The sequence below is a fragment of the Pristiophorus japonicus genome, chromosome 12 (assembly GCF_044704955.1).
Source record: "Pristiophorus japonicus isolate sPriJap1 chromosome 12, sPriJap1.hap1, whole genome shotgun sequence".
NCBI lineage: Eukaryota > Metazoa > Chordata > Chondrichthyes > Pristiophoridae > Pristiophorus > Pristiophorus japonicus.
In genome coordinates this window covers 3,638,663-3,710,751 of record NC_091988.1, presented here as the reverse complement: position 1 = coordinate 3,710,751, position 72,089 = coordinate 3,638,663, and the positions used below count along the sequence as shown (strand labels likewise).

Below are 72,089 nucleotides of genomic sequence, written 5' to 3'. Positions count from 1 at the left end.
TAACAGGAGAGCTCCCTGTTCTTCTCCAAATAGTGCCCTGATATTTTTAAAAATCTGAAACAGAGGACTGTCAGAGAGCATGGACACATCCACCAGTACATACACCTAAGAAATGTAGATATACATTCACTTGTGCACCAAAAGGGATTGAAGATAAATAAAAGCACTACATTGCCAGAGGATGGATACAGAAAATGGCATTACTGCACATACAGCTCTCTAAAACTGCGAGGGAAACTGATTCATACTCAACACCAGATTGGCAGAGATTAGACTTCCCACACAATGGCCCAGATATTGCTGGAGCCGGGCATGTCACAGAGTGCCCTATTAGTTAGTCTTTTTTCTGCACCCTTTAGTTCAAAAGAAAATTCCACCCCAACTTGCTGGAGATTCAACCTGATATTGGTGTGGCGACGGCAAAGGGCATTTGGGACCTTGGTGAATGGTGGGACCAGCAGTGTATCTCCTTAACCAATGAGATTTAAGGATTGAGAAAGAAACTGAGGAATGACAGACAAAGAGTGTGAATTAGAATCGAATAGGTACAGAAAGAGAAATAAAGACAGGGAATGAAAGACTGGATTAAGAGAGAGAAAAAAAGAAACAAAAATGATCAGTAAGAAAAAAATTACAATCTCAAAGAACAATTTACTACCTGAAGGAGTGAGACTCCACAGTTTAAATTGTTCAATTGCTGGGCTAGAGAGGTTGATTAGCACTGCATTACCAATTATCACATTGTTAAAAAGGTACTTATACTGTTAATTACCAGACTTAACTTTTTTCAGTGAGTTTAAAGGGGTATTGATGTGAAAATCGAGCAACTTCTTGAAACAATTGGGAGGCTAATGTCATGATGCCATTTGTGTGAAGTAAACAGCAGAGCGGTGTAAATCAATCAGCAAGTTCTGGAGTTTCACAGCCCACGATGAATCTCTTAAACCCCTGACCTTGCTGGCCGATTTACATGTTAATAATAGGGTGTATCATTGGCACGGCGTTATTTCTCCAGCAAGATCTGGCAACAATTGAAAATAAAAATGACCCTTGCTTTGTTACTGGAGTCCCACTCATCCACAACAGTCATTTGTCTCCATCTGCCAACGTATCAAAAAAAGACAGAAGGGTGCAGAATTTTTTTTAAGTGACAGGTACATCAAAATCAAATATGCTGCAAATTTGGTCAAATTCACAAGTTTACTCAAAATGGCTACACTTGAGTTATTGCATGTTCAGAATTTATCCCCTAGAAATCATTAAATTAAAATCAGATACAAAATGATACGTAGTGTTTGGAGGTTCAGAAATATTTAATCCCTTGATGCTGCGATTTAGTTCCTATGATTTATCCGCGATATGATCTGTGTTAACCGAATTCTGTTTGCAGATTATGTGAAGGGTAGTAAAAAAAGAGAAGTTTACCAAATAAAAGCAATCTTGATAATCTTTTTGGTGGGATCTCATTTTATTTATGGGCCTTTTTGCAACACTGTTATCACTGCTTCTGCAGGCATGATGGTAACCAAGACAATCTCATTTCACAGGAATGTGATTTACGGCAGTTTCCACAGTGCATTGAACTGATAATGATGTCTTGCAGATATCTAGATATTTTTTGAATATGAGAATGAAAAATAACGTGGACAGCAAATGTAAATCCTTCTTCCTCAAATGTGAGATTAATTCTAACTGATATAACCAAATCAATTAAGGGGAAAAAAGCTGCTGTATGTCAAAGATAGTCACACTGTCCCGTTCCAGACACTGAATTATAAAGCTCTATGGTATACACATTGCAACCAGTACTGGGGCATAATTTATTAATATACTGTTGATGGCACTTACGATAATTTGCTACTAATTTTCTTAAAGTAAAATATTTTGTGAAAGATGACTATGTTGCCTACAATACTACGTGCATCATTAAATAAGCTCCAGCCAATGGTAGAGTTGACTTGAAAAGTAATTTTTCCTTGCAGGGTTTTGAAATTGAAAATTCAGCTTTGAAACCGGTCCTGGTTAACTTCCACGACCACTCCTCCGACCTGAACATACACATCCCGGCTCCGATATCTAATTCATCTGATAATGGTTTTGCTCACAACTGTTATGATTACAGAAGTATAAAAACAATTGACAGAAAAGTCCAGCCAGTTTCTGTGGATGCTGCTTACTTGACCTTGTTGAATAGACACTAAAATACAGACCGACTATAACGGGGGATAAGTCCCTTTATTTGGCCCGGAATTTCCACTTTGGGCGCAATGGGAGATCTGGGAGAAAATTGCGCGATTTTTGAGAAGTGTTCTTTCCCCCCTCAAGTTTTCACTCAAACTCATTTGCATATCACCGCACGTAAAATCTGCCATGAGCTAGCACAATCGGGCAGACTCTTAGACCGTAATTTAAAAAAAAATGGCTGCAAAAAATATTCCTTGATATACTTAACAGCGGTAACTTTGTGCAGTATGATTAATACAGCCGAAAATGAGGTTATTACAAACAATAGGCATCTTTAATCAAGGTGCCTAGTCCACCACCTGTGGGTAAGCCAAATAACCGAAAAAAATGATAATCAGTTTCTAGGTAAATTGGGGTACAGTAGTCATTTTCTTAGTAAATTAAAAAGAAATATTCAAAAGCTTTTAAAACGTGCCTATTAGTGCTTTCGTACCTAAAAACAGCTTAATTTTAAGAGCCTCCTCGAAGGCCTGGAAATGAGCGCACTGAGTGGAAACTCGCCAAGGTGATTCATTTGATCTGGGGACGTGAGCAGTTTTGTGGGCGGAGCCTGCTTCTCGTGCAATATTTTGTAAATTAGGACAAGGAGCGCAGTAACTTGATTTGCGCCGAATGTAATTTGCATTTAAAATGAGGCAATCTTTTGCACTGGTTTCATCGATTTAGGGCGAAAAAAACAGTGGAACCGAACAGAAATTCCAGGCCATTTGCACTTCTAATAAAGTAGCCAAATAAGAGCGTGTAATGTTTGATATGTCAAAAGCAAATTAAACCAGCAGCAAGATTCCATTGGCCTTCCTGATCACTTGCTGTACCTGCATACTATCCTTTTGTTTCATGCACAAGTACCCCCAGGTCCCGCTGTACTGTGGCACAGTAGTCATTGTTCATACATTTAATTCTGTTGCTGCAGTTTTGTCTTTGTTTTTTTTCATTTCTCTCTTATTTTCTATCCTTTTCTGTTTTTCCCATTTAAAGCATAGCAAAATAAAACAGCCCAAAATATGTTTCAGAGATGCTAGGTGCAAAAGATCGGTGTTTGAGGAGGCAGTTTGACATGGGCGAAAGGAGTTTTGGGAAAGAGACTAGTCTATCTGGCCTGTCCCAAAAATCTTTAATAGATTATTGGGGTTCAAATGATCAGGCCTGGGCTGATAAGTGGCAATTAACATTCGCACCACACAAAGTCCAGGCAATGACCATCTCCAACAAACGAGAATCTAACCACTCCCCCTTGACATTACCATCACTGAATCCCCCACCATCAACATCCTGGGGGTCACCATGGACCAGAAACTTAACTAGACCAGCCACATAAATACTGTGGCCACAAGAGCAGGTCAGAGGCTGGGTATTCTGCGGCGAGTGTCTCACCTCCTGACTCCCCAAAGCCTTTCCACCATCTACAAGGCACAAGTCAGGAGTGTGATGGAATACTCTCCTCTTGCCTGGATGAGTGCAGCTCCAGCAACACTCAAAAAGCTCGACACCATCCAGGACAAAGCAGCCCGCTTGATCAGCACCCCATCCACCACCTCAAACACTCACTCCCTCCACCACCGGCGCACCGTGGCTGCAGTGTGCACCATCTACAAGATGCACTGCAGCAACTCGCCAAGGCATCTTCAGCAGGACCTCCCAAACCTCTACCACCTAGAAGGACAAGGGCAGCAGGCGCATGGGAACACCACCACCTCCATGTTCCCCTCCCAGTCACACACCATCCTGACTTGGAAATATATCGGCCGTTCCTTCAATGTTGCTGGGTCAAAATCCTGGAACTCTCTCCCTAACAGCACTGTGGGAGCACCTTCACCACACGGACTGTAGCGGTTCAAGAAGGCGGCTCACCACCACCTTCTCAAGGGGCAATTAGGGATGGGCCTTGCCAGCGATGCCTACATCCCAGGAACAAATTTTTAAAAATCTCTTCCCTTAAGAATCTTGAATGTCATCTTGAGCCTTCTCTTCTCTAGAATAAATAAACTTCTTCTCATTGCTCAGATTGTTCTTTTCTGCACTGCCTGGATATCCTTGCTAATGTATGATGACTCGAATCGAAAACAATAATCGAAGTGTGGCTGTCGAGTGCCCTGTACATTATCATCACCTGAGATTCTTGCTATACATCCCAGGTGCGATTAACATTCCTTATTGCTGCTATACATTGTGCTGTTGGTTCAGCTGTCAATCAAATACCTCAGATCTGGCATACAAATTGGCCAGAAATAGCAGCGAACCTGGGGACTGGGAGAAATTTAGAACTCAGCAGAGGAGGACAAAGGGTTTGATTAGGGCAGGGAAAATGGAGTACGAGAAGAAGCTTGCAGGGAACATTAAGGCGGATTGCAAAAGTTTCTATAGGTATGTAAAGAGAAAAAGGTTGGTGAAGACAAACGTAGGTCCCCTGCAGTCAGAATCAGCGGAAGTCATAATGGGGAACAAAGAAATGGCAAACCAATTGAACAAGTACTTTGGTTCGGTATTCACTAAGGAGGATACAAACAACCTTTCGGATATAAAAGGGGTCAGAGGGTCTAGTAAGGAGGGGGAACTGAGGGAAATCTTTATTAGTCGGGAAATTGTGTTGGGGAAATTGATGGGATTGAAGGCCGATAAATCCCCAGGGCCTGATGGACTGCATCCTAGAGTACTTAAGGAGGTGGCCTTGGAAATAGCGGATGCATTGACAGTCATTTTCCAACATTCCATTGACTCTGGATCAGTTCCTATGGAGTGGAGGGTAGCCAATGTAACCCCACTTTTTAAAAAAGGAGGGAGAGAGAAAACAGGGAATTATAGACCGGTCAGCCTGACCTCAGTCGTGGGTAAAATGATGGAATCAATTATTAAGGATGTCATAGCAGTGCATCTGGAAAATGGTGACATGATAGGTCCAAGTCAGCATGGATTTGTGAAAGGGAAATCATGCTTGACAAATCTTCTGGAATTTTTTGAGGATGTTTCCAGTAAAGTGGACAAAGGAGAACCAGTTGATGTGGTATATTTGGACTTTCAGAAGGCTTTCGACAAGGTCCCACACAAGAGATTAATGTGCAAAGTTAAAGCACATGGGATTGGGGGTAGTGTGCTGACGTGGATTGAGAACTGGTTGTCAGACAGGAAGCAAAGAGTAGGAGTAAACGGGTACTTTTCAGAATGGCAGGCAGTGACTAGTGGAGTGCCGCAAGGTTCTGTGCTGGGGCCCCAGCTGTTTACATTGTACATTAATGATTTAGACGAGGGGATTAAATGCAGTATCTCCAAATTTGCGGATGATACTAAGTTGGGTGGCAGTGTGAGCTGCGAGGAGGATGCTATTAGGCTGCAGAGTGACTTGGATAGGTTAGGTGAGTGGGCAAATGCATGGCAGATGAAGTATAATGTGGATAAATGTGAGGTTATCCACTTTGGTGGTAAAAACAGAGAGACAGACTATTATCTGAATGGTGACAGATTAGGAAAAGGGAAGGTGCAACGAGACCTGGGTGTCATGGTACATCAGTCATTGAAGGTTAGCATGCAGGTACAGCAGGCGGTTAAGAAAGCAAATGGCATGTTGGCCTTCATAGCGAGGGGATTTGAATACAGGGGCAGGGAGGTGTTGCTACAGTTGTACAGGGCCTTGGTGAGGCCACACCTGGAGTATTGTGTACAGTTTTGGTCTCCTAACTTGAGGAAGGACATTCTTGCTATTGAGGGAGTGCAGCGAAGGTTCACCAGACTGATTCCCGGGATGGCGGGACTGACCTATCAAGAAAGATTGGATCAACTGGGCTTGTATTCACTGGAGTTCAGAAGAATGAGAGGGGACCTCATAGAAACGTTTAAAATTCTGACGGGTTTAGACAGGTTAGATGCAGAAAGAATGTTCTCAATGTTGGGGAAGTCCAGAACCAGGGGTCACAGTCTGAGGATAAGGGGTAAGCCATTTAGGACCGAGATGAGGAGAAACTTCTTCACCCAGAGAGTGGTGAACCTGTGGAATTCTCTACCACAGAAAGTAGTTGAGGCCAATTCACTAAATATATTCAAAAGGGAGTTAGATGAAGTCCTTACTACTCGGGGGATCAAGGGGTATGGCGAGAAAGCAGGAAGGGGGTACTGAAGTTTCATGTTCAGCCATGAACTCATTGAATGGCGGTGCAGGCTAGAAGGGCTGAATGGCCTGCTCCTGCACCTATTTTCTATGTTTCTATGTTTCTATCCCTCTGCTGTGTACTGTCCTTGTAGTCAAGAGCTATTTAATTTCTATGCATATTATTAATTTCCCTTCCCTTAGGTTGAATTCATCCACATTAAATGCCATTTGCCACTCATCAGCCCACCTTCCCAAACTATTCATATCCCCTTCTATATGCTTTTCTTGTTCTTTTCTGTTTGAAGCATCTCCTTAGTTTAGTATAACCTGCAAATGTTGGCTGGAAATGTCCTGACCATGGCTGGTCCAGTACAACCTGTGTTCCTGGTGGGTCCCGACCCTGCGGCTGCACCCCGCTCTTACCTTCATGGGGCCTAGTAAGCCCCGCCCAGTATGGTACCCGGCCCAATCAGATGGAGCAGGTCAGGTGATGTCATTCATGATGCGTTTTAAGCCGCGATCCTTAACGGGACCCTGGCCACATTAAATTTTAAGTTTAATCTAACATAGTGGGTGTTGGATCTTTACAGTACAATAATATAATATAAGTTATATATGAGTGACAAAGAAATATTTAAATAATATTATTATTAAGTAATATGACTTAATTCAGAAATACGATCAAGAACATAATTTAAAAAGTACATTAATTGGGAAGTTATTGATACTTTAGTCACAGATCGATAGACTTTTATATCAGTAACTGATAATTGGTACGTAGGCTGAGGGACCAATTGATCGACAAATCACAATTACCGAATCCCCGGCCAACATTAGCCTGATGCAGTATCTCATCAATGCAAGGTTATCCTCCGAAGCCTCGGGAATGGGCAGCCAGTAACATTTACCCACCATCTCCTGGTTAATTCATCAGCAGTTCCATTGATCCAGTTTGTAAATTGGTACCTGCAGCCTGACCCAGTACCGCAGTCAATAAACTACTTTCCATTCTGCAAGTTCAATCACTTGTATTGTTGGCTGAAATTTGTGCAAAGAGCTAAACAGCACAAGGCCCCCTATAGGGCATCTGCTACCTGTGTGAACAGGGCAAGGAACTTTGTGTCTCCTTAACCAACCAGATTGAAGACTTGTTAATGAGCAGGACAGAGTCTGAACCAGGAAGTTAGAATAGTCAATTCAATGTCAAATCAGGTACAGAAAGAAAAATAGAGATGGAAAGAAAGATTGGATTAAGAGACAGAAAGAAAAAAAACTATTTAAAAAAAAATCTTCAATAATTAATAGCTGAAGGAATGAGACCCCACCCTTGTAAAAGTTAATTTTCAGCATTAGAGGGGTTGTTTGGCAGTAATTAAGACATATCACACTGTTAAAAGGGTACCGAGACTGGAATGGAAAAGCCCTACCTGTTCTTGGCGAGTTTAGTCTGTACCTATGAGGTAAGTACAGGAACTACACACTGTTCAATACATTTGAATGGTGAGTCATATGGTGAGATGCCATTTTCAGGAAGCTTATGGAGGAACATGGACAGAAATTTCTGGATTTTCACGTTTAAACTGTGCATGTGCAGTTGGCGGAAGTTGCTGTCTGATTTCCACGTAAATAATGGTGAGTGCTGTTAACCTCAGTTATTCTCATTGCAAAGTCCAGCCCAATGTGTGTGGAGCTTTTCTGATCATCACTGGAACAGCTCGAGTGAATTTGTTCTGTTGCAGTTTTTGAAATAAACCTATCTGTTTAATTTTAGTGTTTGTAACATGACAGTCCCTCCTGACTACACCAAGTGGAGCAGTATTAGTGTCTTGTACACTTTATTAACTGCTGCTTTCTGTGCAAGGTAGAATACCGTAAATTTAAAAAAAGCTACTTTGACAGATTTTGTGGTGACTGATTTTGCACTATGTTCTTTGACAGACTTTACATTCGCCAGGTTAAATTAAGATCAGTATTAATTATCTTCCTATGGCAAGTCAGTAGGATTAATGGAAATGTATTAATTTGGTTTTGTTTTTACTTGAACTTTATCCAGTTATTGAGAAACATTTGAGACTCCCTTCGTTAATACACATTTCACCAATTGCAATTTAATTTTAAGAAATAATTACAGGATCCCTTTTTAGGCTCATTGGAATTTGTGATTTCAATTGTGATTATTAATCAACTGTGCCCTGTTGCTTTTGGCCTGAACAGGGATTAACTACATGGAACTTGCTGACCTATTTTAGTTTTGTTCACTTAGATTAAAGTCAATCACAATTCTACAGCTTACAGCAATGCTGAAAAAAATAAAAATGCGTTGAAAATATGACATGTTTAAAGGCAAGAATCTGAAATGCATCCCCAAGAGGCCAAAAGCATTATTGACTGAACGTAATGATGTGCATTATTATATCTGCTTTGGAGTGATGTTTGAGAAGATGAAAGTGCAGGAAGATGAAAGTCAAGTCTTCCGGCTGTCTACATGAGTTCCAGAATAATATGCCAACTTTAGAACAGAATAATTTTCTGGTCCCCACTTGTAAGATTAATGGCAGTAAGACTGTTCTTACACATCAAAATATTTTATCTATAAATTTGTTAATGTCACTTTCAAGGTATCAATGGAAGCCAAAATAGAAACTTGAGCTTTAAAACTGACAACTGTAATATACCCTTGTCGTGTAGACATATATAAGTAGGATTAGGATTTGGTTTAACCTCATATGATTAAGATCTTTGTTTTCATTTTACTTAAAATTGGCTTGTGGATTTGTACTGTAGCTAGAAATTGAAAGTTGTTCATTCCCAGGATGCTTTAAAGTTTAATGTGTCAGGAAACAAGTTAGCTGAGTGCAGAAAGTGCTGGATGCGTGATTCATGCCTGTTGACTTCTTTTTGTCAATATCATTGACACAAGATAGAGATAGGCAGTGGGACAATACGGCCAAGATGATTAGTTATATGCCTAAATTGTAAACAAGTTGGCATCTGGTGTTTTGTAGGAACTGCCGAATTTCTGGGGTCTTGTTCACGATAACTGTTATCAGGATGTAATGAATCATCGAGGGAAGCGTGCACGACTAATGGCCTATAAAGATCTTGAACTTTCCTTCACAATTTGTAGAGTCAAGATCGCAGCATTGAAGATTACGTCTGCACCCAAAAGAAAAAAGTGGTATTTGCATTTATTTCCCTGTACGTCGACTGGTTAGAGACTGCGTTTGTCTCGACTTGGTCCAACACAATAAAATGTTTACCTTGCAACCATATTTGGTGTCAGATTCAAATTCTCTTACAAGTGGCGACTGGCAGTTAGATCTGACTAGGAACACTCTTACTTGTGTGACCAAGTACCTCGGATGATCAGGACCTGTACAAAACTGAATTTTGTTTTGGTAGGAAACTGTTTTGGCAGATGTGTGGGGTTTTCCCTCCAGTAGTTTGAGTAACCATGGTGACTGTCAGGGAAACTCTTCAATGTAAACTAATTGACGTAGCAGGCATTTGTCACCTTAATGACCAAAACAAATGAGCCGTATATAACAGTGATGACCCATATAGGAGTTGGTGAATGAGAAAAATATGACATTAAAAGCAGCAAGGCATTTATTAAGATGCTTACTTTTGCATACAGATCAGCAAAAATAGAGTCGGTGATGTGTTAAAAGAGATGCAGAGTGATGCGACACATCAACAAAGAATGAATGATGTATGCATCATTCTGGCTCCGTCACAACTGGTAGCTACCACTGTTACAGCCCAAGGGTTAGGGAGTTTACAGGCAATACAGGAATGGGATATTTTTACAGAGATTGAAATAGGAGTTAGAAAACGCTAGAGGAGCTATGCATCAACTTATGAGTTAGCCAATGAGATCAGTGGATGACATGCAATGTCTCTGATGGAGGGAAATGAGCTGTTTAAAACAGCGAGAGACCATGTGGATGGTCTGGTAGAGAATAAAGAGTTCTTTGTAGAGAAACAGCAGAAGCTGTTGTGCTGCGCTGCTCACTTCTGCATGGAGAGAACCGCAAATGATGTGACCAAGGTGTGGTTACATATGGGGAAATTATCATTGTAAAATAAGAGTATCTGGAATAGGGTAAAATCTTGTTGGAACAAGGTCAATCTGGCTGCTACTGCCAATGAGGTTTTTAAAGAGAAACTAAGCGAACAGTTAGAAATACAAGCACAGAAGGAAATTCAGAAATTTAAAGATAAGATTGTTGAGCAACAAACAGCAGTAGCTTGTTCAAGAGCATTTAAAGTTTCGGTAAAAAGGGACCGTCTCAAAACTGAGTGTGAAAGGGGACAATTAGCCCTTTTGCAGTAAACAAAGGCTATAATGCGGTTCTGTAGAAGTTCCTTTGTTAGATATGGGAAGATTCTGTTGTTGCATGTTGGTGTCTTACAGAACTAAAAGCAGTTTAACCCTTTGTAGTCATGTTGCTATTGACAGTAATGTAAGCATTTTGATCAGTGTCTTTTCTATAAGCATATGCTGACTTACATTTAATTGTTTTCTCTGTATATGTATATATGTTGTTTTTGTGACAGAGTTTTGGTTTTGGGTTTGAAAACTGAATTTACAGATCGAGTTTCTGATCAAATTATAAATACTGATTTTCTGTGAATGACCACCAGACAGCTAGTTATTTAAACTATGTTGATATTCCTGGTGTAAACGACTTGGGATTGTTACACAAAATTTGGAACTTTTGAGGTAATCAACCCATAACAAAGAATTCATTTTTAAGGTGGATGATTGAGTGTAATTAAGGTGCCTAAAGTTATGAGAGCGTGAATGTAATTGTCAAAATTACTGTATCTTCATTTTAATTTAACATGGTGTCCCAAAGAAATGGGAAAGTGGTGATTTTATAAAACATGTTTTTTTTGGTTAAAGATGTGTGGTAGGATTTATTTTAACTAATTTACATTGTGCCACTGTTCAAATGCAAAGCGTTTTCTTGAAAAGACAAAAGCAGCTTCAGAGAATTACAAAGTTACAGATTGAACATTTTCAAAACTTTTTTTATTGACTGTGCAGCATGTCTGAAACTGCTATTGTTCTGGATAACTCATCCCCCAATCCCAATGGGATTTTTCTCAGTGAGTAATTAACACCTTACTTCTATTTTCTGCATTACATTGCTGCTTGCAGTCATACGGTATAGTTTTTCCTAAATATGAGCTTAAAATGATACCAGCTTGCTTACTACTAAAAAAGTACTTGTGGAACAAGTTATTTCAAGCTGGGGAGATTAAGGTGATTGTTTGTGACAAAGCACGATTTGTGGATTCGTTCATGAAAGAAATATGAACCAAGAACAAATTGAATGGTTAAAACAATGTTGAAGAAAGCAGTCAGTGAGATTGAGATCTTAAAATACCTTGGATTTTGATGGGAATTAGAGGAACTACATTTTGAAATACTAATGTCTTTAGAATTTTAAAGCCAAAACAGGTCATGAAAGAGCTCCTGAACACCTCAATGCTGCCTCAGTGTCTGATGTGTTAAAACAAACCATTACGACGGCATCTTTTCAGTGGCACCAACTGTTGAAAGGGCTTTCCTTTACAGTTCATAAAATTGGTTCATATCTGATAAAAAAAATAACTATACACGTTAGCATTTAGAGATTGAAAGGATGGTGTCGATGTCCTTGCTGCTCTGGGGAAAGATATACCAGAGTACATAAGAACGTAAGAAATAGAAGCAGGAGTAGGCCATATGGCCTCTTGAGCCTGCTCCGCCATTCAATAAGATCATGGCTGATCTGATCATTGGCTCAGCTCCACTTCCCTACCCGCTCCCCTTAACCCCTTATCGTTTAAGAAACTGCCTATTTTTGTCTTGAATTTATTCCATGTCCCAACTTCCACAGCTCTCTGAGGCAGCAAATTCCACAGATTTACAACCCTCAGAGAAGAAATTGCTCATCTGTTTTAAATGGGCAGCCCCTTATTCTAAGATTATGCCCCCTAGTTCTAGTCTCCCCTTTCAGTGGAAACATCCTCTCTGCATCCACCTTGTCAAGCCCCCTCATAATCTTATACATTTCAATAAGATCACCTCTTATTCTTCTGAATTCCAATGAGTAGAGGCCCAACCTACTCAACATTTCCTCATAAGTCAACCTCCTCATCCCCAGAATCAATCTGGTGAACCTTCTCGGAAATGCCTCCAAAGCAAGTATATCCTTCCTTAAATACGGAGACCAAAACTGCAGGCAGTACTCGAGGTGTGGCCTCACCAATACCCTGTATAGCTGTAGCAAGACTTCCCTGCTTTTATACTCCATCCCCTTTGCAATAAAGGTCAAGATTCCATTGGCCTTCCTGATCACTTGCTGTACCTGCATACTATCCTTTTGTGTTTCATGGACAAGTACCCCCAGGTTCCGCTGTATTGCAATCTTTCTCCATTTAAATAATAACTTGCTCTTTAAGATATTTTTCTGCCAAAATGCATGACTTCACACTTTCCAACATTATACTCCATCTGCTAAATTTTTGCCCACTCACTTAGCCTGTCTATGTCCTTTTGCAGATTTTTTGTGTCCTCCTCACATTGCTTTTCCTCCCATCTTTGTATCGTCAGCAAACTTGGCAACGTTACACTCCTTCTTCCAAGTCATTAATATAGATTGTAAATAGTTGGGGTCCCAGCACTGATCCCTGTGCCACCCCACTAGTTACTGATTGTCAACCAGAGAATGAACCATTTATCCCAACTCTGTTTTCTGTTAGTTAGCCAATCCTCTATCCATGCTAATATATTACTCCCAACCCCGTGAACTTTTATCTTGTGTAATCTTTTATGTGGCACCTTGTCAAATGCCTTCTTGAAGTCCAAATACACAACCATCCTCTGGTTCCCCTTTATCCGCCCTGCTCGTTACATCCTCAAAGAATTCCAGCAAATTTGCCAAACATGACTTCCACTTCATAAATCTATGCTGACTCTGCCTGACTGAATTATGCTTTTCAAAATGTCCTACTACTGCTTCTTTAATAATGGACTCCAACATTTTTTCATGACAAGAATACCTGACTACTTCTCCAATGACAACTGGCAGTTCAAGGCAGGACAATATTCATCTGGCAGAATGATGCGTCTAAAACTGGAAATGTTCATATTTCTGGCAATGTCATGAAGGTGAATAAATTAACGTTCATCAATTGTGCTAATTGTTTGAACTATGGACTCGTATTAAAGGACAAAGGCGAGATCCTAAAGATAACAAACCTAAATTGGACCAGGATAAATCAATGAAATGTTGCAGACAAGGAGAAAGATTAATGAACGGATATAATTTGTGATTTGGGAATTTTCCTTTTTGTATCTCTGCCTTCCAATTAATTTATATAATGGTATGCATGCAAAACGTAATCATGCACTGCCAAGAGAAATGGTGCACAAAATCAGGTAAAGTGACAAAAGAATGTGGACAAATGATATATCAATGCACAAGTAATTAAAGGGATTGTTTAAAGGAATAAATAGGCATATAGGGGATGTTATATTCGAACAAATACTATTAAAGAACTGATCTCAAAGGTAGTTGTATGCAGGTTTTTCTTAGATTAGATTCGAAACTGGGTTAAATGGTGTTCACAATTACATTTCAACTTTTATATTAGATGAATAAATGAAAATTAGGAAATGAAATGGGAATATGGTTTGGTGTAAGGCGAGAAGATTTGGAATGGTTCTGCTAGGAAGCAAAGTAACATCGTTTTGTGACTGTTCCTGTGATAGACATTTTTGTTACCTGCTGATCTATTGATTCCACTTTAAATACTCCATCATCAGTGTACTTGTTGGAGAATGATGTACACAAGGAATTTGCAAACTATCTGAATATACTAGATTGAGGGAAGGAGGGAGCCTGGACATTCCAGGACAAGCTGTGATGTGCTGGAATGCTCTCTGCAGGTTAATCAATGAAAGTTAAAGAGAATCAATGTTTGTAGCAAAGACACTATTGCCATACACCAATAAAAGCAAAAATGACAATTTGTGGATAAAATGTTCGTGCCTGTTAGGGCCCACAATGTTGCAGAAATACAACCCTCTTGTTTTATGGGTGGTTGTAAATTTTGGCCATAAAAAAGTGTATTTAAAGGATTCATTCAGAAATTAAAAATCAGTTTACTAAGAACTTGCTAAACAATTACAAATGATAGTGATATGAGTGTCAGCTCATTCCTGGTGGGAACATGTGTACAATGAGCAGGAATACCCCAGATCAGGTTGTTTGCTCATGTGTTCATTGTCCAGATCGTAACAACTGATGCATTGTTCGGTGGGTTTGAAGGTTAGTGAACAGCTCAAAACTCAAGGATGAACAATTAAAAATGGTAGGGTTGTTAAATCATGAGAGATCAGAAAGTGACTTCCCCATCCTCAGAAGGGAATGTAGGACAACCTAGTCATGAACACAAGGATTAGGATTTGTTTTAATCCCATAAAGATTTTGGTTTTCTTTTTACTTATAGCTTGTGGATTTGTACTGTAGCTAGAGATAATGAAATGGTTGAAGTTGTTCATTCTCAGGATGCTTGGGAGTGTAATGTGTCAGGGTACAATTTAATTGACCGTGCGCTTTAGCTTCTGCTAAAAGTGCTGGGTGAGAGATTTATGGCAGCTCAATGCAATTGGCCCAAGATAACAATGGGATGTGGAATAGGGCCATAATTAATTACATGCTTGGATGGTAAACAAGTTGGCTTTTGGTATTTTGTAGGAACTAGCTTATTTCTGGGGGTCTTGTTCATAGTAACTGTTATCAGGATATGTGTCAGAAAAGACAGTGTGCGTGACTAGAGGCCTATAAAGTGCTGGAGCTCTTTAGAGTCAGGCTCGAAAAGGAGCGATGAAGGTTATATCTCCATCCAGAGGAAAAACAGGGTAATTACACTTATTTCTCTGCATGTCTACTGCTTAGGTGCGTGTCTGCACTTGATCGAACACAATAAAAGTTTTACATTGCAACCATCTTTGGTGTCAGATTCAAATTCTCTTACACAACTTAACTAATTCCCAAAACAAGTATAAAAATAGTTTAAGTTATATTTCCTGGTTTGGGATAGTCACCTTCAGTGAGAGGAACTATTGCAATAGCTGGAACTTAAACGTCCAGACTTAATGGGGGAAAAAAATCCTCGAGCTATTCCTTTGCTGAACTGGAATGGTATTCCAAATTTGCAAACATTCACTGAAGCTTCAAACTGACCCATGTACTCTGGGTAACAAGGAGAGTATTCAACTATATCAGTTTGCAAAAGATATAAACAAAAAAAAAAATGCAGATGCTGAAAATTAAACAGAAATGCTGGAAATACTCAGGTTAGAATGCATCTGGGGAGAGAATAAACAAGTTAACTTCATGGACCGTTCAAAATCTAAAGAAAAAAAGAAGATTCAGCATCCACAGGTGTTGCCTGACCAGAGCGATTCTGCTATTTTTTTGTTGGTTGTTGCAAATGATAAACTTGAAAAGGATTAGTGGCATATAGCCATTCTAGTTTTAAAGATTAATTACATGCAAGAAATACAGAATCATTTACAGAAAAACAGAGGTCTCAATCATAAAATGCAGCACACCCCTCTCTCTCCCTACCTGAAATGAGCCTTGCACTCTGCTCCACATTGTGTATTTTAGATAATTTGGATGTTCTTTTGGGTCAGTTTGATTACCAGCAATGTCTCAATTACCAATGTTGTTTTCAAGATGGTTTTAAATTCAATTTGTCTTCCAAGAATAGAGTAAGATTCAAACTGACTTCGCTCAGATTTAAAAAAAATGCTTATAGCTTTACCAATTCAACATTTTTTTGGTTAAACGAAAGGCTAAATTGTACTGCATAATGTTTCCATGTTATAAAATATTAATACTTTAATTTGTTCATTAAATATAAAATTATGAAAGTAGGTTAGCATCATAAAACACTGCAAGATTCTGTTAAAGGTACTGTCTCCAAAAATCTCTTTCATGGTCTCAGTTGTATTGCAGCTCTTTTTAACTGCTTTATAAAGAACAATATAATTTCTTTCAAGAAAAAACAGACAAGCCAGCTTTACTGAAAAGACCACTGCTTCTCAAAACACTTGCAATTAAAAACAAGGCTTTCAATTCAATGATTCTCAATTACCAAACAAGCAGGAGATCCCATTATTTACAGACTGTCTCAAGAAAAATAGATCCCACCCTTTCTAGCACCCTACTTGGAACCAAGTAATTTGCCAGAATGAAAGAAAACAAACAGCACTATAGTGCCTTATTAACAAATTGATCACATCACGAATGCATTTTACCAAATTCCGTTTATCAATAATATATTACACTTGCTATGAAATGCCTGCAGCAGATGATAATTTTTGCAACAGTCTCAGCAGACTAATAACTGTAGATTTATTGAACAGAATTACAATTGAAGTTTCCATTAAGTTGTTACAATAATTTTGTTACAGGTCAGCTTCCAGATTTATGCAAAATGATTTATCAAAAAGCATAATTGGACTGCTTAATGTTTCCATGTTAAAACATTCAAACTTTAATTTTTTCATTACATATAAAATTGTGGAAGTCAGTGAGCATCTTAACACACTAAGGCAATACTTAATCGCCTTATTTATTAGCATTTATGCAAAATTCAAATATCATGCCCGGTTTGCCCATCTAATTGGATTGCTAACACCATCTCACGTTCAGGACTATTCACTGAATTAGTGGGGCTGATTTTATGGAATTACTCCCGACATTGGGAGAACATATGTGGAATTTGGATGGGCACACCCCATAACCCAGGACCATGAATGGATGGAGAATCAAAGGGACTGTGCAGCCAGCTTCAGGACGTACATGCCCAGCAGGGGAGGCTCCTCGCTAGGAGAGCACATTTGTACAATTAACCGTTGGGATTTAATGTTCAGCTTCCCCTTCCTACATTCGTTGCACAAGAGCAGTGGGTGGGGATGTAAGGCAATGCAATGAAGTTGCTATTCCTAGTCAAGAAGTCAATACTGCATACTGCATAGCAAAATACTATAAGATGCGTATTCACACAAGGATAAGGTTTTGTCCCGGAGCATTCCGATAAACACCATCTTAGTGAATAACCCAGAACTCAGTTAACACCAAACACTGCAACTAGAAGTTTGAAATGTCACCCCGTTAAAAAAAAAAACAGATGCCCGATAGCCTAAACCAACTGAAGGAGAAAGTAAGTAATGCCTATAAAAGGCCCTACTCTAACCGGTACAGCAAATCTTCCTTGCTATATTAAACCGTTGAATTTCTGAGATAATTTCACCATCCTAAATAAAAATGCAGCTTTACCCATATTGCAAGAAACATTTTATAATAATGACCATCATGCTATTTGAAAAGGATGTTTTTTCCAAAGTTTAATTTATTAAATCATTGCACCTGATCTGGTGAGTTTGGCCTACAACAATACTGTCATTGTCACTTAATGAAGACAATGTGCAAGCATTTTTCAAATAGTGCTACATCTGCCATTTGAATTTGAATCTGAATGTTAAATTTTGAAGTCATCAGATCCAGCAGAGCCATGTTGTGCATGACACTCTGTTATTATTGTATTGAATAACTGTCTGTGATTAGCAGAACTGGAGGTTTCATCTTTTGGCACAAGTAACTACAGTGCTATTCACTAATTTATATACACACACACACACACACACATATGTTAAAGACATGGTCGCCATCGATCCTGATGATTTTCACCATCCAGTTCTGGTATCCTGGGTTGCAGGGCTGACCGTGTTAATCCCCAAAACTTCTGGGGCAACAGGTCTTTCTTAGTTGCAGTAAACTTCCAGCCCATGTGACTTCCACAAGTACGGCACTGGGCTATAGTCCATGCAAACCTGCAAAATATTTCACAACAAAATGAGACACATTAGGAAAACTGTTAGTGAATCATGTGCAATATAAATCAAAATTAGCATTTTAGTACATATTCACATATGATAAATAACTTATGAGGACAATAGTTCATTTCTTAAGAGCCAATTTTATTTTCATTCAATTGATTCTGCATTCACATTAATCACGAGACGAGGAGAATTGTACATAACTAGCTCTGCTATAACAAAGTCAGATGCAAAAATTTAAACTTTATATTGATTTCATTTATAGAATGTTTTGTGACTTGCTACTGGGCCCCAATTTCTTTCTTCAAGTTCATCCATAAAGCACTCCACCCTTGCAATTTACCTCAAACAAGACCTCAGAGGAAAGAGTTTATTTTACATTTTCCACAGCAGTGCATATACCATCCAGGGAATTATTTTTCCCCCTATGCTTAGAGGCTATGATCAATTAAATGTGTGTATTGCTTCAGTTGCCGAATTCTCCATTATCTCGGCAAGCCATGCTTTTGTGTTACAGTATATAAACAAGTGAGTTTAGGATCTAATTATGCTTTAATAACCCGAAAGTTTACTTCCTTCAATGCAGCATTTGTTGTGACTCTGAAGCCCTGCAGAAACTCAAGACAATACTGCATGCTTGATATGAATAAACCAGTATTTAAATAAATCTAATTCTTTTGATTAGTGCTCTACATAAAATGGAGTGAAACATACATCAATGCTACGTAATAGAAAATGTCCAATACTGTCAAATGGATGGTGCTGTGCTAGCTGTGTGATACTAACACTGAGCATTGCTAAATAATCAAACAAAATGATCAGAATGAATTAGACACGGAACAGGGACATTTAGTATTTCACTGACTTCAGTACAGTAGTCAATAAATGATAATGTAACATTGTAAAAGGCATTGTTAAACAAGAGATTACCCAGGAAACCAGCTGTGCTGAGTTGATGGTCGACCAATTAAGTTCAGGTTGTTAGCTTTATATACGGTGAGGGTTTCATGCACATAACCATGAGCATTCACGTAGGCAGCCATTGGTCCATACAAGGATAAACTTTAAAAAAAAGTGGATAAGAACTAGTTAAGCAGTGAATAATCATAGAATGGTTACAGCACAGGAGGAGGCCATTTGCCCTGTCGATCTGGTGCTGGCTCTCTGCAAAAGCACTTCAGCCAGTCCCACCCCTCTGCCCTTTCCCCCTTCAGGTACTTATCCAATTCCCTTTTTGAAAGCCACGATTGAGTCTGCCTCCATCACCCTCTCAGGCAACGCATTCCAGATCCTAACCACTCGCTGCGTAAAAACCTTTTCCCTCAGGGTGCCTTGGTTCTTTGGCCAATCACCTTAAACCTGTGCCCTCTGGATCTCGACCCTTCCGCCAATGGGAACAGTTTCCTTCTACCTGTCCAGACCCCTCTTGATTTTGAGCACCTCGATCAAACCTCCTCTCAACCTTCTCTGCTCCAAGGAGAACAAGCCCAGCTTCTCTAGTCTATACTTCCAAGTTTTGGGTCATCTGCAAATTTTGAAATTGTGCCTTGTACGCCTAAATCTGTGGTCCTAGTTCCGTGGGGAACACCACTGTATACTTTCCTCCAGCCAAAAAAACAGCCGGCCACCACTACTCCCTGTTTCCTGTCACTGAGCCAATTCCCTATCCATGCTGCCACTGTCCCTTTTATTTCATGGGCTTCAACTTTGCTGGCACGCCCATTATGTGGCATTTATCAAATGCCTGTTGGAAGTTCATCATCATCATCATCGAAATCACAGGTGGGACAGACAGTCGCTAAAGGAAAGGGTGGGTGGGGAGTCTGGTTTGCCGCACGCTCCTTCCACTGCCTGTGCTTGTTTTCTGCATGCTCTTGGCAACGAGACTCGAGGTGCTCAGCGCCCTCCATGTACACCACATCAACTGCATTACCTTCATCAACCCTCTCTGTTATCTCATCAAAAAACTCAATCTGGTTTGTTAAACACAATTTGCCTTTAACAAATCCATGCTGGCATTCCTTAATTAACCCACACTTGTCCAAGTGACATAATTTTGTCCCGAATTATCATTTCTAAAAGCTTCCCCACAACGAGGTGAAACTGACTGACCTGTAGTTACTAGGGTTATCCTTACGTACTTTTTTTTTAGAACAAGGATATAACATTTGCTACTCTCCAATCCTCTGTTACCAGCCCCATATCCAACAAAGATTGGAAGATTGTGGCCAGTACCTCCGCAATTTCCACCTTTGCTTTCCTCAGCATCCCAGGATGCATCCCATCCTGTCCTGGTGACTATCTACTTTAAAGTACAGCCAGCTTTTCTAGTACATCATCAATTTTATCCCATCCAGTATCGCCACTACGACTTTGGCAACATCTTCTTCCTTGGTAAAGACAGATGCAAAGTGCTCATTTAGTACCTCGGCCATGCTCTCTGCCTCAATGTGTAGGTCTCCATTTTGGTCCCTAATCGCCGCCCCTGCCACCCACCCCCCCCCCCCGGGTCTTACTGCCCGTTTACTATTTATATGCCTATAGAAGATTTTTGGATTCCATTTATGTTAGCTGCCAATATCTTCTCAGACTCGCTCTTTGCCCCTCTTATTTCCTTTTCACTTCCCCTCTGAACTTTCTATATTCAGTCTGGTTTTCACTTATATTATCAACCTGACATCTGTCATACACCTCCTTTTTCTGCTTCATCTTACTCTCCATCTTTCGTCATCCAGGGAGCTCTGGCTTTGGTTGCCCTACCTTTCCCCCTCATAGAAATGTACCTCGACTGTACCCCAACCATCTCCTCTTTAAAGGTAGCTCATTGTTCAATTAATTATAGTTTTGCCTGTAAATTTTTGATTCCAATTTACCTGGGCTAGATCCATTCTCAACCCACTGAAATTGGCCTTCCTCCAATTACTTTTACTCTATATTGCTCCCTGTCCTTTTCCATAGCAAGTCTAAATCTTATGATACTATGATCACTGTTCCCTAAATGTTCCCCTACTGACACTTCCTCTACTTGACCCACCTCAATCCCCAGAACCAGGTTGGCAATGGCTCCTTCCTATAACTATGCAAACCAATAAAAATATACCAATTCAAGGTAGTTCAGCTTCTGCAATAATTGCTGGAGTTCAGCTTTTCTCTATCTATACGACACTAAGTTAGGAGGCAGAGTAAGTTGTGTCGATGAGAGCAGAATGTTACAAAAAAGGAGATAGACAGACCAAGGATGTGGGCAAAACAATGACAGATGGAGCTCAATGTGACGGAGTGGGAGATCATCCAATGAAATCAGAGAAAAATTGGAATATCAATGGCGAGAGACTAGGAGCTGTGGAGGAGCAGAGATCCAGGAACACAAATCACTAAAAGCTCAAACAGATACAAAAAGTAATCAAAGGGTCGAATGGAACTTGGCCTTTACCTCAAGGGGGTTGGAATTTAAAAGCAAGGAAGTGATTTTTCAGTTGCATTGAGCCTTAGTTAGATCCTATCTGGAGTACTGTGTTCTGTTTTAGGCATTGCACCTCAGGAAGGGGTACAGTACAGATTCACCAGAATGATACTCGGGCTTGAATGACTAAAGTTGCATAAACTTGGTTTGAGTCAAGAAGGTTGAGAGGTGATCTCATCAAGGTGTTTAAAATAAGGGGATTCAATATAGAGTAGATAGAGAACCATCTCCACTGGTGGAGGAATCCAGAAAGGTTTATAATCTTAAAATTAGTCCATTTAGGGTTTAAATCAGGAAAGTGCTTTTTCATACAAGAGGGTAGTGGAAATCTAGAACCCTCTTCCCAAATAGCTGTGGAATGAGTCAATTGAAATTTTCAAGACTGAGCGATAATTTTGTGTTTGTCAGGGTATCAAGGGGCATGGAGCAAAGGCGGTTTAGTTGAGGTTAGGATACAGATCAGCCATGATCTAATTGACTGGTGGGATAGGCTCGAGGGACTGAATGGCCTACTCCTGTTCCTACTTTCATTTGTTCCAGAACAAAATTGGCATAGTTATTTGGTTGTTGCAGTAATAGCCATATTCCAATGGCTAAAGGAATGTTCTGAATATATGGGCCGATCTTCTGAGAGTCAGGGGATACATTGCTTTGTAACAGTGGAGTTGCTTATGATGTGATTGGGATTACAGAGACGTGGCTCCAGGATGATCAGGGCTTGGAACTCAACATCCAGGGGTATTCAACATTCAGGAAGGATAGAACAAAAAGAAAAGGAGGTGGGGTAGCATTGCTGGTTAAAGAGGAGATTAATGCAATAGTTAGGAAGGACATTAGCTTGGATGATGTGGAATCTATCTGGGTCGAGCTACAGAAAACCAAAGGACAAAAAACATTAGTGGGAGTTGTGTACAGACCTCCAAACAGTAGTAGTGATGTTGGGGAGGGCATTATTATAATGGGTTGCTTTAATATGCACATAGATTGGGCGAACCAAACTGGAAGCAATACGGTGGAGGAGGATTTCCTGGAGTGCATAAGGGATGGTTTTCTAGACCAATATGTCGAGGAACCAACTAGGGGGGGGGGGGGGGGGGGGGGGGGGCATCTTAGACTGGGTGTTGTGTAATGAGAGAGGATTAATTAGCAATCTCGTTGTGCGAGGCCCCTTGGGGAAGAGTGACCATAATATGGTGGAATTCTGCATTAGGATGGAGAATGAAACAGTTAATTCAGAGACCATGGTCCAGAACTTAAAGAAGGGTAACTTTGAAGGTATGAGGCGTGAATTGGCTAGGATAGATTGGCGAATGATACTTAAGGGGTTGACAGTGGATGGGCAATGGCAGACATTTAGAGACCGCATGGATGAACTACAACAATTGCACATTCATAGAAACATAGAAAATAGGTGCAGGAGTAGGCCATTCGGCCCTTCTAGCCTGCACCGCCATTCAATGAGGTCATGGCTGAACATGCAACTTCAGTACCCCATTCCTGCTTTCTCACCATACCCCTTGATTCCCCTAGTAGTAAGGACTTCATCTAACTCCTTTTTGAATATATTTAGTGAATTGGCCTCAACAACTTTCTGTGGTAGAGAATTCCACAGGTTCACCACTCTCTGGGTGAAGAAATTCCTCCTCATCTCGGTCCTAAATGGCTTCCCCCTTATCCTTAGACTGTGTCCCCTGGTTCTGGAATTCCCCAACATTGGGAACATTCTTCCTGCATCTAACCTGTCTAACACCGTCAGAATTTTAAACGTTTCTATGAGGTCCCCTCTCATTCTTCTGAACTCCAGTGAATACAAGCCCAGTTGATCCAGTCTTTCTTGATAGGTCAGTCCCGCCATCCCAGGAATCAGTCTGGTGAACCTTCGCTGCACTCCCTCAATAGCAAGAATGTCCTTCCTCAGGTTAGGAGACCAAAACTGTACATAATACTCCAGGTGTGGCCTCACCAAGGCCCTGTACAATTGTAGCAACACCTCCCTGCCCTTGTACTCAAATCCCCTCGATATGAAGGCCAACATGCCATTTGCTTTCTTAACCGCCTGCTGTACCTGCATGCCAACCTTCAATGACTGATGTACCATGACACCCAGGTCTCTTTGCACCTGCCCTTTTCCTAATCTGTCACCATTCAGATAATAGTCTGTCTCTCTGTTTTTACCACCAAAGTGGATAACCTCACATTTATCCACATTATACTTCATCTGCCATGCATTTGCCCACTCACCTAACCTATCCAAGTCGCTCTGCAGCCTCATAGAATCCTCCTTGCAACTCACACTGCCACCCAACTTAGTGTCATCCGCAAATTTGGAGATACTACATTTAATCCCCTCGTCTAAATCATTAATGTACAGTGTAAACAGCTGGGGCCCCAGCACAGAGCCTTGCGGTACCCCACGAGTCACTGCCTGCCATTCTGAAAAGTCCCCATTTACTCCTACTCTTTGCTTCCTGTCTGACAACCAGTTCTCAATCCATGTCAGCACACTACCCCCAATCCCATGTGCTTTAACTTTGCACATTAATCTCTTGTGTGGGACCTTGTCAAAAGCCTTCTGAAAGTCCAAATATACCACATCAACTGGTTCTCCCTTGTCCACTCTACTGGAAACATCCTCAAAAAATTCCAGAAGATTTGTCAAGCATGATTTCCCTTTCACAAATCCATGCTGACTTGGACCTATCATATTACCTCTTTCCAAATGCACTGCGATGACATCCTTAATAATTGATTCCATCATTTTACCCACTACCGATGTCAGGCTGACCGGTCTGTAATTCCGTGTTTTCTCTCTCCCTCCTTTTTTAAAAAGTGGGGTTACATTGGCTACGCTCCACTCCATAGGAACTGATCCAGAGTCTATGGAATGTTGGAAAATGACTGTCAATGCATCCACTATTTCCAAGGCCACCTCCTTAAGTACTCTGGGATGCAGTCCATCAGGCTCTGGGGATTTATCGGCCTTCAATCCCATCAATTTCCCCAACACAATTTCCCGACTAATAAGGATTTCCCTCAGTTCCTCCTCCTTACTAGACCCTCCAACCCCTTTTATATCCGGAAGGTTGTTTGTGTCCTCCTCAGTGAATACCGAACCAAAGTACTTGTTCAATTGGTCCGCCATTTCTTTGTTCCCCGTTATGACTTCCCCTGATTCTGACTGCAGGGGACCTAAGTTTGTCTTTACTAACCTTTTTCTCTTTACATATCTATAGAAACTTTTGCAATCCGTCTTAATGTTCCCTGCAAGCTTCTTCTCGTACTCCATTTTCCCTGCCCTAATCAAACCCTTCGTCCTCCTCTGCTGAGTTCTAAATTTCTCCCAGTCCCCGGGTTCTCTGCTATCTCTGGCCAATTTGTATGCCACTTCCTTGGCTTTAATGCTATCCCTGATTTCCCTTGATAGCCACGGTTGAGCCACCTTCCCTTTTTTATTTTTACGACAGACAGGAATGTACAATTGTTGAAGTTCATCCATGCGGTCTCTAAATGTCTGCCATTGCCCATCCACAGTCAACCCCTTCAGTATCATTCGCCAATCTATCCTAGCCAATTCACGCCTCATACCTTCAAAGTTACCCTTCTTTAAGTTCTGGACCATGGTCTCTGAATTAACTGTTTCATTCTCCATCCTAATGCAGAATTCCACCATATTATGGTCACTCTTCCCCAAGGGGCCTCGCACAACGAGATTGCTAATTAATCCTCTCTCATTACACAACACCCAGTCTAAGATGGCCTCCCCCCTAGTTGGTTCCTTGACATATTGGTCTAAAAAACCATCCCTTATGCACTCCAGGAAATCCTCCTCTACCGTATTGCTTCCAGTTTGGTTAACCCAATCTATGTGCATTTTAAAGTCACCCATTATAACTGCTGCACCTTTATTGCACGCACCCCTAATTTCATGTTTGATGCCCTCCCCAACATCACTACTACTGTTTGGAGGTCTGTACACAACTCCCACTAACGTTTTTTGTCCTTTGGTATTCTGCAGCTCTACCCATATAGATTCCACATCATCCAAGCTAATGTCCTTCCGAACTATTGCCTTAATTTGCTCCTTAACCAGCAATGCTACCCCACCTCCTTTTGCTTTTATTCTATCTTTCCTGAATGTTGAATACCCCTGGATGTTGAGTTCCCAGCCCTGATCATCCTGGAGCCACGTCACCGTAATCCCAATCACATCATATTTGTTAACATCTATTTGCACAGTTAATTCATCCACTTTATTGCGGATACTCCTTGCATTAAGACACAAAGCCTTCAGGCTTGTTCTTTTAACACCCTTTGTCCTTTTAGAATTTTGCTGTACGGTGGCCCTTTTTGTTCTTTGCCTTGGGTTTCTCTGCCCTCCACTTTTCCTCATCTCCTTTCTGTCTTTTGCTTTTGCCTCCTTTTTGTTTCCCTCTGTCTCCCTGTCTGGCGTAAAAATAAAAAAGGGAAGGTGGCTCAACCGTGGCTATCTAGGGAAATCAGGGATAGTATTAAAGCCAAGGAAGTGGCATACAAATTGGCCAGAAATAGCAGCGAACCTGGGGACTGGGAGAAATTTAGAACTCAGCAGAGGAGGACAAAGGGTTTGATTAGGGCAGGGAAAATGGAGTACGAGAAGAAGCTTGCAGGGAACATTAGGACGGATTGCAAAAGTTTCTATAGGTATGTAAAGAGAAAAAGGTTAGTGAAGACAAACGTAGGTCCCCTGCAGTCAGAATCAGGGGAAGTCATAACGGGGAACAAAGAAATGGCAGACCAATTGAACAAGTACTTTGGTTCGGTATTCACTGAGGAGGACACAAACAACCTTCCGGATATAAAAGGCGTCAGAGGGTCTAGTAAGGAGGAGGAACTGAGGGAAATCCTTAGTAGTCGGGAAATTGATGGGTTTGAAGGCCGATAAATACCCAAGGCCTGATGGACTGCATCCCAGAGTACTTAAGGAGGTGGCCTTGGAAATAGCGGATGCATCGAGTCATTTTCCAACATTCCATTGACTCTGGATCAGTTCCTATCGAGTGGAGGGTAGCCAATGTAACCTCACTTTTTAAAAAAGGAGGGAGAGAGAAAACAGGGAATTATAGACCGGTCAGCCTGACCTCAGTAGTGGGTAAAATGATGGAATCAATTATTAAGGATGTCATAGCAGCGCATTTGGAAAGAGGTGACATGATAGGTCCAAGTCAGCATGGATTTGTGAAAGGGAAATCATGTTTGACAAATCTTCTGGAATTTTTTGAGGATGCTTCCAGTAGAGTGGACAAGGGAGAACCAGTTGATGTGGTATATTTGGACTTTCAGAAGGCTTTCGACAAGGTCCCACACAAGAGATTAATGTGCAAAGTTAAAGCACATGGGATTGGGGGTAGTGTGCTGACATGGATTGAGAACTGGTTGTCAGACAGGAAGCAAAGAGTAGGAGTAAATGGGTACTTTTCAGAATGGCAGGCAGTGACTAGTGGGGTACCTCAAGGTTCTGTGCTGGGGCCCCAGCTGTTTACATTGTACATTAATGATTTAGACGAGGGGATTAAATGTAGTATCTCCAAATTTGCAGATGACACTAAGTTGGGTGGCAGTGTGAACTGCGAGGAGGATGCTATGAGGTTGCAGAGTGACTTGGATAGGTTAGGTGAGTGGGCAAATGCATGGCAGATCAAGTATAATGTGGATAAATGTGAGGTTATCCACTTTGGTGGTAAAAACAGAGACAGACTATTATCTGAATGGTGACAGATTAGGAAAAGGGGAGGTACAACGAGACCTGGGTGTCATGGTACATTAGTCATTGAAGGTTGGCATGCAGGTACAGCAGGCGGTTAAGAAAGCAAATGGCATGTTGGCCTTCATAGCGAGGGGATTTGAGTACAGGGGCAGGGAGGTGTTGCTACAGTTGTACAGGGCCTTGGTGAGGCCACACCTGGAGTATTGTGTACAGTTTTGGTCTCCTAACTTGAGGAAGGACATTCTTGCTATTGAGGGAGTGCAGCAAAGGTTCACCAGATTCCCGGGATGGCGGGACTGACCTATCAAGAAAGACTGGATCAACTGGGCTTGTATTCACTGGAGTTCAGAAGAATGAGAGGGGACCTCAAACGTTTAAAATTCTGATGGGTTCAGACAGGTTAGATGCAGGAAGAATGTTCCCAATGTTGGGGAAGTCCAGAACCAGGGGTCACAGTCTAAGGATAAGGGGTAAGCCATTTAGGACCGAGATGAGGAGAAACTTCTTCACCCAGAGAGTGGTGAACCTGTGGAATTCTCTACCACAGAAAGTTGTTGAGGCCAATTCACTAAATATATTCAAAAAGGAGTTAGATGAAGTCCTTACTACTAGGGGGATCAAGGGGTGTGGCGAGAAAGCAGGAATGGGGTACTGAAGTTGCATGTTCAGCCATGAACTCATTGAATGGCGGTGCAGGCTAGAAGGGCCGAATGGCCTACTCCTGCGCCTATTTTCTATGTTATGGCTGGTATGGAATAACTTCAGCGTCACTGATTTAAAAAGGTATTTTATTTATATAAACTGGTTCTTTGGGATTTGAATTCCAGGGTTGTATCCATTGTTCTGTGAAAGACTGACATGGCTCTTGGCTTTGGTAGCACGGGCTGACCCTGGAATTTGGCAGAATTGGGGTGAAGCTGCTGGTGTTTGGCAGTATTGGGGAATAGCTTGGTCTTGCAACACTGTAGAGAGGAAGTAGGGGATGAAATATGGGGTTTAGCACACAGATGGATTGCAATGTTTAGCAACGAAGGCAGGACATTATTTTTGGCTCTGTGGTAAACACCTTTGGGGTATGATGATGGAGGTGTACACTGGACTTAATTACATAGGTTTCAGTAATTGCAAATTCATTAAATATTGCACTGAGATCATATTAATGGTGTGTCATAAATTTGAAGCTGAAAACTTTTGTGCAACAAAACAGATCTACATTAATACCAAACATTTTGTTCACATGTTTTCTTCTGCATATTCATAATTTCAACCACGCTATCTTATTTTATAGCATAGCAATGGCTGTCTTTGGCATGGTCAATAGTCCAAGGATCTCGTGCTTTGTTATAAAATTAGAATCCTAATGTGACTACTATATCAAAATGGAAACTCACCTGAAAATATCATTTTTGGTGGTTATTTCTGTGTGGAGACATCTTTTACAACAAAGAGACGTACACTGTAAACCAGAAATTAGTTAGAGATAAAGGTGAAGATTTTTGGAATTCTGCTGTAAGCATGTTTGACAAAAACATTACAAATGTGCTGCACTCATGTCTTGCATGTAACTACATTGAATGACAATTCCTGTTCTTTTCACTACACTATACTACAGCACTGAAGTGAATATAAAATATTTTCTCCCCTCATGAAAACTGCAACTCATTTGAGGCTTTGGAAAAGAGCAGTAGCAGCAGCAGCCATCATGCATCTCACCCAATTGGCCATTTTGCACGTGACCAAAGACAGTGAGCACCAGTCCCGGGTTACATTGTTCGGTGATCTGATTCATTGAATGGACATTGGTCTCAACAATATCAGTTGAAGGGACGCATCACTTATACGTCTTGTAATTATACAGGTAGAATTGATGGTTTGGTTTCAGTAGTTGGAGTACAGCACAAGTTACTAGTTAGACTGATTTAAATGCACAACTATAGTTTATTACAGTAGAATTAAATTTTGTTCACACTTACTTTGTCCATCAGATCCAATTCACAACGCAGCCGCTGAATAGCACTACTAATTTTCAGAAGATCTATTCTTAAGGCATCATCAATAGGTAAACAAGCAGCAACTCTATAAGAAAAATCTAAACACAATAATTAAAAATTTGTGTTACGAAATAACAAAATCAGTGCCCCCCCCCCACCCCCAGTCCTTTTTTGTTCTCAATACACAGATTTCAAATTATATCTTGACTCGATACTGAACAGAAGATCCATGAATATTCTTTTGGGACTAACTACAGAAATAACTTCATTTCAGTTTCTTCTACTGCTCAATCTGAAATTGCTCACCATGACAGTAACCTTTTCAACATGCAGTTAAATCCACTGAAGCATGAACTAAGTTAAAAAGATGCATTTTTAAAAATTGCACTTGGATTTGCATTACAGAAGGAAAGCTTCTTAAATCCAAGGGTAAAACTAACTTTGGACTTTTTAAATGCAAGATGAGTGACGTATTTAATTAATTCTTACCTACAGGATTTGAAGGAAGGGAGTCATCCTTGAGGTTTTCATCCCACTCACGGAGTTGCACCTTCATTCTTTCCATTAGTATTTCCTATATATGGACAAAGGGAAAAAACTGCATGCACCAGTGGACGATTGGTTATACTTTACACAACAGGTGTTTAATTGTTTAATGAATATTATAATACTGGGTCTGAACTATTACTGCTCTCCCAAATAGTTCTATTAATTTCCTTTACAACGATTGCCCTATGTCCTGCTTGGTCTGTGGAACTGAAATCAGGAAAAGTAAGATTTCTGGAAAAAAACAATCCTCTTCCATCTCGTCTTGAAAGAGTTGATGCCATACTAAGAAGTGGTTCCCTACATGCCTCTGCTACCTAATTAAAATGGCCAGTAAGTATGTTTGGACAGTGAATGCTAGCAGGCCATTCAATCACAGAGCATCACATCCAAGTCTTAATCCACAACAACCCAAATTCCACAAATATGTACTTAAAGTAGGTATAGGATTCTTGGCCGATTTTCCTCTGCCCAATTCAGAGGAGCTGAGGTCAGTTGTAATGTCCCTACCACTGGCCCAGTTGAACAATACAGAATGGGGATCAGAGCTTGAATCTTCCTGGTTTGTCTCAGTTACTCACTGGCTAAAGCTGCTGAGTAATCAGAGGGAGCCAACGTCTCCCTCTATCCTGCAACTGAATGTTAAACTTGGCAACAGATCTTTTTTTGAATCACTATTTGGAATAATGAGATAAATAGTCATAACTGTGGCTTTGAATCAGACAGGTGAATTTAATACTTCACTCTTGACAATGGAACTTTCAAGATGGTAGGCAATCACAAATGGAAAAGGAGAGGGAAATTATACAAGAACAAAAAGCAATAAGTATGATTTGTTTGCAATAATCTGCAATGAAATTGATAATTTTCCATTTAAAACATTATTCCTATATCTGCTTTTAGAATTTAGATATTAATTTCACAAGATAAAAAGCCCCAATAACAGGTGGCAGATTATCAAACCCTCCATACTCTGAAATTAGTATAACATCTGAAAAACATGGAACGTAAAAATGTAATCAAACTCTCCAAGCTTGATGATTTTAACTGCACATACACATGCAATTAGTAAGATTTTCAGTAAAAAGTTTATGCACAGTATACAGTCAAAAACATTTAAATCTGTAAAAAGTCTTTTTTTGCAAATTATTCTTAATCTCATTCTATAACCTGTTACTAGAATGTACTCGACTGTGGTACTGGTTGACTCTCAATTTACTCCTTCCTCATGAGTATATGCATATTGTCTGCACCACAACACAGATCAGGAACTCGCATCACATCTGGAAATCCTAAATGGAAAACGCACTGTCCTAGTACCTGCCCTTGCTGAGGAAGTCTCCCAGTGTTCTGCATCAAAATATTGGGCATCACGGATCGTGAAGCACCATGTATTTTCTACTTTAGTGGCAAATTAATCAAGTACCGACTCACAGCTTGCTGTTGAATTTGAGCTGGACATCCTGATTTGGCACACAAGGCATGGTGTGTTATAATCTTGTCTGACTAGTCTGATTTTCCATTAAAGATGTAGCATTTCTGCCTAGAGACCACATGCTGAATCCCTAACTGCTTCTCAGCCAGTTAGAGATGGCTCCATTAACAGTGTCAATGATGGTAGCTATTGGAGTCAACTATCTGTCAGAACTCTGGTATTTTTTTTTCCCCAAAGAAGCATAGCTAGATGTAGCATTTACCCACAGAAGCCATGATATAAGAACATCAGAAATAGGAGCAGGAATAGGCCATATGGTCCCTCGAGCCTGCTCCAGCATTTAATACGATTATGGCTGATCTGATCATGGACTCGGCTCCACTTCCCCGCCCGCTCCCCATAACCCCTTATCGTTTAAGAAACTGTCTATTTCTGTCTTAAATTTATTCAATGTCCCAGCTTCCACAGCTCTCTGAGGCAGCGAATTCCAGATTTACAACCCTCAGAGAAGAAATTTCTCCTCATCTCAGTTTTAAATGGGCGGCCCCTTATTCCAAGATCATGCCCTCTAGTTCTAGTCTCCCCTATCAGTGGAAACATCCTCTCTGCATCCACCTTGTCAAGCCCCCTCATAATCTTATACGTTTCGATAAGATCACCTCTCATTCTTCTGAATTCAAATGAGTAGAGGCCCAACCTACTCAACCTTTCCTCATAAGTCAACCCCCTCATCCCCGGAATCAACCGAGTGAACCTTCTCTGAACTGCCTCCAAAGCAAGTATATCCTTTCATAAATATGGAAACCAAAACTGCACGCAGTTTGGGACAACGATTTAGGAAAATGCACTTCCGGAGCATATTGAAACACCACTCTCAAGAGTTTTTTTAAATAGAAACATAGAAAATAGGTGCAGGAGTAGGCCATTCAGCCCTTCTAGCCTGCACCGCCATTCAATGAGTTCATGGCTGAACATGAAACTTCAGTACCCCCTTCCTGCTTTCTCGCCATAACCCTTGATCCCCCGAGTAGTAAGGACTTCATCTAACTCCCTTTTGAATATATTTAGTGAATTGGCCTCAACTACTTTCTGTGGTAGAGAATTCCACAGGTTCACCACTCTCTGGGTGAAGAAGTTTCTCCTCATCTCGGTCCTAAATGGCTTACCCCTTATCCTCAGACTGTGACCCCTGGTTCTGGACTTCCCCAACATTGGGAACATTCTTTCTGCATCTAACCTGTCTAAACCCGTCAGAATTTTAAACGTTTCTATGAGATCCCCTCTCATTCTTCTGAACTCCAGTGAATACAAGCCCAGTTGATCCAATCTTTCTTGATAGGTCAGTCCCGCCATCCCGGGAATCAGTCTGGTGAACCTTCGCTGCACTCCCTCAATAGCAAGAATGTCCTTCCTCAAGTTAGGAGACCAAAACTGTACACAATACTCCAGGTGTGGCCTCACCAAGGCCCTGTACAACTGTAGCAACACCTCCCTGCCCCTGTATTCAAATCCCCTCGCTATGAAGGCCAACATGCCATTTGCTTTCTTAACCGCCTGCTGTACCTGCATGCCAACCTTCAATGACTGATGTACCATGACACCCAGGTCTCGTTGCACCTTCCCTTTTCCTAATCTGTCACCATTCAGATAATAGTCTGTCTCTCTGTTTTTACCACCAAAGTGGATAACCTCACATTTATCCACATTATACTTCATCTGCCATGCATTTGCCCACTCACCTAACCTATCCAAGTCACTCTGCAGCCTAATAGCATCCTCCTCGCAGCTCACACTGCCACCCAACTTAGTATCATCTGCAAATTTGGAGATACTGCATTTAATCCCCTCGTCTAAATCATTAATGTACAATGTAAACAGCTGGGGCCCCAGCACAGAACCTTGCGGCACTCCACTAGTCACTGCCTGCCATTCTGAAAAGTACCCGTTTACTCCTACTCTTTGCTTCCTGTCTGACAACCAGTTCTCAATCCACATCAGCACACTACCCCCAATCCCATGTGCTTTAACTTTGCACATTAATCTCTTGTGTGGGACCTTGTCGAAAGCCTTCTGAAAGTCCAAATATACCACATCAACTGGTTCTCCTTTGTCCACTTTACTGGAAACATCCTCAAAAAATTCCAGAAGATTTGTCAAGCATGATTTCCCTTTCACAAATCCATGCTGACTTGGACCTATCATGTCACCATTTTCCAGATGCACTGCTATGACATCCTTGATAATTGATTCCATCATTTTACCCACTACTGAGGTCAGGCTGACCGGTCTATAATTCCCTGTTTTCTCTCTCCCTCCTTTTTTAAAAAGTGAATTAACACGTCGGTTTGGCGCATTTAATGGAAAATTTCTCAATTTCTGTAAAAGTGTTTAGCAACTAAGCTTAAACCAGTTGATCCTGATCAATGTATTTCCCTTAAATAATATATTTCTGAGGTCCAGACATGAAACTAGATAAAATAAAACCAGAACATTATAGCAAATACATTAAATCATAAGAATTTTATGGAGATTCTGTGGCTTAGCACAAAGGTGATTAAACTTTTACTGTATTGGGCCAGATCCTTCTGAAAGCAGTCACTGAAATAGTTGATTACGGGTGGATTTACACTAACGTCTGTGTGAGAAACAAGAAACATTACTTATATTGCAAACATTAACTATAAACACTCCAAATTGCGCTCTCTGCCTTCATTTCAGACTCTAACTTCACATCAGTCTCTTTCCAAATTATTTTTTTCCTCTCTCTCCACCGTCACTCTTTTCACCCTCTTTCTTTCTCTGTTTCTGTTGACAGTGAAAGTAACATAACAGGGGCTCAGGTGAATGGCAGAGTTAGAGCCATCAGCAAGCAGAGCATCAAGATCAACATATAAAAATGAGGGACAGGAAAAGATCAGCTGGTCTATCCAGCCTGTCCCATATAGTAATGTTGCAATTAAGCATCACAAGCCCCCACTCATCTCTGAAAAACCCACTGGTAGAAATAACTGATCTGCTGGACCTGACTTGAGAATCCAGTACTGTGGGTCCCCATTGAAAGGAGGGGAGCATCACTGGAGAGAGTGGGAGCTGCAAGTCAAGGCAGTGCTCTCCCAAAATGAAAACCTGCAGCATTGCCTGAGAATTAAAAAAAAAACACAAACACATCAGCAGATAAGCAGTTTGTACCAGTGGGAAGGATTAAACACTGAAGCTCCACAGGCTGGATAAGATCAGATCACAAGCCACAATTGGTTAGCAGACAACAAATTGGACATCACTGCCTTAGCACACCGATCTTTCAGCTCTAGGACATGGCTAAGGCCTGTCCAGAATGGTGGGACAAGTCTGCTCAGTTTGTTGGCTGTAACAAGTGAAATAAATTTGGAACATCTCAAATTAAGTTGCAGTAGGGACAACCCCACACCACAGCAATCACATGCAGATGGCTGGCGTGTGAAGCAGAAACACAAAGCTGCCATAGGACATAGAAACTTACAGCACACAAGGAAGTCTTGGTGGTACAGAGAGGGAACTGAACGCTGTGTCTATCTGATCTAGGGGGTCTTCACACTAACTATTGGTAACTAAAGTGAAGCAGCATTCCACTTTGCAGTACTGACATCTGTCATTTCAATTACCACAAAAATCTGCCAAGGAAATTTAGATTTATACTCACTGCATCATACAAAGAATAGACCCAGGGAGGCCACCAAGTCAGATTTGCACAGTGGAACTTTCTCTAAAGAGAGCAAGCAATGAAAATTAAAACTTGTATGAAAGCTTTCTGTAAAATGAATACACAAAACAAATTTTTTATAGTTGTTAGGATTACTGAGGCAACATCGAGCTTTGGAGGTCTACTGTACAGGATCACAGACTATTACTGAGTTGCTGATCTCAACCACACTGCTATGGGGAAGTGCCAAAGGCGGGCCTCGTATTGGAAGGGTGTTCGGAGGGAAAGCAACAGCTGAAGACCAGTTACTGGTCCACTCTGGCTAGTTTAAAAGCAATCAGCGGAACAAGTCAATACTTCACCACAATTGCTCATTTGTTGGGGAAGCTTGAAAATCAATCACGTATCCAACAGTTGCCGATGTTTAAAAATGTATCAATTACACGCCGTGCCAATTTTTGACAAATGAAAAAGAGCACTAAAATAGTTTTAACGTCCACCATTAGATCAACTGAATAAGGCTCAACAACTTTGTCTTAAGCCTCCATAAACATTTCATCTAACTTTAAAGAAAACTCTCTTTTTAAATGAGTGTTTAAGCCAAACTACAGTAAGTGCTTAATATGGCAAAACTGCAGAGATTTAATTTTTAAATGTATAATTTATTGATTCCTCAACATTGCAATAATCTTAAAAAAGGTCAAGTAGTTTCTTAAATAATGTATAGTATTGTTCTTAAAGGCTTCCAGCTTAGCAAGATAGACAAGCCCTTTCAAAAGGATGACAGGAGTATACAAGGAGCCCAGGGTGACTCACCCACCAGCAAAGCAACGGGTCTCTGCTTGGCATTTCCCTTAACAGCTCGTTAGAAATTCAGCAAAATACTGCAGATGCAAACCAATAATCTCCCATCACCAACAGATAACGATAGCACATATACCACATCGTTCACTCAGATAAAATCACATTCCTATTTAAATACATTTTTTCTTAGCAATCTGGAGTTAGTTCACCATGCTAGGATAAACTTCATTAAATGCAAGTTACTGTGCTGTATATTCCAGATAAGAAATGAGAACAAAACAAATTTGTTTGTACACATGGCATGTGATTTAACAGAAAGAATTTAAAGTAGTCGTTCGACATTTGTTCCGAAATCTAGTGCAAGGAATAAACAGCGTGCAAATTTAAATAAAACCCTTAACTGACCATGTTACTGTTTGCGTAGATTTTTTAAATTCAAGAACATGTGAAGTCGGGACAAGTAGCAGAATGGATAGCGAGCTGGCTACAGAACAGATTGGGGTTAAAGGTAGTTTCTCAGACCGGTGCAGGACCACTGCTGTTCACCATTTACAAAAATGTTCTGCACTCTGAATCGGAAGTATAATTTCAAAATTTGCAGACGAGGGGATTTGAGGGGGGGGCTTCTTTATACAGAGGGTTGTGGGGATCTGGAACTCGTTGCCTGGAAGAGTGGTGGATGCAGAAACCCTCACCACTTTTAAGAGATCATTGGATGGGCACTTAAAGTGCAGTAACCTGCAGAGTTACGGACCTAGAGCTGGTAATTGGGATTAGACTGGATAACTTCTTGTTGGACGGCACAGATATAATGGTAAGTACTGCAGCGAATAGATTATGGCCAGGGTGATCTCCTGGACTAGTTTCAATCGCCTAGATGGGTCAGAGAGGAATTTTCCCACATTTTTTCCTCCCTCAATTGGCCTGGGTTTTTAAATCTGGTTTTTGCCTCTCGCAGGAGATCACATGGCTCCGGTTGGGGTGGTGTAGAGAATGTTTCAGTGTAAGGGGTGTCGCAGTTGTGTGAGGCGGACTGGTTGGGCTGGGTGCTCTTTGCCTTTCCGTCATTGTTCATAGGTTTATATGTAACTTTTAAGGCTGTTGACCAAGGGCCGTGTGGCTCTTTGTCGGCCGGTGGGACACGATGGGCCGAAATGGCCTCCTTCTGCGCTGTAAATTTCTATGTTTCTATGACATCAAATTTGGGGGGGGGGGGGGGGGGAGCTGTAGTTAATACAGAGGACTGTGACAGAATACAAGATGACATTAATAAACTTGCAGAGTGAGCATGTAATTGGCAAATGAACTTCAATATAGACAAGTGTGAGGTGGTATATTTTGGTACGAAGAATAAGGGGGCCATATACTCCTTGGAAAATAAGTGCCTAAATGAGAGGGGAATCTGGGGGTACACAGATAAATAAATCACAATGTAGTGACGCAGATCAATAAATAAGCAAACCGGGTTTAATTTTTAGAGGGATAGAATTTAAAAGCAGAGAATTTATGTTAAACACGTATAGAACATTGGACTACACACACAAGAAATAGGAGCAGGAGTAGGCCATACGGCCCCTCGAGCCTGCTCTGCCATTCAATACGATCATGCCTGATCTGATCATGGACTCAGCTCCACTTCCCCGCCCGCTCCCCATAACCCTTTATTCCCTTATCGCTCAAAAATCTGTCTATCTCCACCTTAAATATATTAAATGACCCAGCCTCCACAGCTCTCTGGGGGTAGAGAATTCCATAGATGTATAACCCTCAGAGAAGAAATTCCTTCTCATCTCAGTTTTAAATGAGCGGCCCCTTATTCTGAGACTATGCCCCCTAGTTTTAGTTTCCTCTATGAGTGGAAATATCCTCTCTGCATCCAACTTGTCGAGCCCTCTCATTATCCTATATGTTCCGATAAGATCACCTCTCATTCTTCTGAACTCCAATGAGTATAGGCCCAACCTACTCATCTCCAGAATCAACCTAGTGAATCTTCTCTTGAGCAGCCCCCAATGCAAGTATATCCTTCCTTAAATACGGAGGCCAAAACTGTACGCAGTACTCAAGGTGTGGCCTCACCAATACCCTGTACAGTTGCAGCAAGACTTCCCTGCTTTTATACTCCATCCCCTTTGCAATAAAGGCCAACATTCCATTTGCCTTCCTGATTACTTGCTGTACCTGAATACTGACTTTGTGTTTCATGCACAAGGACCCCCCCCAGGTCCCTCTGAACTGCAATTTTTCTCCATTTAAATTATAATTTGCTTTCTATTTTTTTTGCCAAAGTGGATAACCTCACATTTTCCCACATTATACTCCATCTGCCAAATTTTTGCCCACTCACTTAACCTGTCTATATCCCTTTGCAGATTTTCTGTGTCCTCCTCACAATTTGCTTTCCCACCCATCTTTGTATCATCAGCAAACCTGGCTACATTACATTCGGTCCCTTCATCCAAGTCATTAATGTAGATTGTAAATAGTGGAGGCCCCCCACTAGTTACTGGTTGCCAACCAGAAAATGACCCATTTATTCAGACTCTCTTTTCTGTTAGTTAGCCAATCCTCTATCCATGCTAATATATTACCCCAACCCCATGAACTTTCATCTTGTGCAGAAAGTAACCTTTTATGTGGCACCTTATCGAATGCCTTCTGGAAATCCAAATACACCACATCCACTGGTTCCCCCTTATCCACCCCACTCGTTACATCCTCAAAGAACCCCAGCAAATTTGTCAAACATGATTTCCCTTTCATATATATAGAAACATATAAAATAGGTGCAGGAGTAGGCCATTTGGCCCTTCGAGCCTGCACTGCCATTCAATGAGTTCATGGCTGAACATGCAACTTCAGTACCCCATTCCTGCTTTCTCGCCATACCCCTTGATCCCCCTAGTAGTAAGGACTACATCTAACTCCTTTTTGAATATATTTAGCGAATTGGCCTCAACAACTTTCTGTGGTAGAGAATTCCACAGGTTTACCACTCTCTGGATGAAGAAATTTCTCCTCAACTCGGTATCATAGAAACATAGAAAATAGTTGCAGGAGCAGGCCATTCAGCCCTTCTAGCCTGCACCGCCATTCAATGAGTTCATGACTGAACATGAAACTTCAGTACCCCCTTCCTGCTTTCACGCCATACCCCTTGATCACCCGAGTAGAAAGGACTTCATCCAACTCCCTTTTGAATATATTTAGTGAATTGGCCTCAACTACTTTCTGTGGTAGAGAATTCCACAGGTTCACCACTCTCTGGGTGAAGAAGTTTCTCCTTATCTCGGTCCTAAATGGCTTACCCCTTATCCTTAGACTGTGACCCCTGGTTCTGGACTTCCCCAACATTGGGAACATTCTTCCTGCATCCAACCTGTCCAAACCCGTCAGAATTTTAAACGTTTCTATGAGATCCCCTCTCACTCTTCTGAACTCCAGTGAATACAAGCCCAGTTGATCCAGTCTTTCTTGATAGGTCAGTCCCACCATCCCGGGAATCAGTCTGGTGAATCTTCGCTGCACTCCCTCAATGGCAAGAATGTCCTTCCTCAAGTTAGGAGACCAAAACTGTACACAATACTCCAGGTGTGGCCTCACCAAGGCCCTGTACAACTGTAGCAACACCTCCCTGCCCCTGTACTCAAATCCCCTCGCTATGAAGGCCAACATGCCATTTGCTTTCTTAACCGCCTGCTGTACCTGCATGCCAACCTTCAATGACTGATGTACCATGACACCCAGGTCTCGTTGCACCTTCCCTTTTCCTAATCTGTCACCATTCAGATAATAGTCTGTCTCTCTGTTTTTACCACCAAAGTGGATAACCTCACATTTATCCACATTATACTTCATCTGCCATGCATTTGCCCACTCACCTAACCTATCCAAGTCACTCTGCAGCCTCATAGCATCCTCCTCGCAGCTCACACTGCCACCCAACTTAGTGTCATCCGCAAATTTGGAGATACTACATTTAATCCCCTCGTCTAAATCATTAATGTACAATGTAAACAGCTGGGGCCCCAGCACAGAACCCTGCGGTACCCCACTAGTCACTGCCTGTCATTCTGAAAAGGACCAGTTTATTACCACTCTGCTTCCTGTCTGCCAACCAGTTCTCGATCCACATCAATATATTACCCCCCAATACCATGTGCCTTAATTTTGCACACTAATCTCTTGTGTGGGACTTTGTCAAAAACCTTTTGAAAGTCCAAATACACCACATCCACTGGTTCTCCTTTATCCACTCTACTAGTGACATCCTCAAAAAATTCTAGAAGATTTGTCAAGAATGATTTCCCTTTCATAAATCCATGCTGACTTGGACCGATCCGGTCACTGGTTTCCAGATGCGCTGCTATTACATCTTTAATAATTGATTCCAGTATTTTCCCCACCACCGTCAGGCTAAACGGTCTATAATTCCATTTTCCCTCTCCCTCCTTTTTTAAAAAAGTGGGGTTACATTAGCTACCCTCCAATCCATAGGAACTGATCCAGAGTCCATGGAATGTTGGAAAATGATCACCAATGCATCTACTATTTTTAGGGCCACTTCCTTATGTACTCTGAGATGCAGACTATCAGGTCCTGGGGATTTATTGGCCTTCAGTCCCTTCAATTTCCCTAATTTCCTGACTAATAAGGATTTCCCTCAGTTCCCCCTTCTCGCTAGACCTTCGGTCCCCTAGTATTTCCGGAAGGTTATTTGTGTCTTCCTTAGTAAAGACAGAACCAAAATATTTGTTCAATTTGCCTGCCATTTCTTTGTTCCCCATTATGAATTCACCCGATTCTGTCTGCAAGGGACCTACATCAGTCTTCACTAATCTTTTTCTCTTTCCATATCTATAAAAGCTTTTGCAGTCAGTTTTTATGTTCCCTGCAAGCTTCCACTCGTACTCTATTTCCCCCCTCCTAATTAAATCCTTTGTCCTCCTCTGCTGAATTCTAAATTTCTCCCAGTCCTCAGGTTTGCTGCTTTTTCTGGCCAATTTATATACCTCTTCCTTGGATTTAACACTTTCCCTAATTTCCCTTGTTAGCCACGGTTGAGCCACTTTCCCTTTTTTATTCTTACACCACACAGGGATGTACAATTGTTGTAATTTATCCATGTGATCTTTAAATGTCTGCCATTGCCTATCCACGGTCAACCCTTTAAGTATCATTCTCTAGTCTATCCTAGCCGATTCATGTCTCATACTGTCGAAGTTTCCTTTTTTTAAGTTCAGGACCCTAGTCTCTGAATTAATTGTGTCACTCTCCATCTTAAGGAAGAATTCTACCATATTATGGTCACTCTTCCCCATTGGGCCTCGCACGACCAGATTGCTAATGAATCCTTTCTCGTTACACAAGACCCAGTCTAGGATGGCCAGCTCTCTAGTTGGTTCCTTGACATATTGGAAGAGTGGAAGGAGGCTGGTGTGAAGCATAAACACCGGCATTGGCCTGTTTCTATGCAATATTCAAACAGTATCACAAGTTGCATTTCCTGTAGGCTTAAACAGTCCGGAAACAGCTATTTTTCAATTTGAATACTAGATCAATATCTGCACAAAGTCAGTTATTAATCGAAGCTAAATCTTGAGGAAATCTTGAGACATGCTTCTCATTTACTGGTGAAGATGATTGCTTGTTAGTGATATCTTTAGACCAACCTTTTGATATTTCTGCCACCATCTCTGAGCTTGTTTTAACCGGCATGCAGGGGGCTTATTGGAGACAAACATCTGAAGTTTGTTAAGTGAATTAAGCTGCACTCCTGATATGCTCGAAGAAAGGACCCATTCTGGCAGGATCTGAACTTTTGCCACTCGAATTCTAGGAACAAATTAAAGTAGCACTTGTTAACATACAATAAATTGCCTCTATTGATATGATATTCTATATATCGGAGAATGGGCGAGGGAGGGAAATGAAAGAGAAAGAGCTTTGCCATTTTATACACTCAGGCAGGGTTTTAAAAAGTGAGGGGTATAAAAGTGGTAGCATTAATTCTTGAAGGGCTGGAGATTGCTTCAGAACTAATTAGCAAAATTTAAATCGCCACAAAAATATAAATTTTCAGGAAAATAAAATGAAACTGCTTGAAGTTAAACACAAATAGCATCTTATATACCCAAGGGGCAAAGCAGTGACACCACCAGCTTTGGGTAATTTGTACTCTGTACCAGAGCTCGGCAGCAACCTGGTGCTCCAAATGCTTCCTTTTGAAAAGCATCTCAAGGACGACCAAAGAATATTGGGCTAAAAATTTGCCAACCATGCGCCGTTTTCCCCCCCCATATTTCGCCGTTTTTGGCGAAAAACGGTGAACCGGGTAATTTGGAGAAGTCTTGTGCTGGCAGTTTTTAAGTACCGCTGGGGAACAGACTGCCGGCGTGCAAGACTCGAAATAACGTTTTGCCAAAAATTGGGCTCACAGCGCACCCGTAGTTAGGCTGACAAAACCGCCAGGGAAAAACCTGGGTTGCAGCCCTTGGAACAGCGGTAGGTACGAAGGCCTGCAAAAAAGGCAAGTTAAAGTTTTTATTTTTAAAAATTCTTTTTCAGCGATTCGATAGTTAAGTGTCGTGAATGTTATGATTTTTAATTTGTGTGTGTGTTTTCCGCCCTTCCAAGGCGCCTCTCGCAGCGGTATCGGCCTTGGAGAAAAGTTGCAAAAAACTCGCGGTTTGCGCCACAAATCCTCGTGCAACGCTGATTTTTACCGCTGGGCGCATTGAAGCCTGAATTTTAGGCCTTGTAGCAAGAGGTATTTTTGACGAAAAAATACCGCCATCACCAAAAAATGAATTTCTCGCCGAGTCTACTGCATTGGTCCTTCTCAACCCGCCTTTGACACGGTTGTCCACACCATTCTCCTCCAACTCTTCTCTTCCGTTGTCTAGCTGGGTGGGACTGAACATGCCTGGTTCCATTCTTGTCTATCCAGTTGTAGCCAGAATCACCTGCAATGGCTTCTCTTCCTGCTCCGTTACCTCTGGTATCCCAAGGATCTATCCTCAGCCTCCTCCTATTCCTCATCCACATGCTACCTTTGGCAACATCATCTGAAAACAACGTCAGGTTCCACATCAGCCATCATCATCACAGGCGGTCTCTCGAAATCGAGGAAGACTTGCTTTCACTCAGAGTTCTCAGGTGGCTGAACAGTCCAGCCCGGGAATTACAGTCTCTGTCACAGGTTGGGCAGACAGTGGTCGAAGGAACGAGTGGGTGGAGTGTTTGGTTTGCCGCACACTCCTTCCGCTGTCTGCGCTTGATTTCTGCAATCTCTCAACGAGGAGACTCGAGGTGTTCAACGCCCTCCTGGATGCTCTTCCTCCATTTTGGGTGGTCTTGGGCCAAGGATTCCCAGGTGCCGGAGGGGGATGTTTCACTTTATCATAGTTCCACATAAGGTTCCACATGTACGCTGATGACATCCAGCTCTACCTCACCACCACCTCTCGATCCCTCCACTGTCTCTAAATTGTCACACCGTTTGTCCGACATCCAATAATGGATGAGCAGAAATTTCCTCCAAGTAAATATCGGGATGATCGAAGCCATTGTCTTCGGTCCCCGCCACAAACTCTTATTCCCTAACCACCAACTACATGCCTCTCTCTGGCAACTGTCGGAGGCTGAACCGAACTGTTCTCAAGCTTGATGTCATTATTTGACCCAGCAATGATCTTCCGGCCACATATCCACACCATCGCTAAGACCGTTTATTTCCATGACCGTAACATTGCCCGACTCTGCTGCTGCTTCAGCTCATCTGCCTCGGAAACCCTTAGTCATGTCTTTGTTACCTCTAGACTCGACTAATTCCAACGCAATCCTGGACAGCTTCTAAGCTTCCACCCTGCATAAATTAAGTTCATCCAAATCTCTGCTGCCTGTATTCTAATTCGCACCAAGTCCTGTTCATCCATCACCTATGCCCCCGGTTAAGCAATGCCTCATTTTTAGAATTCTCATTCTAGTTTTCAAATTCCTCCATGGCCTTGCCCCTCCCCATCTCTGCAAGCTCAAGCCCTACAGCCCTCAATTCTTGCCTTTTACCTTCTTGCATCCCTGATTTTAATTGCCCCACCATTGGCGGCCCTGCCTACAGTTGCAGTGACCCCAAGCTCTGGAATTCCCTCTCTAAACTTCTCCGCCTTTCTACCTCTCTCTCCTCCTGTAAGACGCTCCTTAGAACCATCCTCTTTTTGGTCATCGGCCCGAATATCTCGTGTTGGTCGGTGTTAAGCTTTGTTTGATAATGCTCCAGTGAAGCACCTTGGGATGTGTTGCTACTTTACAGACACGATATAAATGAAAGTTGCTGTTGTATATTAACCATAAAGCTGCTGAGATTTGGAATGGGGAAAACGGTCAACAATTCATGGAGAATAAAAGTAGGAGGAAGAATTAAAGACTAAAGGGGTAAAAACAAGTGTACAATCTTTGAAACAAGTGCCCTATATATAAAAATTATAGTATCAAGTAAAGACAATTCACCTGTGAAATCAACATTTGAGAAAAATATGCACCAAAACAACCTGCAAATGAGCTTTTGGGAAGAGAGGGGGTGTAAATTTGGTGGCAGTCAATTGAAAAAGTACCCATTACTATAAAATAAAGACAAGTAATACTTCTTCCTTCTTAGCTGGTTATACTTCACATGTTAGAGTAACGCTCGCTCTATTGTCCAGAGATAGGAGAAAGGATCTGCCCATCTACAAACAAAAGTTTATCAGTAAGCACCTATCACTGAAGATTGAGCAGGATATTATTATACACCATATACTTACTGTGGGCCACAAAGCATGGTTTATCTCTTCCTCCCTTTGCTGCCAATTTTCTCGTCACATTGTCCCTCTCTTCCAAGAAAGCATGAACTAATTAGTGGGGTATGGCTCCACAAGCATTGGCTGCATTCAAATGGCCAACCTTCTTAGGTGAACTAGCTAGTGAGTCAATAGGCTCTTCATCCGTGGGGAGCCAATCCTATCCTCTCCCAAGATGCGGAAACAACTGGACAGCAATCAGCAGTGGGAACTATGGCGAATAGTCTATTTCTTAACCTAGGGTTGTTGACAATAATACCAGCACTCCTTCCTCTGCCCCACTGGTGATCAGCACATCAAGCCTGAACATTACTGCCCTAACCAAGTGCATCATCAGGGAAACTCTTATTAGATACATGTACACAGTCAATTATTGCAGTGGTAAGGTTTGCATGGGCATCTTTTATTTGTAAATTAAAAGGATTATTGCACTGAAAGGTAGTTGATAATTAATGGGGGTATTCCACACATTTAGAACGGAGCTAACATGATTAAAACAGGACATTTAACAATACCAATGCTTGCTCTTAGCACCCAAAGTATTGTTCAAGTACTAATCATACTGCATTTGAACAAATATAACATTGGAGACAAAGATCAAAAGTGGTTCGGCAACCTGAAAGTGACCATCTTACCCATCAGTTTGAGTTCTTGTTTCAAGAACTTTAAACCTCTGACGTCCGATAGCTTTCACTTTTACAGTTTCAATACCATATTCTTGTTCCTCCCTATATTCATAAATCTCTGCTGTTGTTCCAAACTCTGGAGTTCGGTCAGAAGGATCACTAGGAAAGAAGAAGTGAACATTAAGACAGTAGAATGGGTGTCTTATTTCCATTCAGCAAAAATGTCTTATGTAGAAACAAAGTCAATTTAGCCATAGGATGGGCAGCAAGATAAATGTATCAATTGCTCAGAATATCAAAATGCTCACTATTATTAAACATTCTTATTCAAGAAGTTTGCATATGACGCAGTTCATGGTTGTTCAACTATATTCATTGCAGTAATGCAGCAGAAACCGAGTATCACAGTGGTCTTTCATCTCGGGGATCTGGGTTCAAAATCTGCCCAAATCAATGGAACGCAGGTCTCCTCTGGCTACAAGGGTCCTAGGTGAATTGAGCCGACACTGGGTGCCTGAAATGGAATGGCTCAATTCCACAGCAGGAACATCCTTTATCCAGCTGAGTGGGAGAGAAAAGTAATGGATCAATTGCTGAAGTATGTCCACAGGTATCTCAGTAGATAAAGAAATTTGGTCTGGACAGGGGCGGGTTACATGGGTGGGTGGAGTTTCGGACGGGAAACTGGGAAAATACGGGGTTGCCTGCATGCTATGGATTTTTAACTCCACAGCATTTGTCTTTTGCCCTCAACAGGTTCCTCGCCCGAAAGTCAACATGACTGGCATGTTTGGCTCCCAGTTGGGCGGCAAGACTCCAGAGCAGGCCGGTCTAGGTAGGTCCAATCCCCAGAGGCCTTTCTTTGTGGGGGGCTGGGAGGAAACACTCCTGCTTCTCCCGAATCACAAGCAGTGCCGTAAAGGCATTTATCTTCTCCCCGAAGCTGTCCTTGCCTCCCTTCAGTTGCCAGGTTTCCGAGGCCTAAGAAAGAACCCCAGCAGGCTAGTTAAACCTGTATAACAAGTTAAATCAGAGGCTGCCAGCCTCATTAAAATATTTCAATTGCCAACTCGCCTAAGATTGGCTGCCCGTCCTTTGTCCCGCCTCCATTAAACGCGAAGTGGGCGGGTTTGAGATTTTAAAATTTTTTACCTCTGAACCAACGCCAACCCACCCGCTTTTGGGTGTTAAAATCCAGCCCTTTGTGTCACATCTGCTTATAATATCCATTCACCAGCCTTAATGAATCACTCCTGATGTTACCAGTATGGCACAAAATAAATGTCACCATTATGTGCATAACCTACAAAAGTTTATGCTGGTCAAGGTTTCATGAAACAGCGAGCTGCATGAAGTCCATGCTGTACATGCAAATGTTTAGGCACAATGCATTCACAAAACGGATATTAATTTACACAACACAGCAGAAAATATTCCACATTTACAATGCACAATTTTGTGGAAAAAAACGACGCATTGATACAAAACTTGTAACGCAAGTGCAACCTCGCACTTGGTTTACCGCTGCCAGTCTATCATTTGAAAAAGCCAAGGACACTGGTATATGGTGAACAAGTCAAATGCTGTTCCAATTACATGGGATTCTGAAACTTTTACCTGTTTGTTGGGGATCACATTCCACAATTCCATTTGTTTTTCTATGATAACAGAAAACTAGTGGCCTTCCCTATAATGTGCAAAGGGACTGCTATTCCCCATTATCAGAGTCATTGGTTTTGTGCGTGTCAGTTGGCCTAGTTGGTCACACTTGCCTGTGATGCAAAAGATGCCAAGTCCAAGCCTTATTTCAGTATTATGGGCACATTAATTAGGCTGACTCATCAATGCAGTACTGAAGCAGTCCCACTGTCATTCTTCAGATGTGAAATAAAATCGCAGCTCTAGCTGCCTGTTCTGTAATTACAAGATCCCATTGCACCATTTGAAGAGGAAAAAGGAATACCCCAGTCTGGCCAATGTTCCTCTTTCAATCACCACCACCAAAAAAGCCTCATAAGCTCACTTGGTTGTTCATCTTGTTGCTGTTTTAGGATCTTGCTACTTGTAAAAAAGGGTTGCTCTGTTTGCCTACACAAGTCATTGAACTTTGTACGTGAAGCACTTTGGAAAATTTCTGATTGATGTTATGTAACTGCAAGGTTGAATATCATTCGTACCTTCATTTTTTTCCTCAAATGACATTTGCGCTAGTTTTATAAATTTCTGCATTAAGATCTTAAATAAATGAAAAACTTGCCAGCTATTAAAGCTCACAGAACGTGGAAATTATTCTGTGGTAAGGGGCTGCACTAAATATATGCAACTTCAAAAGTAGATTATGGCCCAGAAATTCCAGCTTCCCTGGGTCCGTACGGAGTGTGTACGGACCTGGGAAGGCATCGGAAAAGTCGGTTTTCAGTGCACAATGTGCATGCGCTGAAAATCGGCTTTTCAGATCTGTTAAGCACATAGCCTACTTTTACAGGCTAAGAGTCTTAAAACACATTTAAAACTTAAAAAATAAAATTAAAAATACATTTTATTTTTAAAAACCCTGCTGTTAAATTTATTTTAAACTATAATTTAAAAAAACGTCAATTTTTTTCTAAGATTATTAACTTTAATTTCAATTAATTTAAATTGTGTGAGGTGTTTTTATTTTAAATTGGTGTTGTGTTTGTTTTTTTTTCTCTCAATTAATAGCAATGAGAACTCAGATACGGAGTTCCCATTGCCATTAATTGAATACTTTACCCGATTGGTTGAGCGCGACTGCACCTTCTGCGTGGGAACCTGAAGGACGGGAGCCCGCTTCACAGCGCGGGAAGAGAAGGCCTCCCCACCGGAATCCCACGCTCCTCTGGGACCGCCAGGTACTTTTGGAAAAATTCTCTGGTCGGAGGCAATTGCGCGGAAGCCTCCGACCAGAATTTCAGGGCCAATATCTTGTGCAAATACAGTGGTTCATCTGGGAAACAAAATATTAAGCACAGTAGCAGAAATAATTTTGATCAGCAATATAAAGATTTTCAATGTTTTGGAAGAACTACCATATTAGCCTGCTTTTTCAGTAATAATTTTGTGAAAGGATTTTAGGTTGTCAGTGTACTGTACTGGTTTACCACTGTTCATTTCATTGGCCTCCCCCACCCACCCCAAGTAAAGTAAAGCATCTATTCTGCAATTTATGGATCCCCATTAAACAATTAAAAAGTGATCAGCTATTAAAGCTTACTGAATGTGGAAGAAATTAACCTGTAGGCAAGGACACCAAATGTTCTGTCTTTTTGAATCAGGTTTCGCATCATGGATACTTCCTGAGGACGAAAGAGCTGCAATGGTAACGTCTGCCCAGGAATAAGAATAACTGCAATATGAGGGAGAACTGGGATGTTTGGACAACTATCTTCATCATGCACGGTCCGGCCGTGAAACTCCTCCATGTCGGTTCCCAAGTACTGAGGAAGAAAAAAAAATAGCTGATTATATATTAAGTGTAAATTTATATTCTTAAATACTACATGTTTTTTCAATGTACTCAATCACAAAATTGAACAGTAAAAGATAGTTGTTGACAAATGTTTATGCATAAAGAAATTTAGATTTTCTTTTCAGTTTGCAACAATAACTTTTATTTGTATAGCACCTTTAATGTAGTAAGACGTCCCAAGTTTGCAGATACACACAACTTTTTGAAGTGGTTGGTCAAAGGCAAGAAAGCCTTGTTCACTGTTCCCCTGTCTGGTTCAAGGTTGTGGAAGTAAAATGTAGTGTTCATACCCCCACCTGATCCGGGACCATAAATTACGCACAGATTGGGGTTCGAGTATGGGAGCCTATTCTATATGTTGCAGTTCTACACTAATGTGCCTTTACCAAGTCAGTCACTGGAGTCAGACTATAATGCTTTACTTAATAGGATAAATCAAAATAATTTATCATGTCAGCCTGAACACAGAGGCTGAGAAAATCAACTTCAATGGTACACCGTACTTCAGTTTTCTATGATTTTAAGCTTTATGCATTTATAACTCCCAAGAATAATGTTTGCATTATTACATTGTTTCCACTGCAAAGGAGAATTGCAATGGGATGCATAATTAGGGATATAAATCCAGACAGATTATTTAAAAACTGCATTGGGCTCTGGTCAGACCACACCAGCAGTACTGCGTGCAGTTCTGTTCTCTTTATTTCAAAAAAGGTAGAGTTATTGGAGGCGACACAGATAAGGGTTACATGGATGATCTCAGAATTATGGGAACAATATACGAGGAAAGATAGACTATCCTGCGTCTTTCCTCTTTGAAAAGAAAGACTGAAAGAGGATGCTACTTATGATGACCTGGAACGCGCTGCCTGAAAAGGGTGGTGGAAACAAAGTCGATAATAACTTTCAAATCGGAATTGGATAAATACTTCAAGAGGAAAAACTTACAGGGATATGGGGAAAGAGCAGGGCAGTGGGACTAATTGGATAGCTCTTGCAAAGAGCTGGCACAGGCACGATGGGGCAAGTGGCCATCTGTGTTATTCTATGATGATTGTTATAGAAACATTGAGCAAATTAAGAGTTGGTGTTTCCAAATGATTGAATTGCAATCTTGAATTGCAATTTCTTCATTCTCAATGCAGTTTGCTTCCTACTTCTTTGATCCAATTTGATGCAAATCATGTGGAGAAAAAGTGGAAATAAAAATTGTATTTCAACTGAAATTACATCACAAAGAAAAGCACCAGCTGTTGACTATTTCACTAAATGTTCGACTGGGTTGAACAAGTAACATAGAAACATAGAAAATAGGTGCAGGAGTAGGCCATTCGGCCCTTCGAGCCTGCATCACCATTCAATAAGATCATGGCTGATCATTCCCTCAGTACCCATTTCCTGCTTTCTCTCCATACCCCTTGATCCCTTTAGCTGTAAGGGCCATATCTAATTCCCTCTTGAATATATCCAATGAATTGGCAAAAACAACTCTCTGCGGTAGGGAATTCTACAGGTTAACAACTCTCTGAGTGAAGAAGTTTCTCCTCATCTCAGTCCTAAATGGCCTACCCCTTATCCTTAGACTGTGACCCCTGGTTCTGGACTTCCCCAACATCGGGACCATTCTTCCCGCATCTAACCTGTCCAGTCCCGTCAGAATTTTATATGTTTCTATGAGATCCCCTCTCATCCTTCTAAACTCCAGTGAATAAAGGCCCAGTTGATTCAGTCTCTCTTCATATGACAGTCCAGCCATCCCGGGAATCAATCTGGTGAACCTTCGCTGCACTCCCTCAATAGCAAGAATGTCCTTCTTCAGATTAGGAGACAATAACTGAACACAATATTCCAGGTTTGCAACTAACTTATAAGGTTCACGGATTGGTCAGAACAAAGACACAAATGACTATAATTTAAGGCAAACTAATTTATTAGCACTACCTTAAGGTTACACACATGTAATGCAAAAGCTGTATTTCTACTGAGTATTATATTACCCGATCCCAGGAGTTGATCAGACTCCGCTCCGGTTGCTAGCTTCAGACTCCTAGCCCGAGGTTCCTCTATTAGGTTTAGACCTAGGACCAACAGCCGTCTGTGAGGATCCCAGGTCTAACCCTGTCTGTGGGGGTCCCAGGTCTCCGCTAACCCTGTCTGTGGGGGTCCCAGGTCACCGCTAACCCTGTCTGTGGGGGTCCCAGGTCACCTCTAACCCTGTCTGTGGGGGTCCCAGGTCACCGCTAACCCTGTCTGTGGGGGTCCCAGGTCACCGCTAACCCTGTCTGTGGGGGTCCCAGGTCACCGCTAACCCTGTCTGTGGGGGGTCCCAGGTCACCGCTAACCCTGTCTGTGGGGGGTCCCAGGTCACCGCTAACCCTGTCTGTGGGGGGTCCCAGGTCACCGCTAACCCTGTCTGTGGGGGGTCCCAGGTCACCGCTAACCCTGTCTGTGGGGGGGTCCCAGGTCACCGCTAACCCTGTCTGTGGGGGGTCCCAGGTCACCGCTAACCCTGTCTGTGGGGGGTCCCAAGTCACCGCTAACCCTGTCTGTGGGGGGTCCCAGGTCACCGCTAACCCTGTCTGTGGGGGTTCCAGGTCACCACTAACCCTGTCTGTGGGGGTCCCAGGTCACCACTAACCCTGTCTGTGGGGGTCCTATCTTTATACCCCATAATTCTGGTGCACATGTGAAGAAGCTCACACAATCCATCTATTTCCCCTATTGCCTTGCAGGTTTTACGGTCTTGGTGCCTAACTTATCTCTGTCTTACAGAAGTTCTCACCTCCCTTTCATAGGTCTGGTTTGTGTCAACGGTCTCAGAATGCTCAGAATCAGCACAGTGGTGGTCTTGTAAAAGGGGCATAGGGGAGTGGAAGCAAGAGCATGTTGTTTAGACACTCAGGCTTTAGCCCTTGAAACACATCACCTGGTACTGTGTGATAATATGTAATTGCCTAGGTGGCAGTCACTTCGCTTATTTCCACACCAACCAATTTGATTAAGTTTCTTTTCCCCCCATTTGAAAACTGACAGTTGATAGAGGTCAGTGCCAGCAGTGAATTATGGCAAACATCTCAAGTCACGAAGCACGTAACAACATATTCATTGCAGTTTGGGGTCATTCTATAAAAGCAGATGGCAAGAGTTTCTACAGGTACATAAAAAGGAAAAGAGTGGCTAAAGTAAATGTTGGGCCCCTGGAGGATGAAACTGGGGAATTAATAATGAAGAACAAAGAAATGGCAGACGTTGAACAAATATTTTGTATCGGTCTTCATGGTAGAAGACACTAAAAACATCCCAATAGTGGATAATCAAGGGACTATACGGAGGGAGGAATTAATACAATCACAATCACTAATGAAGTAGCACTCGGTAAAATATTGGGACTAAAGGCGGACAAGTCCCCTGGACCTGATGGCTTACATCCTAGGGTCTTGAGAAGTGGCTGCAGAGATAGTGGATGCATTGGTTGTAATCTACCAAAATTCCCTGGATTCTGGGGTGGTCCCAGCGGATTGGAAAACCGTAAATGTAACGGCCCTATTTAAAAAAGGAGGCAGACAAAAAACAGAAAACTATAGACCAGTTAGCCTAACATCTGTCGTTGGGAAAATGCTGGAGTCTATTATTAAGGAAGCAGTAGCGGGACATGTAGAAAAGCATAATTCAATCAAGCAGAGTCAGCATGGTTTTATGAAAGGGAAATCATGTTTGACAAATTTGCTGGAGTTCTTTGAAGATGTAACGAGCAGGGTGGATAAGGGGGAAATCAGTGGATGTGGTGTATTTAGATTTCCAGAAGGCATTCGATAAGGTGCCACATAAAAGGTTACTGCACAAGATAAAAGTTCACGGGGTTGGGGGTAATATATTAGCATGGATAGAGGATTAGCTAACTAACAGAAAATAGTGTGTCAGGATAAATGATCATTTTCCGGTTGGCAAACAGTGACTAGTGGGGTGCCGCAGGGATCGGTGCTGGGTCCTCAACTATTTATAATCTATATTAATGACTTGGATGTCGGGACCGAGTGTAATGTAGCCAAGTTTGCTGATGATACAAAGATGGGTCGGAAAGCAAACTGTGAGGAGGACACAAAAAATCTATAAAGGGATATAGACAGGCTAAGTGAGTGGGCAAACATTTGGCAGATGAAGTCTAATGTGGGAAAATGTGAGGTTATCCACTTTGGCAGAAAAAAATAGAAAAGCAAATTATTATTTAAATGGAGAAAAATTGCAAAATGCTGCAGTACAGAGGGACCTGGGGGTCCTTGTGCATGAAACATAAAAAGTTAATATGCAGGTCCAGCAAGTAATCAGGAAGGCAAATGGAATGTTGGCTTTTATTGCAAGGGGGTTGGAGTATAAAAGCAGAGAAGTCCTGCTACAACTGTACAGGTTATTGGTGAGGCCACACCTAGAGTACTGCGTACAGTTTTGATCTCCGTATTTAAGGAAGGATACACTTGCTTTGGAGACTGCTCAGAGAAGAGTCACTAGGTTGATTCCAGAGATGAGGAGGTTGACTAATGAAGATAGGTTGAGCCTATACACATTGGAGTTCAGAAGAATGAGAGGTGATCTTATCGAAACATAAGATAATGAGGGGGCTCAACAAGTTGGACACAGAGAGGATATTTCCACTCATCGGGGAAAGTAAAACTAGGGGGCATAGTCTTAGAATATAGGGTCGCCCATTTAAAACTGAGATGGAGGAATTTCTTCTCTCAGAGGGTTGTAAATCTGTGGAATTCTCTGCCTCAGAGAGCTGTGGAGACTGGGTCATTGAATATATTTAAGGTGGAGGTAAGACAGATTTTTGAGCGATAAGGGAGTAAAGGGTTATGGGGAGCGGGCAGGGAAGTGGAGCTGAGTCCATGATCAGATCAGCCATGATCTTATTGAATGGCGGAGCATGCTCGAGGGACCAAATGGCCGACTCCTGTTCCTATTTCTTATGTTGTTATTCTGAGGAGATGTTAAGTCATTATATAAAGTTCTTTCTTTACCTACTCTACTCAGTCGTGCAAAACATTTACATGGACTTTCAATCAATAAACTAAACTAAACTGATAGTTTCAGACCATTTCGTTCCTCGTACTCAACATTTTTCAATGTAGGTTGCATGCTTGAAAGTCCTGTTAGTAGAGTTTGTTTTTAAGAAACAAATCGTGTCTTTATTCTATAGTTCTAACATTTTGTACATACAGAATGTGTGGTTGGCAGGCTAGGATCAAAATTGATGGTGCTCGGTTTTTCAGCCTCTTCACTGTCATGGTCTTCCACCTCCATCTCCATCTCTGCAAAATCATCTTCATCTTCTAATAATGGAAGGAAAAAAACTTCACAATACTGTACAAGTTACAATCGAACTTTTAAAAACTTGTATACTATAATGGATTTCAGGGCAGTCAAATTGACTAACTTTGGCCCATTTTCCTAAACATCAGTTTCTATTACACAGATAAAATGAAATTCTTTTATATAGACATTCAGTCTCAGCAATCAAAAACAGAAAGTAACTTCAAAACTAACTGCAAATAGTACAGAAACGGTTCTACTAGAGATGTTAGGAACAGAACAAAGTTCTTGTGGCAATGCAAGCAGATTTAATGAGAATTTTATTCAGACACCTTAAAAATGGAAAAGGAAAATTAACATTTCATAAATATAGTTTCATAGATATATTAATAACTATCTAAATCATTCTGGGACATTTTAACTTTTTAAAATCTCCAACAATAATTAAAATCTGAAAGAATGAGATCCTTGTAAAAGTTAATTTTCAGTGCCAGAAAGGTTATTTGGCAGCAATTAAGACTCATCACGCGTTAAAAAGTTACTTACACTGGAATAGACAAGCTCCACCCTTTTCTGGTGTGTTTAGTAGGTATCTATCACGCAAATACAGCAATTTCACGCCGTTCAATCCATGCATTTCAATGCAGTCTCAGCGAGATACTGGTATAGCGCAGCAGCTGGAGGAGCAGGCAACGTAGATAGCAACTTCCCGATTTCTGCCTGTAACTGCGCATATGTGATCTCCAGAAGTTGCTGTCCAGTTTACACTTCAATAACGATTAGCACCTTTAGCTGCACCATTATTTTACTGCAAAATCCGGGCAATGATTAAAAAAAAAGTCATGGCATGTGCACTATTTATTGCTCATCCCTTGCTGCTTAAGAGTATTAAGCGTCAACTAGTGATATTGTGGGATTGACATCATATGTAGGACAGACCAGGTAGGGGTGATGAGTTCCAGTTAGAATTTTACAACAATATGGCATGATCATAGTCTGGTATGAGTCAATTTTACAAGTTGCCATGGTGGTATTTGAACTCATGAACTCTGGGTTGCTAGCCCAGTACCATAACCACTAGACTATTGTACTCCGTAAATCTCCAATCTCTGTGCTCAGTTCATCGTTCCAACAACTAGGCAGCCATGCAAGTTAGCTTGTGTGTCTCCTAATGGCGAGTTGAAGCAGCTTTAAAAGACTAACTTTCTTTGTAATAATAGTTCATGGGAATGTGTAGACATGTGAAAATACAGGTTTAGTGTCCAAAATCCGCAGTTCCGGAATCGGGAATGTTCTGCAATGTGGACCGATCTGTGGCGGGGTTGTCCGGAATTGGGAAAATGTTGCGGAATCCGGACACCATGCCAAACCGCATACCGCCGCAAGCCGGAGAAAATCCAAACATTGAAAACTCAGAGCACAGGAAATGAAAAAACAAAACCCCAACCCACCTCTTCTTCCAAGTCTTCACACCCACAGGCACCGCTGTTCCTGGGTCCGCAACGCAGGTCCCCCCGGGCGTCTTCCCTCGGCCAGAACACAAGCACGCCAAAACTGCAAAGCACGGTGACCGCGGAACCCCCAGCCTTGCACGCCGGTGGTCTGCCTAAAACCGAAACTCTGCAAATGGCACTTTCCTTCTCTACAAGGGGTGATCCAAGTTTTCCTTTCCCCTCCTTCTGCCTCTCTGGTCACAATGCTCCACACAATTCCTGCATTGTTTATCACCACCTTTTCCACTATTCACTTCCAGAATTAAATCCAAAACAGCGTCAATTCATCGCACTCCTCTGATTGAAACTGTGAGTTAACAGGCCCAGTCCTGGAAGCAGAAGCAATCGTTGACGATTTTCCTCATTGTATTTTGGGGGGTTACTTGTGCTGTAAGAAATTTTGATTAAAGTATCGCTGTTTATTTCCATCACACGGCTGTACGAAAACCAGACACGCACACTGCAGCTGCCCAAACCAGCCGGCCCCTGCCTGTCCCCAAATGAAACCACAGATCGGAGTGCCCAATGACCCCTAATGGAGTCGGAAAGAAGTTCTGAAATCCGAAAATACAAGAACTTCGGCTCAGGCGTTTCCGGATTCGGGACGCCAGAAAGATGTTCCGAAATCCGGAAATACCCTGAATCCTGAATGGCTTCGGCTGCAAGGTTTCCGGATTTCGGACGCTCCACCTGTATAAACAAACCAAGCTTGTAGGTAAAAGAAATATGGAAAAGACAAAGGAATGGAAATTTTCAGTGAAAATGACAGGTTATAAGGGCAAGTATTGATCGAGATGATGAAACATTGGGACACAATGGCACTGGTACGCCACAGAAATATCATCCACAGAAAGCAATCGAGGCAGTGTTTGAATAATTTAACGTCAATGGCAAAAGAGATATTCTGGTCTTCACTCCATCGACCTTTGGTGTAAACGTCAGAAAGGAATTTTACAGAACACTCCAAGGGACTACAGTAATGAGGCAATTTGCACATGGCTTGTAAAAGTAATGCCCATTTGGAGCTGGGTCTATTCTCATTCCAGATTTCCTCACCCAAATTGAACAGAATTAAAAAAATTATCCTCCTAGTCCTTATGACAGTTGGAACTTTTGCCCCTCTATTTTTTCCAGTTACTCTGCTGCAGTAATGCAATGAAAATGTCAGTCAGGATTGTCGGAACTTGGCCATGAATTGATTTTTGGAATGTCTTGTACGAAGATTGCAGTAATCATAAAAATTCTATTTAAATTAGAGGCATTTCACTGATCCAAATGTATGCACACCTATTCAGTTTTGAACTCTCAAATTTTCATTGAAATATACAGAAGACATTTTAGTGTGTACTTCACTGCAATGGTCATTCATCGATGATCAGTGCACAAACAATGCTTGCACGGTTACTGAGGATGCTTCATTGTTAGTGGAATTCCACAGGATGATAATTACAGTAGATGCCATACAGTGCTTTGAGAGCTCTCATTAGTAAAAACACTTTTACATTCATTGTAATCATAAGCATTATTTGACCAAATAAGTTCAGCTGGTTGCAGGTTCGAGCTCCACTCTGAGCACATAATCTAGACCGACATCTCAAGGCAGAAATCAAAGAGTGTTGCATTGTCAGAAGTGCCATCTTTTGAATGAGGCATTAAACCAGGATCTCTTCCAGTTATTTGGGTGGATGTAAAAGATTCTGTGGCATTATTTAAAGAGAAAGGAACTCTCCTGAGCAACAGCCATCCCCCAAACAACACAACAAGCTATTAACTGGCCATTTATCTCATTTGTTGGTTCTTGTTGGCAGCTTACAGCCCCCCTTGGTGCCTCACCCAAATGGCTACCCTTCCTGTTCGTGTCCACACATCACAACCAAGCCTGATCCTGACCTTATCTGACATTCATGCATGTGCACATTCCAGGAATTGTCACTGGATAAAATGGAAACTCAGGTTGATTTTCCATTTGTGTACCTGGGAACACCAAAGAGATTTGCAGTGTCACCTCCCCACTCCCCCACCACAGGAAATCAACTAATTTAAGCATAAACCATCTGTAATTTTAATGACCCAGATTTTACAGTGGTAATGATGGCAAAACTGTCAGCGTTTGCTTTCGCTACCCCTCTGAAACTGACTGCAACTTATGGATTTAGCGCATGCGCTGATAAACACAGAAATTCTGACGATGCGGTCAGTCATTCATTCATTGTTCTGCCATAGGTTGTGCTGTGGAACTCCCCAGAGCCAGCAATTAGTTAAATCACAAAAAGGATGAAAACTCCCCCTTTACGATGGAATATCGCTGTTGGAAAACCCCTAAAAACTTTAAGCCTTGTTGAAAGACATGTAACTGGGTTTTCAAGGAGTTTTCACTGCTGAACAACCATTCTGGGCCTGAAAAATGAATTTTATATTTGTAGAATGTCAAAGAATGACAAGTTTTTAAATATATATATATTTTTTAAAGTTTGATATTTCAGCTTCTACCTTAATCATGTGTGTATGCCTCAATCTTTATTTTGCTCTGTAAACTGTATAAAAAAAGTAAATTAGAATCTGTGCATTTTACTTCCTGGTTTGCTGTCTGAGAGATTTCTTCAATGTGATTGGCTGATTAGCTGGCACTTAGAATTTGCTTTATTTGGTACCAGATTCAAACAAAGGTTGGGAGCGCTCAAATACAGGCTCCAGAGATTGCTCGATCTTTGTGGGCTGCTTTCTTTGAGCTCAGCGGCAAGCACTATCGCTCAGCTATCGACTGTAAATTCCAGGCCTATGTATTTAAAATACTCTTAAATTGTACTAAAATCTACGTTTCACGTAAAACCTCGGAATTTTTTTGAACGAAATATATCCACATAAGACCGAGGTGAAGAAAGCAGATGTTATAAAGTGTGCAAGGAGAAATCGCCATCAAGCAACACGGAGCCCACCATCCCGTGAGTAACTCACCACTTTGGCATGGTCAGGCTGTGTTTTATACATACTATAATAGTTTAATGACAATTTTAAAATATTTTGTTTAAAGTAACACGGACTTCATCTAGTGGGTACTGTGGATATAGCAGTTTCTTGCAGAACATCAGTAATCGTTGAATTGATACATCCCCGCTGTACTTCATGTACATGGGAAATATTTGTGAGCTGTGATGTCACCATTGCATCCTGATCTTTAACGTGTTAAAATTGGTGTGTGGGCTGAAATTAAGTGATGGGAACTAAGCTGCTTTAATGGTAGTGTAGGGAACATCTATAGTGCTGATTAGACCAGGCTGTAACACTGCACTCCATGGGCCCAATTTTGGCCAACCTGTTTTTTTGGCGTATTTACCCTTTATGCACCATTTTTGTGCGCTGGAAAAAAATGGCTCCATCCTGGCCGTTCTGGAGTCTGGAGTGCCCTGGCGTGGTGCAAATTAAACAGTGGGGGGCGGAGCTACAGCCCTGCGCCAAAATCAGTGCCGGCAGCATCGCGCATGCGCAGTGGCGTCGGGTCTGGTGTTCGCGCATGCGCAGTAGCGCCGAAACTTGCAGCAGTGTCATGCCTGTGTTGCTGTTTGTATGCAAATTAAGATGCCGCGTTCGGTTGCCGCCCCCACCGATATGAAGGTCAGCCAGCAGCTCTCTCTCTCTCCCCCCCCCCCTCCCTTCCTGCTCCTGAAGAGTTAATACTTTCAATACGTCAATAGAGAACCATTCCGGTGGACTTAAGTCTAAAATAAGAACTTGCATTTATATAGCGCCTTTTTCGACCTCAGGATGTCCTAAAGCGCTTTACAGCCAATTAAATACTTTTGAAGAGTAGCCACTGTTGTAATGTTGGAAATGCAGCAGCCAATTTGTGTAAAGCAATGTGATAATGACCATAGAATCTGTTTTGGTGATGTCGTGGATCGGAGATCTCTCCTGCTGCAGATGGGTGTCCGTAGGCCGAGGACGCCAGCGACTGATTGCCCTACAGTATCTGAGACTCACAGATCGGTCCTGCTGCTGGCTGCGAGATTGGGTTGGGGGAAGAGAGTGGTGTTGGGGGTGTCGGAGTGAGGAGGGACACAAGGAGCGAAGGGTTGGGGGGTGGGGGAAAGAGTGCTGTTGGGGGTGTGGGAGACAGTGGTGGGTTAAACTCCGTTACTCTAACAGTCAGTCCCTGACAGAGGCATGTTAATGCCAAACAGTTAGTTCTTACAAAGGAGAGATAATCTAGTCCGAGGTGAGTTATTCAATTAATAGGTTGGACTAATGGGGTATGATGTTTTCCAAAGGATCAACTTAGCCACAATTAGGTGTTGATGTGTCTGCCTCAGCCGGGAGCCTACACTTGCTTATTTATAAAAAGAGAAACAACTGTCCTCACTCAGCAGATACAAGGCAAAATATCATCGCAGGAGGTTTTAGGCCATTTTAAGTGACGTGTTTAATGCTGTAGTCCTTTGTGTTTGATGCTTCCCACCCCCCGTCTCTGGCTGTGCTTGCACTGAACTTAACTCTAGCTAAGGTTTTTCAGAACTTACAAAAGTGGTCACTTACTCCATTCGAAGTTAATTTGGAGTAACTTTTCGCAGTTCAAACTTGCAAAACAGGCCTAAGTAGCTGCACACACCCCCTTTTGAAAAGAAAACTGAACTAAAACGAAACTAAACTAACTCACTAGAACTGGAGCAAACTAATTGCTGAGAATTGCGATTTCTAAGATACTCCAAACTAAATTAGTTGCTCCAAAAAAATAGAGGCAACTCGAGCCAAAACTTGGGCTTTCCCCTGAACCACCCTCTAGCTCCTGGTCCTTTTCACATTGCATGTTGTCCCATCTTAGGAGGGAAACTATTTATCACCACTACTTTAAGCTTCTTGACTAAACCATGAGGAGAGACTGAATCGACTGGGCTTGTACTCACTGGAGTTTAGAAGAATGAGAGGGGATCTCATAGAAACATATAAAATTCTGCTGAGACTGGACAGGTTAGATGCAGGAAGAATGTTCCCGATGTTGGGGAAGTCCAGAACCAGGGGTCACAGTCTAAGGATAAGGGGTAAGCCATCTAGGACTGAGATGAGGAGAAACTTCTTCACTCAGAGAGTTGTTAACCTGTGGAATTCCCTACCACAGAGCGTTGTTGAGGCCAGTTCGTTGGATATATTCAAGCGGGAGTTAGATATGGCCCTTACGGCTAAAGGGATCAAGGGTATGGAGAGAAAGCAGGAAAGGGGTACTGAGGTGAATGATCAGCCATGATCTTATTGAATGGTGGTGCAGGCTCGAAGGGCCGAATGGCCTACTCTTGCACCTATTTTCTATGCTACCCATATGTAAAACAGAGGGTAGACCAGGAAAAGTATCACATCTATGCAGACACGATGCTGCAGAGCGAGCGCAGAAAAGTATAGACCAGGCAGTGTACCTTCATTTTAATTGGACAAAACTTAGCTCACAAATTAGACTTATCAATAGAGCATATTAGAGTTCATGGTTTTTATCCAACTGGCACACCACCCCGGAGCCAGGCCGGCTAGTGGCACTGGTTACCCCTATTGAATACTGCCCACTTCATGTGTCAAGCATCAACAATTTTGATCACACTAACTGGTACAAAGCAATCTTTAGATTTCCAGTACAGCTTGCTCACTGAATTGGGTGACAGTTGGAAGGAGAGATGCTTGCAGAGGTGATTGATTAGCAAAAGGTGCCAAACATATTTCCGAGGAGCAGAGTTAATGGTTTAGAACCAGGGGAGAGTTTTTTCTTCCTAACTTCAGTTATTGGCTATGAACAAACATTCTGACCACTATTACTTGACCCACTTCAGTCACAGACTATGAACCAGCTGCGATGTATTGGGGTTCCTAATGCCGCAAAACAAACCACCAATTCCAAATAAGTGTCCCCCAAGAGGAAAACCACTAACATAACTGGTTCAAACAAACTAAACTGGTATACGTTGAGTTAGAATATGACCTTATTCTGTGATTGTCAATGAAATAGAATAGGCCTTGCAGTACCCACTGGTCACAATCGGCTTCAAGCAAACCGGTGGAACTGTGAACCATATGTCACTGTTGTCAAGTAAAAATATACCTACCAATTCAACTCTTTCCTTTTACATTCATTGTTTTTTAAATTCTTATCTAATAAAAAGGTCTTCGAACTTTGAAAACCTTAATACCAATAGGCCTCAACCATAATCTTCAGTTTGGGTGAAAAACCCAAATCTTCAGCAGGTTCATCCATGCTGAGGAGCATGGGTAATAACTCAAGATGCGCCGAATTTTCAAAGTGAACGGAAACAAATATTTTATATTTGAATCAATCACAAAAGTTGTGTTTCCTTTATGAACTCATCTTCTGTGTTGCACACACAGTTCTGCCACATCCAGTCGTGAATGGTGGTGGACAATTAACCACTAATGGGAGGAGGCAGCTCCACAAACATATCCATCCTCAATGATGGCGGAGCGCAGCATGCGAGTACAAACGATATAGTGCAACAATCTTCAGCCAGAAGTGCCGAGTGGATGATCCATCTTGGCCTCCTCCCGAGGTCCCCACCAACACAGAGGCCAGTCTTCAACCAATTTCGATTCACTCCACTCAAGAAATGACCGAGCTCACTGGATACAGCAAAGGTTTTGGACACCGACAACATCCTGCTGTTGTGCTGAAGACTTGTGCTCCAGAATTAGCTGCGCCTCGGGCCAAGCTGCTCCAGTACAGCTACATTACTGGCATCTATCCGACAAAGTGGAAAATTGCCCACAAAAAGCAAGAGGAATGCAATCCAGCGATTACCACCCCATCAGTCTACTCTCGATCAGCAACATGACAGAAGTTGTCGTCAACAGTGCTATCAAACAGCACTTGATCAATACTCAAATTGGGTTCCGCCATGACCATTGGCTCCAAACCTCATTTTTGTCCAAACATGAACTAGCTATGAAGAGCGAGCGGGGGATAGAAATTCACCTCTGCCGGAAACTGGTCACACCGACCTTTTTCCCTGCGTTTGCACCACTGCAGCGCATGAGATGGCCTCTTTCACGAAATTCATCTCTTTGGCTTTCTCCTCCCTCCCCCGCGCGGAGCGGAAGTCAGTGCCAATGGGGGTGGAAGTGGGATGGCGAGCAGAACTAGTTTAACATCTGTAGTGGGGAAAATGCTTGAAGCTGTCATTAAGGATGAAATAGCGGGACATCTAGATAGGAATAGTGCAATCAAGCAGACGCAACATGGATTCATGAAGGGGAAATCATGTTTAACTAATTTACTGGAATTCTTTGAGGATATAACGAGCATGGTGGATAGAGGTGTACCGATGGATGTGGTGTATTTAGATTTCCAAAGGCATTCGATAAGATGCCACACAAAAGGTTACTGCAGAAGATAAAGGTATGCGGAGTCAGAGGAAATGTATTAGCATGGATCGAGAATTGGCTGGCGAACAGAAAGCAGAGAGTCGGGATAAATGGGCCCTTTTCAGGTTGGAAATCGGTGGTTAGTGGTGTGCCACAGGGATCGGTGCTGGGACCACAACTGTTTACAATATACATAGATGACCTGGAAGAGGGGACAGAGTGTAGTGTAACAAAATTTGCAGATGACACTAAGATTAGTGGGAAAGCGGGTTGTGTAGAGGACACAGAGAGGCTGCAAAGAGATTTGGATAGGTTAAGCGAATGGGCTAAGGTTTGGCAGATGGAATACAATGTCGGAAAGTGTGAGGTCATCCACCGTGGGAAAAAAAAAACAGTAAAAGGGAATATTATTTGAATGGGGAGAAATTACAACATGCTGCGGTGCAGAGGGACCTGGGGGTCCTTGTGCATGAAACTCTTTTAGGAGTTAACAGAAAAACATTAAACCGTGCCCCCCGATCTGGGGGAAACACCAACATTTACAATGCCATTTTTTTTTGGCACAGAATTGAATTTTTCTCCAAGTGCCCCCTACAAAAGGGGAGGGGGGCACTAAAAGCACCGGCAATTAAAACAAATTAAACTTTAAAACATAAAATCAAATAAAATTTGGTTGCCGGGCGTGACGATGCACTCCAGTCCCTCCGGTGCCCACCTCTCGCGGAAGGCCTCGAGCGTACCGGTGGACACCGCGTGCTCCATCTCCAAGGACACCCTGGCGCGGATGTACGCGCGGAAGAGAGGCAGGCAGTCAGGTTGAACGACCCCCTCGACCACCCGCTGCCTGGACCGGCTGATGGCACCCTTGGCCGTGCCCAGGAGCAGTCCTACGAGGAGGCCCTCGGACCTACCCACTCCCCTCCGCACAGGGTGTCCAAAGATCAGGAGTGTGGGACTGAAGTGCAGCCAGAATTTCAGGAGCAGCCCCTTTAAATAATAAAACAGGGGCTGCAACCTCGTGCATTCCATAAAAACATGGAACACGGACTCTTCCAGACCGCAGAAATTGCAGGCGGCCTAGGAGCCAGTGAACCGGCTTAAAAATTTATTGCACGGAACTGCTCCGTGCACCACCCTCCAGGCCAAGTCCCCGATAAATACTGGGAGGACTCCCGCGTAGAGTGCCCTCCATCGGGGACCCCCGCCTCCTCCGGACGGCAAGATGGTACGCCATGGCGTGTCCGGACGGCAGGCGAGGATGGCAAAGTTGAGAGTGTGCAGGAGCAGCCCGTACAGGAAACCCCTCCGCGCGGAACTGAAACGCACGGAGGGGATTTCCTCGAGGCGGCTCAAGTTGTGAGGCGCCGGCTCTCAAAAAGTTAGTTTGCAGGTGCAGCAGGTAATCAGGAAGGCGAATGGAATGTTGGCCTTCATTGCGAGAGGGATGGAGTACAAAAGCAGGGAGTTCCTGCTGTAACTGTATAGGGTATTGGTAAGGCTGCACCTGGAGTACTGTGTGCAGTTTTGGTCACCTTACTTAAGGAAGGATATACTGGGTTTGGAGGGGGTAGAGAGACGATTCACTAGGCTGATTCCAGAGATGAGGGGGTTACCTTATGATGATAGATTGAGTAGACTGGGTCTTTACTCAGAGTTCAGAAGGATGAGGGGTGATCTTTTGGAAACATTTAAAATCATGAAAGGGATAGACAAGATAGAGGCAGAGAGGTTGTTTCCACTGGTCGGGGAGACTAGAACTAGGGGGCACAGCCTCAAAATACGGGGGAGCCAATTTAAAACCGAGTTGAGAAGGAATTTCTTCTCCCAGAGGATTGTGAATCTGTGGAATTCTCTGCCCAAGGAAGCAGTTGAGGCTAGCTCATTGAATGTATTCAAGTCACAGATAGATAGATTTTTAACCAATAAGGGAATTAAGGGTTATGGGGAGCGGGCGGGTAAGTGGAGCTGAGTCCACAGCCAGATCAGCCATGAATGGCAGAGCAGGCTCGAGGGGCTAGATGGCCTACTCCTGTTCCTAATTCTTATGTTCTTATGTTCACGAGAGGGGCAGAAGTGGGAGCGGATAGAGCGTCCGCCACTGATGGTGTCACCACGCTGACGCATCACCGCGTCTCTCCCCTTCACTTAAAGGGGAGGGCCGTTGTGAGCTCTGCGATTATTTTAGTTAGGTCCCAGGTTCGGCCGGGCCTGCGGCCTGGCACCCAAGAGCAGTGCCAGGCTGACTGTTGGCGGCCCGGCCGAACCCAGGGGTATAATTGTCGGGCCGATCTAGCAGCTGACCGACAAAACAAAGATGCCGGCCACAGCAGCGCGCCCTCCCCTTTAAAAGGCAGCCGCACCGCCATTTTGCACACACTGCAAACACACAGCCCACCGACAGAAAAAACTGTCGGGACACTGTGCGGTGGCCGCAAGATTGTTTTCCCTGAATTTTGCTTACAGGGCGGGAGATCGGTGGTGCGGCTTTGATGACACAATTAGGTAGGTTCAGCAGCAGCAGGGCGGAAGTGCGGCCTGCTGGAAAAACCGAGGAGAATTTCGCGAGTGGCGGCCATTCGACAGAAAATCGGTGGCCATTCGACTCCGCCGCATGGCCACCACTTTCCGGCAGTAAGAGGCCTTATCGGGAGGCTGAATTTCTAGAGGCGAGGTGAGTGACATCAAGGAGCCTTAACAAAATTGAGGTCAATGGGAATCGGGGGGAAGCTCTCCACTGGCTGGAGCCATACCCAGCACAAAGGAAGATGATGGTGTTGGTTGGGAGGACCAATCATCCCAGCCCCAGGACATCGCTGCAGGAGTTCCTCAGGGCAGTGTCCTAGGCCCAACCATCTTCATCTGCTTCATCAATGACCTTCCCTCCATCATTAGGTCAGAAGTGGGGATGTTCGCAGTGTTCAGCTCCATTTGCAACCCCTCAGATAATGAAGCAATCCATGCCCGCATACAGCAAAACCTGGACAACATTCAGGCTTGGGCTGATAAGTGGCAAGTAACATTCACTCAATACAAGTGCCAGGCAATGACCATCTCCAATGAGAAAGTCTAAACATTCAAGGGAATTAACCAACATCCTGGGGGTGGGGGAGGATGCGGGGGGGGGGGGGCGGGGAAGAGAGGTTACCAATGTCCAGAAACTTAACTGGACGAACCACGTACATAGACCAACAAGCTTTACACCATCCAGGACAAAGCAGCCCGGTGATTGGCACCCCATCCACTACCTTGGCTGCAGGTACATGGGAACACCACCAGCTGCGTGTTCCCCTCCAAAATGTATCACCATTCCTTCATTATCACCGAGTCATAATCCTGGAATTCCCTCCCTTCACCAGTGGTTCAAGGTGGTGTATCACCACCACTTTCTCATGAGCAATTAGGGATGGGCAATAAATGCTGGTCTTGCCAGTGATGCCCACATCCCATGAATGAATTTTTTTTTAAAAAACTTGTATTTATATGCGTGTTGGGTGAACAGTACTTGGTGCGAGTTAGGACACAGGCAAAGTTTTGGATGACCGCAAGTTTACGGAGGGTACAACATGGGAGGCTGGCCAGGAGTGTATTTAACGTGTCAAAACTAGAGGTAACAAGTGCATGGATGAGGGCTTCATCAACAGATGAGCTGAAGCAGGGGTGGAGTCGGGCCATATTACAGAGGTGGAAATAGGCAGTCTTAGTGATGGCATGGATGTGTGGTTGAAAGCTTATCTTGGGGTCCAATGTACTATTAATGTACAGTATAATTAGTGCCATCTTTAGTTATGTTCTCAACTCAGGTTGAGCCTCAAAAGTAGTTTTTCTTTAAGGAAACAAGACTTCTTTTTAAAACCAGCCTTTTTCTAATTCCAAATGTTACTACTCGATTAAAAACTTTTTAAAAGCAGATTTTTGACAGCTGCGCTATTTTATTTTCAATATTGGCACTCGTTAGTTTTAGCTTATAGACTGGCATTGAGTTATGCTTTGTGAGTTGTAGTCAAAACACTCAAGTTCTCCAGATACTGTCTTCCATATCAGTTTTTTTATTCCTCCAAATATTTTTGCTGCACTTCTAGACCATAATTTTATTTTTCTCTCCTTTTCTTGTACAATACATTAACGCTGTAATTCTGTGTGCAGTGTAAAATAAGAATGTAGAACAGAATTTCCACATCTTCACCTGCCTCCAGCACATATCAGAAGAACAATTGACAGAAAATTGTGAGCACTCAAAATTTAACATTAACCGGAAATCCAAAACTAGCCGAGAATGGCTTTGGAAAATGACATACACTCAGTTCATGGTACAAAATGTCCAATCTTCAGATTTATGAAACAGAGAGGGGAGAGATAAATCCAGGCTGAGTCAGGGAGAAACAAGAAAAGAGAAAATGAGAGAGGACAGTTGAGAAGATGAGGAGGAAAGAGAGAAAATAAATTCAAGTAATTAGGTAGAAACAAAGAATAGCAAATGTCATCTTGATTTGCTGCAAAGCGTACTTAGAATTACAGTGACACAAAGTGAACATAATACTAAAGTATTACACATTTTAAATTCAGTAGACTTTTTTTTTGCTAACTCATGAAATATAGAAAGAATCCAGCAGCAATACAAAGCTATTGACAGGATCTGATCGGAATGTGCACGTCAATTTGGGATTCTATTTAGAAATTACAATTTTCTGGCCTTTTCTCCTAACGTCATGGTATGGTTTCACTGATCATCCTTTAATATCTCATCCAAATGGCCATTCTTCATGTGTGAACCAATGCACCGAGCAACAGCCAGTAATTTGACCATACATTACAACCAACCCCAATTCTGTCTTCAGTCAATACTTATTATACATGCAGGAGCAATTAGATTTGGCAGTTGATTTTTCCTCCATTTCAGTCAAACAATTCTGGTGCTCCAACTGCCACTGCAGCCCCTCCCGATATGAACTTGATCATTAAGCAATAAGAAAAACTTACACTTATTGATTGTGAAAGGCTTTCACAAGCTCAGGATGTGCCAAAGCTCTTTAAAACCAACTGGTGAGACTGGAGCACAAAGATCGAGGCCGACACTCTCCGTGCAGTGCTGAGGGAGTGCCGCACGGTCGGAGGTGCCGTCTTTCCCTTGGGCCGTTAACCTGGGGCCCTGCCTGGGCTCTCAGGTGGAGCAGGGGAGTTGTCCCCGGTGCCCCGGCCAACATTCCGCAAACAGATGATGATGTATTGTCGCTGCCGCAGTGACCAGCCCCAGAAACACCGGATTGTCCGGCAAACGCGGCGGGACGTGGATGGTGCAGGCGCTATAGAAAAGCAGGAGTGCTCAGCGACAGCCACAGCCACAGCCACAGAGCACGGCGTGTGATGAAGCAGCAATGGGCTCCCCCTGTGACAGGCACAGCATCCCACGGGCGGTCCGGGAGCCGGCCCCCGCCGGGCGGGCGGGCGGTGCGGGGGGAGGGGAGGGAGGGCCGCCGCCGCTGCTGCACTCCCCGCCGCCCGGCCCGCCCCCCGGCCTGTACCAGCGGGCCCGGGCCCTGCTCCCAGTGCCGCCCCCGCGGGGATCGCGCCCCTTACCCGGCTCCGGCAACAACTGGTTCTCCAGCTCATCCCCGCCGCCCCCTCCTTCTCCCTCCGCCATCTTGCTTGTTTATCGCAGTGCATTGTGGGGAGTATACGCACTCGCAGTGGCGCGCGCATGCGCAGCGGCAGGGTGGGCGGGGCATGGTGTCTGGCGCATGGCGCGTGGGGTATGGTTAATGTGTCATAGGGGCTTGGTGTATGGTGAATGGGGCATTGGGTATGGGGCTTGGGTTATAGGTCATTGTATATGGGACATTGGGCACGGTGTAGGGGGCACGGTGTGGGGCATGGTGTAAGGGGCACGGTGTAAGGGGCACGGTGTGGGGCATGGTGTAGGGCACGGTGTATGGGGCACGGTGTAAGGGGCACGGTGTATGGGGCACGGTGTATGGGGCACGGTGTAAGGGGCACGGTGTATGGGGCACGGTGTATGGGGCACGGTGTAAGGGGCACGGTGTGGGGCATGGTGTAGGGCACGGTGTATGGGGCATGGTGTAAGGGGCACGGTGTAAGGGGCACGGTGTATGGGGCACGGTGTATGGGGCACGGTGTAAGGGGCACGGTGTATGGGGCACGGTGTAAGGGGCACGGTGTGGGGCATGGTGTAGGGCACGGTGTATGGGGCACGGTGTAAGGGGCACGGTGTATGGGGCATGGTGTAAGGGGCACGGTGTGGGGCATGGTGTAGGGCACGGTGTGGGGCATGGTGTAGGGCACGGTGTATGGGGCATGGTGTATGGGGCACAGTGTGGGGCACAGTGTTGGGCATGGTGTAGGGCACGGTGTATGGCATGGTGTAAGGGGCACGGTGTAGGGGCACGATGTATGGGGCACGGTGTATAGGGCACGGTGTATGGGGCATGGTGTAAGGGGCACGGTGTATGGGGCACGGTGTATGGGGCACGGTGTAGGGGGCACGATGTAAGGGGCACGGTGTATGGGGCACGATGTAAGGGGCATGGTGTAGGGGCACGGTGTAGGGCATGGTGTATGGGGCACGGTGTATGGGGCATGGTGTAAGGGGCACGGTGTAGGGCATGGTGTATGGGGCACGGTGTAAGGGGCACGGTGTAAGGGGCACGGTGTATGGGGCACGGTGTAGGGGCACGGTGTATGGGGCATGGTGTATGGGGCACGGTGCAGTGCGGTATGCCCGCCTTTGGAACTGTCAACACTGCAGCAATGCACTGCAGTCTCATGGAAAGGTGCAGCACAGAAGGAGGCCATTCGTCCCGTCGTGTATGGTCGCTGAAGGAGCTATCCAATTCACCTTGCTACTACCCTCTTTCCCCACAGCCCTGCAGCTTTTTTCCTGTTTTTGAAGCACATATCCAATTCCCTTTTGAAAGTTCCAATTGAATCTGCTTCCACCACCCATTCAGGCAGTACATTCCAGATCATAACTGCTTGCTGTATTAAAACTCCTCCTCCTCCTCTCCCCTCTGGTTCATTTGCTAATTAGCTTAAAAGATAAAGTAAGAGAGTCTTGACTCGGAAATGGTCATCAAGCAAAAGCCGCCTTTACCTCCTGCCCCCCCCTCCCCTCCCCACAAACGCCACTGACACAAACAAGCCCCCCATTGCTCAGTGTTAATTAATTGTCTTCCCATTCATCATCACACAGTTGTAAAGGCCACTTGCCAGCCAGCAACCAAGAATGGGCAAGAAATGAAAGTGGTGCAAATGCATCATATCCATCCATTGTCATAGGCAGTCCCTCGAAATGAAGATGACTTGCTTCCACGCCGAAAATGGATGAGTTCATAGGTGTTTCAATGATATTCCAGATCCCGAACTACATCCTGAAGGGTGGAAGATACCTGTGCGTGGATTTTTTTAACGTGTGGTGGCCGTTGCACACCAGCCACCACACGGGCTTGACAGAGCGAGGTCTTGGTCCAGTGACAAGGGTTAACCAGGACGTTCTTGCTATTGAGGGAGTGCTGTGACGGTTCACCAGACTGATTCCCGGGATGGCAGGACTGACATATGAGGAGAGACTGGATCGACTGGGCCTATATTCACTGGAGTTTAGAAGAATGAGAGAGGATCTCATAGAAACACACAAAATTCTGACGGGACTGGACAGGTTAGATGCAAGAAGAATGTTCCCGATACTGCCATTTAGTTCCGTGCACACTGCTGGTCTCATAGAAACATAGAAAATAGGTGCAGGAGTAGGCCATTTGGCCCTTCGAGCCTGCACCACCATTCAATAAGATCATGGCTGATCATTCACCTCAGTACCCCTTTCTTGCTTTCTCTCCATACCCCTTGATCCCTTTAGCCGTAAGGGCCATATCTAACTCCCTCTTGAATATATTTAACAAACAGGCATCAACAACTCTCTGCGGTAGAGAATTCCACAGGTTAACAATTCTCTGAGTGAAGAAGTTTCTCCTCATCTCAGTCCTAAATGGCTTACCCCTTATCCTTAAACTGTGACCCCTGGTTCTGGACTTCCCCAGCATCGGGAACATTCTTCCTGCATCTAACCTATCCAGTCCCTTCAGAATTTTATATTTTTTTATGAGATCCCCTCTCATTCTTCTAAACTCCAGTGAATACAGACCCAGTTGATCCAGTCTCTCCTCATATGTCAGTCCAGCCATCCCGGGAATCAGTCTGGTGAACCTTCGCTGCACTCCCTCAATAGCAAGAACGTCCTTCCTCAGATTAGGAGACCAAAACTGAACACAATATTCCAAGTGAGGCCTCAACAAGGCCCTGTACAGCTGCAGTAAAACCTCCCTGCTCCTATACTCAAATCCCCTAGCTATGAAGGCCAACATGCCATTTGCCATCTTCACCGCCTGCTGCACCTGCATGACAACCTTCAATGACTGATGAACCATGACACCCAGGTCTTGTTGCACCTCCCCTATTCCTAATCTGCTGCCATTCAGATAATATTCTGCCTTCCTGTTTTTGCCACCAAAGTGGATAACCTCACATTTATCCACATTATACTGCATCTGCCATGCATTTGCTCATTCACCGAACCTGTCCAAGTCACTCTGCAGCCTCTTAGCATCCTCCTCACAGCTCACACTGCCACCCAGCTTAGTGCCATCTGCAAACTTGGAGATATTACTCTCAATTTGTTCATCTAAATCATTAATGTATATTGTAAATAGCTGGGGTCCCAGCACTGAGCCCTGTGGCACTCCACTAATCATTGCCTGCCATTCTGAAAAAGACCCGTTCATCCCGACTCTCTGCTTCCTGTCTGCCAACCAGTTCTCTATCCACGTCAGTACATTACCCCCAATACCATGTGCTTTAATTTTGCACACTAATCTCTTGTGTGGGACCTTGTCAAAAGCCTTTTGAAAGTCCAAATACACCACATCCACTGGTTCTCCCTTGTCCACTCTACTCGTTACATCCTTAAAAAATTCTAGAAGATTTGTCAAGCATGATTTCCCTTTCATAAATCCATGCTGACTTGGTCCAATCCTGTCACTGTAAATTGTGAAATGTATCTAATGTAAGAAAAGCAAAGGAGG

At 42.8% G+C, this 72,089-nt stretch overlaps 1 protein-coding gene across 1 annotated transcript; it reads right to left on the bottom strand.

The window, feature by feature from the left end:
• Positions 1-16,867: 16,867 nt before the first annotated feature.
• Positions 16,868-68,655, bottom strand: crbn (cereblon). The gene is made up of 11 exons (XM_070895147.1): positions 68,575-68,655; positions 54,065-54,177; positions 48,616-48,818; positions 45,370-45,519; positions 41,570-41,732; positions 35,094-35,156; positions 29,923-30,007; positions 29,416-29,531; positions 28,834-28,898; positions 19,167-19,298; positions 16,868-18,230 (listed from the first exon to the last, which is right to left on the bottom strand). The coding sequence occupies exons 1-11, from the start codon at positions 68,636-68,638 to the stop codon at positions 18,050-18,052; spliced, it is 1,335 nt and encodes a 444-aa protein (XP_070751248.1). The 5' UTR covers positions 68,639-68,655; the 3' UTR covers positions 16,868-18,049.
• Between the last annotated feature and the right edge of the window lie 3,434 nt (positions 68,656-72,089).

Coding starts and splice junctions, on each gene's coding strand:
- crbn (XM_070895147.1), bottom strand. CDS start 68,638: ATGGCGGAGGGAGAAGGAGGGGGCGGCGGGGATGAGCTGGAGAACCAG. Junction 48,819..54,064: donor GCCTGCCAACCACACATTCT/GTATGTACAAAA, acceptor TTTCTTCCTCAG/TACTTGGGAACCGACATGGA. Junction 18,231..19,166: donor CAGCACAGCTGGTTTCCTGG/GTAATCTCTTGT, acceptor AATATTTTGCAG/GTTTGCATGGACTATAGCCC.